The sequence below is a fragment of the Mesocricetus auratus genome, unplaced genomic scaffold, assembly GCF_017639785.1.
Source record: "Mesocricetus auratus isolate SY011 unplaced genomic scaffold, BCM_Maur_2.0 Super-Scaffold_100013, whole genome shotgun sequence".
Classification (NCBI taxonomy): Eukaryota; Metazoa; Chordata; class Mammalia; order Rodentia; family Cricetidae; genus Mesocricetus; species Mesocricetus auratus.
This window is the reverse complement of record NW_024429196.1, coordinates 50,341,324-50,413,412: the sequence shown is the minus strand read 5'-3', so window position 1 is coordinate 50,413,412 and position 72,089 is coordinate 50,341,324. Positions and strand designations below refer to the sequence as shown.

The window sequence follows — 72,089 nt, the reverse complement described above, 5'->3', positions numbered from 1 at the left end:
TTTGGTACTCGAAGTACTGCAGTTACTCTTTAGCTAGAGAGTCTTGTATTTGGGGAAAACATTTTAACGAAGTTTGCCAATTTTATTTTTTAATACTCTGTGTATATGACAGAGAAAGTGTGTGTGTTCAAAGGCCTATAGAACACATATGCCATAATTGCAATTCATTTTGATTATCTCATTCCAGTGGATCATTAATGCTAATTCATTAATACTGGAATAATGAGCACATGATTTCTTTAATAACTGCTGTGGGATGCAAACTAGGACCAACAACTCTGACTGCTTCAGAGTTTGTAGTGCATGGCCTGGTAGACAAATGAAACAGTGGGGACACTTGAAAAAGATATGGAAAAGGTTGGCTCTCATGACTTCTGTAACATTGTGTACTTTCTTTTTCAGTTGGCTATTGTCGTGGGGTTTGTCCTGATACTATGTCCTTAATATCTCTATGTATGCAATCAAACTTCTACCTAGACAATCCTAGTAACAGTTGAATCATGAAAAAGTGACTTGGGCACCTTAAACATCCAAGGTATTTAGAATTTTACACTGGGTTTGCCTAGATATAATTATATTTGTCTGCCTTACCACTGTACTGTGATTTAATTAAAATGGAGACATTTCTCCATTTGAGATCCAATTCCTGACACAGTATTTGTTGTAACAAAACATTGGAAGTATTCAATAAATGTTAGTTGAACAAAGGAAGCATTGAATGAGAGACTGTAATGCTGGGGATTTCTCTTGCTTCATCTGTGTGTGTGTGTGTGTGTGTGTGTGTGTGTGTGTGTCTGCACATAAGCTTAGGAAAGGACAGTAATTCACAGACTTTGCCAGGGAACTTGTGAGAAGAGTTCTGAGGCAACAATGCAAATTGTTGAGTTTTAATTTTGTTGTTACCTCCATGGTGTTGTACCTCACTATGAAAAAATAATTTATCAACCTAGAGCCTGTCCTTTTTTCATGTTCAAAATTAATCAATCTGTCACATATAATTGCTATTACCCAGAGCAGTGGCTCACAACCCATAGGTTGTAATCCCTTCGACAAACCCCTATCCCCAAAACATCTACATTATGGTTCATAACAGCAGCAACATTACAGTTATAAAGCAACGAAAATAATTTTATGGTTGGCAGTCATCACAACATGAGGACCTGTATGTACTCAAGGATCTCAGCATTAGAAAGGTTGAGGGCCAGTGCTCCAGGGTGATATTTCCTCTATTCTAGGAGCTCTTGAAACCTGTACTCCTGCAATGTTTATCCAATGCAACAAAGATTGATTTAAAATATTTCATAATGCTTTTAAACTTTTTTCCTACAAATTTTGCTGTTTACAGCTGCACTCTTGGGGCTGAATGCCCCAGCCTCTATTGCTTAAAGAGTAGGGTTAAGTACAGTCTAGATGCTAGAATGAATGTGCTCTTGAACTTGGCTGAGAAGTCCTTTTAAAGGATTTTAAGATGGCTCAGGTGTAATGATCTCTTGCTGCTCTTTCAAAAGACCTGGCAGGTTCCCAGCACCCACATCAAGTGGCTCACAATCACCTCCTCCAGGGTGTCTTCTGTCCTTCGTGGGCATTACACACTACAAGTACACTCCCCCACACACACTTAAAGGCTTTGTGGCACCATGCACTACAAGCACACACACGCACACACATACACACACACACACCTAAATAAGCACCTCTGAAAATGCGATCTTTGGAGCCTGGAGAGGTGCCTTAGCAGTTAAAAGTACTTGCTGCTCTTCCAATGGACCCAGATTCAATCCCCAGCACTCACATGGCAGCTTACAGCCATCTGTAGCTACAGTTCCATGGGATATAACACCGTACACATAAAGCAAACAGACAAACTAGAGAAGAAAACTTTTAACATGTGGACCTTTGGAACACTTTCCAGATCTAGATTAGGGCGAAGGTTGAGGCAGAAGACCTAAGCAGAGGAAGCTGTCCCTTCTTTCCGCTATGGACCTTTGCAGAAATACTTCTAATGTTTCTCAAATGCACATTGATACAGACCATAGAAGTCAAAAGGGGACTACTAAGAAAAGCCACTCTCTGAGTAGATGGTATGGCTGTAGGCATGGTGCTTTTGTGGAACTCCTTTTAAGTTTTGTGGAACAGCTGTATCTCTTACTCTTTTGCCCACACTCGGGGCTCTTTTCCTCCTGTTGGGTTGCCTTGTCCAGCACTGATATGAGGGCTTTTGTCTTGTTTATCATATCTTGTTTTGTCATTTTGCCTACTCCTTTCTGAAAGGAAACAGGCGGGGGGGGTGGATCTGGGAGATAGGGGTGATGGGGAAGCTGGGAGGAGTGGAGAGAGGGGAAACTGTACCTGGGAAGTATTCTAGGATAGAAGAATCTTTTTGTTTGATTGGTTCATCAGTTTTTGTTTTTGTTTTGTTTTTTTTTTTGAGACATGATTTCTTTGTGTAGCCTTGGTTGTCCTAGTTCTGTCAACCAGACTAGCCTCAAACTCACAGAGATCTGCCTTCCTCTATCTCTCAAGTGCTGGGATTAAAGGCATGTGCGACCACCTCCATGGGCAGAAAAATCTATTTTTAATAAGAAAAGAGTTGTTTCATGTCTCAGAATCAACCCAGATGTTTTGTTGGTGTGAGAGAGTGTCAGATGAGTGTGTAAGAAGATCTGTACATACTGAATGTAGGGCATCAGTAGCAAAAGCAAGGGGAATCTGAGGCAGAGACTACAGGGTGCCATTCTCAAACTGAGGTCTATGTGTTCAAAAGACCTGAGGGGAGGAGCGTAGTCTGCTGAGGGTACAGGCAGCTGCAGCTTTGCTGTACCTCTGCTGAGCTGGCCATTGCAGACACAGATACAGTGAAGGCACAGGCCACTGCCACAGGCATGGTGAGCTGTGACCTACTCCAAGTGTGCCTGCTCACCCAGGATGGGCAGTGATGGTAACAGATGCTTCTCTCTTCATCACAGTGCTGCTTGCACTTCCTCTTGAGATGGTGCCAGGAGAACATCAAAGCACAGGAGCAGAGAGATCATGGCCTCCAAACAAACATGTACCTACAATTGACTTCAGGTTTGCTATTATCTGTTGCACCTGAGTTGGAAGAAACAAGCATACAACTTTTTAGTTTCATTTTATATTTTTAGCACCATGTGAGAATGAAGAGTTTTGAGCAACATGAAGTCAATTATGTAATGGGAAAGAAACAATTAAAAAATACTTCTTGCACATCTGTGTTATAATGAGGACATTTCAAATCATCACACTAGTCTGGCTTCCTGTTTGTTTATAACTTACATATGTATAGTGTTCTCATTTATAATTTATGTATTTGTAATGTTTTATGGTGCACTCACACTGTTTACTGCTCTCTCCTCTCTCCTTACTGTAACACAGCAAAGTAATATCAACACTGTTATGTTTATGTTTCAGGTGACAAACTGGCATCCCTGTCCAAGAGCAGGTAGCTGAGGGGAAAAAGAAGAAAGAACAGCACAGAGTTGCAGTCTTCCTCCCATGCTCAGGAATTGCCACCAGCGCCATGACATCGGGCCTCCTCTTGTTTGCTTCTGGAAACCATATGTGTACTCTTTTTGTAACGGTTTGGCTATGGTTGTTAGCTCCTCTTGAACATTGTTTTTAGATCTTAAAAAAATGTTGCTTCAAGTGTTATCAAGATGCATTTAAAATAAAAATACCCTCCTCACATTTAGTATGAAGTTGATTCTTGCAATTTCTTTAGTCAAAACTCTTTTTATTGATCGATTTTACTCTGATGAATTCATATAGTGTGTTTTGGTTATTCTCACCTCCCCCCCCAACTCTCTTATCTCCTTTCCAGCCCTGTTACCCTTCCTCCTCATCCCTACGGGTCCATTTCACACATTCATGTCTCTCTGTTTTATGAACCATTGATTTTAACCAGGGCCATCAGTGTTACCGTGGGTTTGGAATTATCCACTGGAGCTTGGTTGGCTCAAAGTAAAGATAATGATTTTCCCTTCCCCCAAATCCACCATAGCCCCATAAGGCCCCTCCCCAATCCATGACTGACTGTTGGAAAGCCTAATCTTGTACAAGTCAGTGCAGGCCCCCTCAGCTGCTGTTAGATCATGTCCTGGAAGTAGCAGCATTTTGCAGACTTTGTCCCTGTCCATTTCCACTTCTACTATGTTCCCCGAGCCTCAGATGGGGTAGTGTAAATGTTCTGTCAACCTGTCCAGTCTGTAGTATATGAATTTACTTAGATGAAACAAAGATAGTAATCAATGGGAAACCTATTCTAAGCCCTGCACATGCTACAAAAAATACAGAGAATAACAAAAATTAACCAGTACTGTATAAACTCAAGGTCATTGTTCTGTGTCGGTGTTAGTAGTGTATCTGTTCCCAAGGTTTTGTATCACTGTTAAGTTAGACATGATCCACTCTTATTTGCTGTACAGTGAATCACATTGCCAACAAAATTGAAAAAATAAAACAGGATATAAAGAATATAAAGGGGGTGTACTCTGTAAGACAGTTGCAAACCACTTATGGGAATCAGTGCATGGCAAAACAATAGAGACCATCTAATCTCTGCTCATTCATATTTAATGTGGCAGAGGTTATGGCTTATAGTTTTGACCTAGAATCCTTGAGAGCTGGGGTGTGTGTCTTTGCTGTTTTGTCCTATCCAGTTAAAGAAAATTAGCAATCAATACACGTCTGTAACTGAGGTCTTTGGTAGATGGGTGTTGTTATAATTGGGAAATAGGTGGAATATTATGTGTAGAGGTTTCCCTTTTTGTATGTTTGCATAACTGTGTGTTGCTTTCCATGTGAGCTCTTTATCCACAATATAACATCTAACTGAGTTAACATACTAGGCAGGGTAGAGGGAAGAATTCTGCTAGATTGTCTTAAATAGTATTTTCTGTTGATGTTGTGTTCTGCAACTGACCAGTTGTGAATAACCCAATGTATGTGCTTCTTTGAGTGGTGCATATCAGATAAAGTTTCTCCATTTTGTTTCAGAATCTTGTTTTTTCAATAATGCTTCAGTGGACTATACAGAATCTCCACCAGCCACACAACTTTCTCAGAGTGTTGAAAGTGGTATTGGTATTTTATATGAAATTTATTTTCAAAATCAGACCAGTAGAATACTGCACCTTTGATTCTCAAATTGTTCTGCAGTTCTTTTTATGTTTGTGTGATTGGAGTCTTGGCACTCAGTTCTCCTAGCCTCTATCCACTAATTGTCAACAACAAAAGGGTATACAATGAATAAACCTGTATTTTTGTGTTTCTTCAATGGCCATCTTTTTTCCTGTGTACTTTATATTGGTTATCATTGGACACAGACAAATTTTTTGCCAAATATTAAAATAAATTATATACACTGACCTGTCCCATTAGAAAAATAACTACAGCAATGGTTAAAATGATTTCTTGCAGCACTTGGAAGATGGCTCTACTGGTGTGGTGCCCATGGACATCTACCTGAAAGTGAGGGTCCACAGTGAGTCTTTAACTCCAGTGCTGAATAGGTGGACACATGCAGGACCCTGGAACAATTGGTGGGTCAGACCTGAGGAATCAATAAACTCCAGGTTCAGTAAGAGACCCTGTCTAAAAAAAATAGGTAAAAAGCAATCAAAGAAGACACCTGACATTGAACTCTCTCCTCCATACACATGTGCACACATCTATACATACCTGTATATACAGCACACACACACACACACACACACACACACACACAGGGGTGGGGGGATTACTTCTTGGGGGTATCTGTTATGAGACTGGGATAACATTTTTCCTGATGAGAATTCCAATTGATTAAACAGTTTTTCAAATTGTTGTCCACTAACTCCATATCCTTAGGGTTCACAGCTCATTGTTTTTCTATAGATGATGATGGCATGATACAGACTATATTGAAAAATACCTTTACCAGCATTTAATGATTAAGAAAGTCCCTGTGGTTCACATAAATTAATGTTTCTAGTCAACTTAAGACTGAAGCTGTGTTACCTGACTCATTCCTGGGACAATGAGCTAAGAGACCTCTGAAGATCTTATGAAAGAGAACACAGGACAGACAGCAAGCCATGTATTTGGAGTCAGTGCTTCCTAGGTATTGTGAGGACAACTTTCTTACTCTTCTCATATACTATGCGTTTCACATTTGATTATTTTTGTCCTCTGACTCTTCCATTTCCACTTTGCATTGTTGACATTTTCCCCCTCTATTTTTGATGCCAAATGGATGGTATTAACTAGACCTTAATTAGACGTATCAATATGCTCTGAACTACTTGACTGGAGTAGCCTTTAAATAGTTCTTCATTTGGTTCTAAATGGTAATATTTCCTGATCAAATTTCCTATGCCATTTTTAAAAAGAATTGTAGACACATCAAATTTTGGCAAACTTGTCTTCTCTGATGAGGAAGTGACTGTCCTCTTTTATGTCATTTCCTAGCTCTGAAACCTTGTTTACACCAAGCTCCTTTGTAAAAGATTCTATATAAAGGCTTTTGATATTGGGGAGTCTGTCCCTGACTCATTATTAGTAGACATTGTATGTCTGACTGGCAGTTTTTCCATAAGTGGTAAGGTCAGCCTCATGTAGTATTTCACAACCTTCCACAATCCTTGTGCGTCAGTGAGAATCAAAGAACTCCTTAGAGTGAAAAACAAAAGCTTGGCTTCCAGTAGTCAGATGAGCAATCCCAGCAAGTCAGGGTGACACTGGACTTAGATTCTATGTGGTCAGTGCTCATCTGTGGTTCTTTGTGAGAAATTGTCTTTTGGCATAAATATCCTTCAAATTTTATCTTTACTGTAGGGAATCATTATCTATGATTTGATTTCTCTCCTTGATGGAACATTTGGAAACAAGTTGGGCTCAGTATGATTTAGTAGAGAAGGCAGCTGGTGGCTAGAGAGAAGGCCTATCCAGGCACCCACCAGAAGTCTTATTATTCCATCTCCAAGGTGGAAAGAACTCTCTGCTTCATGGGGTTGAGATAAAAGGTAATGTGTGGAAAACACCACGGTAGAGTATAAACTCCAACGCAGATGAAAAGTGCTCCTGTTCTTTTTTTTTCACATTTAAACTTTTAATAAGTAGAGGCATGGTATTAAAAAGGATAGCAACGCTTTGCAAACATAGTCAAATCTTTAGCATTAAAGTCTAACAAAAGATAATTGTCAAGGGCTATTTAGAGCAGAGTTGCCTGTATTTGAATTAACTATTCAAATAAAATAAACCCCTAGAAATTCCATTTTCCCTTTCCAGAACTTTTTTTTCATTTAAATTAGAAACAAGCTTGCTTCACATGTCAATCCTAGCTCCATCTCCCTCCCTTCCTCCGCTGCCCCCCACCAGCACCCACAACCTCCCACCCAGTTCCCACTCTGCTCCCTAGGGAGGGTGAGGCCCTCCATGGGAAATCTCCAAAGTCTGTCATATCATCCGGGGCAGGGCCTAGGCCCTCCCCCATGTGTCCAGGCTGAGAGAGCATCCCTCAATGTGGAATGGGCTCCCAAAGTCCATTTGTATGCCTGGGATAAATACTGATCTACTAGATTGCCAAGGGCTCTTCACTGACACCCAGATTTAGGGAGTCTGGATCTGTCCCCTTGCTGGCCTCTCAGCCATCAGTCTGGGGTCCATGAGCTCCCCCTTGTTCAGGTCAGCTGTCTCTGTGGGCTTCACCAGACTGGTCTTGACCCCTTTGCTCATCATTCCTTCCTCTCTGCAACTGGGTTCCAGGGAGGTTGAGGGGGAAGAATGGAGAGCAGGATGAGAGACACCATAATAGAGGGAGCCATTATAGGAGAGATCTGGCACTAGTGAGATTTCTAGAGATCTAAAAGGATGACACCAACTGGCAAACTAAGTAATAGTGGAGAGGCTATCTTAAATGCCCCCTCCCCCTATCCCCAATAATGAGATTGATGATTACCTTAAATGCTATCCTAGAGCCTTCATTCAGTGGCTGATGGAAGCAGAGGCAGACACCCACAGCTAAGCACTGTTCTTCAGTTTTTTTAATAAAAGATTTATTTTTATTTTATTTATGTGTATGCGTCTGCATATGCCACTCTGTGTAGGTACCTGTGCTGACCAGAAGAGGGCAGAATGTGATGTGAAATTCCCTGGAGCAGGAGTTACAGTCAGTAGCTAACTACTCAAAACGGATGCTGGGAACCAAATCCGGATTCTCTGGAACTGCTCTTCAGCACTGACCCATTTCTTCTCCCTATTGGCTTCCATTCTTAGAGGCCAGAAGAGTTTGCTTCTGTCATTTGTGAGAATCATCAAGTGGTGGTGGCACTTTTCAGAAGTTGCAGTATTATGACCATATAGGAACAATTGTGACATTTAGTCAATGCGATAGTTTTCACCTTTACTTTGCCTCTGTAAGGATGTCATGCTATATAGAAAATCCTTGGTCCTTGACCATGGACGTAGGAATGGGATAGTATTTGAGTTCTCTGCCACTCCTTCAGAGGATCCTTGCAATTGTGAGTTGCTTTTTCCAGTTGTCCCTGTCACTCATCTGTTTTCATTCTTCCCTTCACTGAGTGGGAACAGCAGTGGGGAATCTCCTTAGACTTCTCACTGGTTTTGATGGACACACACACACACACACACACACACTTTTCTTTATAAAGAGGCAAGTGTCTCAGAAAAAAGAAAGGCAATCTTTATTTTAAAACCTGGGGATGGATACACCAATGTAGAACACTATAAATAAAACCTACTGTTGGAAACAAAATGATTATGAGACTCACATTCACCTTCAGGACAAGAGTGTTTGCCACCAAAATCTCATTTGGTGAAAGTGAAGCAGCACCCTTGGGGATTCCTTGCCAGGTCTTCATCCATCATTCTGAGTCACTTCCAAACCAGTTTAGCTATTAGAACATGACTTTCCGGCCTTTCTTTATGTTACAGGGCCTTCGCCTCAAAAATTCAGCTAGTGAACATTGAACATCGGGAAACTATTATGAGAAAAGATTCCTTTTTGAAAATTGCTGTCATTAAGGTACAGGCCATATGTACTTCAAGGGTGGAAAATATCTGAACAGTGTCTTGTTCATTAAGACAGAGATATTTATATGAGCCGTGATGGTGACAGTGTATCAGAGTCTATATGACATGAAGTGGCAGTGCAGACGCAAATAGATAGCACTGACATCCCAATAGTAATTTTATAAATAACACCTAGTTTCACTCTCCCTTCATCTCTCATCTCCACGTGTATAAGAGGATCCTAGAAAATAAGTTAATGCTTGGCAGGAGTGTTTGGCTATTTATTTGTGGCTAGGACAGTCTTTTGAAGCTTACATTTCCCTGCGTTACGTTTTCATCCACCATCCCATGGGTCTCACAGAGGGAACATGCAAATATGTATTCACTGTCCAACCTGCAGCCCGTGGTGGGAATCCCAAGGTAGCTATGAATGCAGCCCGGTGCATTAGTAGATGACAAGGACATATCTCAATGTCTCCTGAGAGAACCTTGGGGATGCTGCATGTGCAGGAGGACTGCAGACCTCTGGTAGTCCCTGCTTGAGCTCTTCTTCAGACCCTCGTGTTTCAGTTGTTCTTTATTAATACTAATACTTTCTTCTTTCCTTCCAAACACATCATCGCAAATTGTTCCAGAAGGATGATTTCTATGTCTAGCTGCCTATCAAGCATCCCATCTCAATGCCAAAGCATTTGATTGGTGTGTTTAAAGTAATAAAGATGTCAACTGTAGTGTCACCTTGATTGATGCTAATTATGAGTCTCTAATGGTTCCTGTGCTTTGGTCACTGCCTTGGCAGATTGTGATTTTTATGGTTAAAATAGTACCTTGCTGCTCAACAGCTTATTCTTAAATTCTGGTCTATCTTTCTTTAGAGATTCTGTGTTCAGCTGTGTAATCCCAGTAACATACATTATCTTTGTTAAAAGCAAGCTGTGATGTTCATAGGGGTGATTAGTGCATATTTAAGGAGCTTGGAGAGTCCTTGTTGTGATCACCGTGCAGGCTATGATCACTGTGCTTTCTGGGTATCGAAGTTACCTGCGCTGTTACCAAGTTCTCTGGTATTAATTGAAGAATTCCACGCAGCCCCTACTTAGCACATCAATGTTATAAAATGAGCCTGAAGCTGCTATCTTAGAAACACAGGATTTGTGGCCTGACGATGCTGTTAGTGTGTGGCAGTCACACCAGCAAAAAGGAAAAGCAAGTTAAATTATTCGAGGGCCTTCCTTCTTGGGAGAATCTTGTTGAATAGATTTGAGGTCACTAGCTTTGAAATATCTGCTGATTAGACTGGAGTTTCCTGGCTGCCTTTTCACAGGCTAATATATGTGGAGTCTTTAAGCTTTTTACTCAAGCTTGGAGACAAAAGTTATAAATAACAGGAAATACATCCAGCAACATACATATTTATGTGACCGTCAAGGTATGGATAATTTGCTTATGTAAATACAATCCTATGTATGTGACACACAATACTTCTTGGAAATGGCCCATTTTACTTCAGTGTACCGCGATATAAATGAAAAGGCTGCTCTGCTATCTCAGGAGTTTGCGTCCACGCCTTCCAGGGCACAGCATCTCATACATGAGGGTTTGAAAATGGAGCTCTGAAGCTTTATAAAAACAGTACTGACCACTTAAAAACTTGTTTTTGAACTAACATGAATGTGCACCTATGTATCTCCTGTTTACTTTATATGAAACAAACTAGATAGACCCTCAGACTTCCACAATACAGCACTGAAGAGTATTCATACCTTCTTGTTGGTTTGCTGTTCAGCAAACTATATTAGCTCTAACTCCTACGCAGAATTGCTCTCTAATTTTATTTTTGAACCATGCTCATTTTCAAATAAGAAATGCCAGATTGCATTATAGAAAGGCGATTACTCTCCAATTGGTCCTGGCTTATAAGAAGAGACCACAGGCTTCCTCCAAGGCCACGTCCGGGAGTCTGGTTCTCTAGAAATAGCATCTACTTAACATTTCTGGGAGTAGAGTTACACCATTTTAGATTAGAAAATGCCTATGCAGTAATTTTCTTTTTTGTACACTTGGAGAGAAATGCTAAGCTGGGTAATATATTTTAGAGGACTTCTCAGTCTGAAACATTATATTAGAAAATCCTTAATGTGTCTTTAGGGTATTTGCAATAATCATTTAGTGCAGAGTCTTTTGTTACTGTCATAACACAGATTCAAGGGAATGTTGTTGGAAATGTTAGCTTTCCTATATCCTGATGTGCTAGACAGTGGTCATCACAGGTGAACCACTGTATATCATATGATCTGAATGATAAAAGTGGAAACTGTATATAGGGCCTACCCTGTCTCACAGGGGTCATCTTTCCTTTGGGGTTTTGTTCAAGCATCTAAATATAAATGGGCCAGACAAAGGTGTTACAAAGCTCGAAATGAATGAGGGGGGCATGTTGCATGATAAATAAAACACCCAGACACTAGCTCTTACTTCTACCTCAGCTCAAACCAAAGGGGCCGTCCTCAGACTGCTCCCAACTTCACTGCTCCTCAGACTCATTCATATTGCAATGCTGGCCTCAGTATGGCTAGAGACTAACTCTGAGACAGAATGCCAGCTGTGAGACCCTCCTCCTGTCTTATATGCCTCCCTAGTGCTGGGATTAAAGGTGTGTGACCCCAAGTGCTGAGATCACCTTTGTGGGAGCTTTTTCTTTTAAGAATGGATCAAGTTCATGTAGTCAGTGTGGCCTTGAACTGACAGAGATGCATCTACATCTTAATCCTGAGTCCTGGGATTAAAGTTTTGTGCCACCACTGCGTAGCTCTGTGACTGTTGGCATTAAAGGTATGTATCACCACTGCCTGACCTCAATAGCTTGTGACTGACTTTACTTTCTGAGTCCTTGGGTAAGCTTTAATAAATCATAAATAATATTTCACCACAGGGACAGGATCAACTGAGCTATTTTTGGCCTAGGAAGAACATTAGTTTGAGAACCTGTTGGAGTGTTAGTTGTTAGGGTGACTGATATAGTAGTTAATATTCCCACTAAGACCATATGTACCCTCCAACCTCTGTCCATGCATTCCCACCATGGCAGTTTGTGGTTAGTGAACATCATCAGACATAGGGCTGGAGAGATGACTCAGTTCATGAAGTGATTGCTTCCCAGGCATGAGGATCTAAATTCCATCCCCCAAATCATAGAAAAATTTCTAGGGGTGATAGTTCTGGCTTGTAATTTCAGTTCTGGATGGAGATAAACATATCACCAGGGGCTCACTAGGTATCTAGTCTAGCCTGCTTGGTGAACTTCAGGCTAATCTAATGAAAGACCCTGTCTCAAAGAAGGTGGATGGTGCCTGAAGAATGATAGCTGAGGTTGTACTCTGACTTACACACACACACACACACACACACACACACACACACACACCATAAATGTGTATGAGCAAAAGAAATGTCACAGAGGAATTCTTCTGTGGGTACCACAGAGGTCTGGCACTAGAATGTCATTGTGTGTGATCCCATGAATAGAACTGCAAACTGCTTGATCAGAGGGGTGTGTTAGGTATGTTGTTTAGTCTCTCTTGCTATGTGATTATTTCCTTTTGTAGTTTTGATATATTAACATTGCCTCATGTATTCAACAGGAATTCTCTACCCCCGCCCCTGAGGACTCTGTTTAGAAATGCAGGTTAATTCTCCAAGGCTTTCCAGGAGCATTTCTGCCTCATACTACTAATTAAGATAAGCTTATCACTTTAAGTTATACCAGGAATGCAATTAGAGCTTCTAGTGAGAACTGTAGCAATCAATTTTATACAAATTATTCAGACCTGGTAAGGTAGAATACAGTTTTAATAGGACAAGTGAGCATACTGTGATTCATCAGATATGATGTGAATTCAAAAGGCACCTGAACACAGCATCTGTAACCCATCATGTGGCCGAGCTACTGGGAAGCCAGTTCTCCGCCTTTCATTGGGGGCGAGTTAATAAAACACATTCCATTTCCCATTGTTCAGTGACTGTTATTTGTGATTTGAGAGGGATTTTTGTTTTTAGATTTGAGTGGTGTCAGACACGAGAAAGTCATCCCTAGAATACAAAGGACAGATTAGCAAACCCCTGCATTCTCCGTTCGGGTGCAAGCTGTGGTGCAGCCCACCGGTCTTCACTGTCTTTCTTTCTTTTATGTGACCCTCGGAGTCCAGGTGACCAGCTGACAGCATAATTAACTAATTTTCTGCGTCATCCATCACTGCTGAGAGTACGGAGTGTTATGCCTTATCTGCCAACTGTCAGTAATTACTTATTCATTGAATGGAATCCTGCTTCCTAAGGACGCATGAGGACTGTGAGGCTGAATGGCTCCCGAGGAGGTTGTATGTCTTCCTCCTGAGATCACCTGCAGGTCATCCTTAACTCCCTGTTAGGGCATATAAATAAACTACAACACTCCTGGGCTTTCTTCTCTTAGACATCTTAAGAACAGTTTATATTGTCTTAGCTAGCTTTCTCTTTTCTGTGACATAGCGAGGCCTTATTTTTATTTTGTGTGTGTGTGTGTGTGTGTGTGTGTGTGTGTGTGTGTGTGTGTGTGTGTGTGTGTGGCCAGAAATACTATCACCTTCTTTGTGGCAGGGACTTTCATTGGCCTGGACCTCATCAAGTTCAAGTGGGTGGGTGCCACCAGACATGGCATTTTTTTCTGGGTTCTGAGGATTTAATGTGGGTCCTCTAGCATTTGAGCCAAGCATGTTTCTGATGAAACATCTCCCACGCCCTGATCCTCATTGTTCCTGTATTCCTCAGATTACAGCTGCTTACTTTGTATATTTATTAAGTTTTCATTGTGTGCCAATCATTGTGGTAGGCATTGGGCATGTGGTGGAGATGGGAAAAACAACATCTGCCCATGTCTACTTCCCACTATTAGGTGGATACCATCATCTCTTGTCCTATGGTTTAGCCCACATCTTTCTCTATTTCCACTTGTAATTGATGGGTTTCTTCTTTTCTGTTTCATAGAAAGGATCACCACTTCTCCATAAAGTTGCTCTGATTATTATTATTATTTTGCTGGATTAGTTCTCTTTCTTCTCCCCTTTCTTTTAATCTTACTTATTAGTCTGTGTCTTTTCTTCATTGAGCACTCCATGCTTCACTTCCAGCCCATCCATTACTAATAAGCACTATGTCTTGGTTGTCTTCTGCTGCCCATTCAGACATCCCAGATTGTTGATTCTTGAGAATGTCTTTTAGTACTCTTGCTTGTCTTGTTACAATGGTCTGCTGTTTTGTTTTGTTTTGTTTTTTCATCATGACACCTATGAGCATCAATTATCAATGTTTAGTTACACATTTAGTTTAAATGAACATAAATAACCAATGTTTAGTTCTCATTCTCCTTAGCCTTCTCTATTTTTAGTGAGAGGTGGGGGCTTGAGACAGGGTTGCATGTAGCCCAGGCTGGCCTCAAACTTGCTATGCAGTTTAGGCTGCTCTTGAACTTCTGATCTCCAGTCTCTACTTCATCAGGGTACCACCACACTGATCTTTGAACCTCCTAATAGCATGCCATATTGCTGTCTTTTTCATACTTCTAGAAACGTTCAAGTTGATTGGATATTTGATGTCATTTGATCTTGTTATTTATCCTCAATTTCCTTTATAATAATAGCCTAATCACAGTTCCTCAGGGTTTCCCCTCTAACAGTTCTCTTTTTTATGTTAGGAGCCCCTCCTCCTCCTTCTCTTCTTCCTCCTCCTTCTCCTTCTTTTTGAAGTTTTAAAAGAAAGATTGGCTTTATTTTTTAAAGTATTTTCCCTATGTGTTTGCACATATACCACATGTAACCCTTGTGTTTATGGATGTCAGAAGAAGACATCAGATCTCCTGGAATTAGAGTTCCTTATGTCTGTGGACCACCATGTGGGTACTGGGAAAAGAACCTGGGTCCTCTGCAATAGCAACAAGAATTCTCAACCACTGGAACATCTTGTTAGGCACATCATATGAGAACAGACTTTAAAGGAGAATTGAGGATGCCAGATACTCTATACCATAGATATGTTATGGGTGCTTTTGTAGCATGTGTGAAATCCTCAAAGTTTGTCAAAGAACAAAGCATGATCAAAACTTCATTTTCAGCATGGTGACAGTCTCGGGTGTCCCATTCCATACACACTCTCCTTTCTGAGCTGTATTCTCTTGTACCAACACATTAATCCTGACTTCAATTTTTACTGCCACCTTCTTCTATAGCTAGTTATAGCCTATGTTTTTCAGTTATGATTCATATAATTAGCCATTCTGCCTTCATTACATTTCTTTCTCACAATCTGTTTCCAACAATGCACAATACTCCAGATGCATCTTTTGATACATGCTACAGTGTTATAATCTGCTCCTACCCTGTCCTACATTTAATATTCTTCAGCATATTCTTTCTCTTTTTCCTTGCAGATTCAAATTAACAAGCAGTTGATTTCTTTTTTATTATAAAGGTAAACATTTAATGGGGTGGTTTACAGTCCATTACTGTCATGGTGCGACATTGCAGTGTGTAGGCAGACACGGTGCTGGAGAAGGAACTGAGGGTCGTACATCTTGATCTGAAGGCAACAGGAATTAATTTTATCAGTTGATTGTTTTTAAAGACAATAACATAATTCTCTTTGGATCATTCCTCTGCAAACTATAGACAGTTTGAACCCTTTACCAACTTTCAGTTCTATGACTTTGCTGCTTTCTCTCCACAAAATTAACCCTCCTTGTTCTCGAATAGTGATCCCTCCTCACTTTCCAGAGCCATCTTACTATCCCTACCCCACCAGTGCAGTCCTTCTTGACCCCAGGAAGAGTTCCTCTCAGATCTTCTTTTGTTCTTAAACTTGATTGACAATTCTGTCTCTTAATTTCATCCTTTTGACTCTCTTCCTACCATAGATGAGGCAGGGGATGGAAACATTTCTCTCCATCCTTGCCTCCTTGGAGGTCATCACAGTGCTTCAAGAGCTTTTATTGAAATACTGTATGCTCCAAACTTCAACCATAGAGAATTCTGGAAGGGTCAAATAATGAAGTCAACTATTTAGATCTCCCTTTAAGACGCTAAATGTTATTGGTCACAACCACACTATTAGTTTGAATTTCCCAGCATAAACTATTATTTCTGCACAAATCACCAGTGTCTACCATGTGCTGGAATGTGTGTTACATATCAGATAAAAGCTCTGTCTCTAACATATATGAGCACATAGTGTGTTTTCTGTGGTATACTTCTTGAAAAGACAGTGAATGTTGTACATGCTGACAAGATCTTTGAAACAGGAAACGTGTGACTTCAAGTTTTCCCAGAGATTTGGTGCTGTTTTCTGAAATTTGTTGCAGTTTTTCCTATTGTATAAGGACTGTTCTTCTCTCTCCCTTTCACTTGCATGGTTGTTATTCTCTTTCTTGCCCTGGCTAAGATAACATTGAGCCGAAGTAGTTGTTTCACTGCCCTAAATTACACATTGCCACACTCCCATAAAAATAGTCCATCTCTTACATCTTTTCTGAGGCCTTATTAGATTTATTATGGAGCTTCTCAGCAATACTCACCACACTAAAATGTATTTTTGTTATTCTATTGAGAAAACTGGGTTACAGTGAAATTAAATACACTTCACGGAGGCTTTATTGGAGAAATCATAAAAAGTTATAGAAAATTTCTAGAATAAAACCCACAACTATGGTGATCAATAATGCATATGAATGCCTCATGTTAAGTCACTGTGGAAACAGTACTTAGTAAATCCACCACAGTGTACTTGCATTTCTCCTGTCCTTCGCTGCTCTGTCCTTTTTTTATAGAAGAGAAAGAAACCATGGATATTCTTATTCAGGTGCTCATGGCTCATTTAGAAGGGAAGAAGAAACTCTTAAGGAATTGATAGGAATTGTGCTTTGTGTAGGGCCTTTGGCATGCTAACAAGTGCTCTGCCATTGTAATTTTCTCTCTGATACTTGTTTCTTTATTGATAAATGTTCTTAAAACACAAAGAGGGGGGGTTGTGAGATGGCTCAGTAGGGAAGGAGGGTGCTTGTCACCAAGGCTGATCCCTCTAACCAACATGGTAGAAGGAGAAAACTGACTCACACAAGGTTTTCTATGACCTTCTCATACACATTGTGACACACAGACACCCTCCACTGAACAGATAAATAAATAATACGGAAATGTAATTTTTAAAAATGAACTGATAATTTCATTGTTTTTAGGTAGTTAATGGGGTGAGAAACATTCTTGGAAGTATTAATACCTTTCCTCAATACCTAAGAATTTATTTTCCTTTTCATATGTGTTATTATCTGGGTTTTCCTATGGAACATTTAACTCCAAGCCACTCTGCTTGTTTTTAAGACTAGGCCTTTCATTGTAATGTAAGTCTGTTTCCATCTTAAGGAGACTCCTACTGAAAGTATCCAAATTAAAATTTTTCTTGGGAGTCATGCTTCATAATACCTACCTATAATCCCAGCCCTTGATAAGCTGAGACAGGATAATCACAAGTTTGAGGGCAGCTTTAGCTTTAACTGTAGAGACCCTAACTCGAGAAGCTAAAGAACAAAAAAAAAGTTATTTCTATATCTTGCCATCACAACTCATGACTCTTGTCAAAGAGTCTATGCCTTTCTCTCAGGCCCATTTGATGTATCTTAGTTTTAGCCACAGCTAATGTATTTTTCTTGTAAAAGCATAAAGCCTGACTTTCTAAAGGCTGTTAGCCTATAAGTAGCATATTTCAGCTTCCTGGAAGGAATTTTAAGTTTGGATCATTATTTCTCGGAACAATCTCTGAATCTAGAGGAGGGGGTGCCAACATCTAAGATCATGTCTATGAAATACTTGTGTATCCTTAATTACTGGGTATCGTACGCCATAGTAGGTACATCATATTCATTAATTCTCTCATTGCAAGAGTTGATTTGCACCTTTAAGAGCTGAGGAGCATAAACTATTTGGAATGTTCCTTTTAACATTTAATTTCAAGGCAGGTGGATCAAGGCATCTGCTCCTCTACTAAAAATTGGGTTTCTTCAGAATTCAGAGTGTGATACTCTCGGTTCCCTGTGATTCTTTGTGCTGTGGTGTCTCCTGGGTATCTGCTCACAGTTGCTCTGTAGATACCCAGTATCTTATCTATGATGCTACTGAATGAGACTATAGGCAGAGTCCCACACCTGCTTGCTGAATTTCAGAAGTAGTCCTATATGTATCAGTTATCTATTTTCTTGCATATATTCAGTTATCATCCTTAAAGGACAGTGCTGGCAGTTGGACACCTGCTTCTCTGACCTTTGTCTTTGCAAGAGTAATTTCTTTTGTATCTCATTGATAAAAATTTTATGTTTTCAATCTTTTGTACATGTATGTATTTATGTTAAATATATTCATTCCATGCCACACTGCTCTATCTTTTCTCATCCATTCTCCTATTAATATCCATTATTTTTCTATTTTTATCACACACACACACACACACACCTCTATATATTCTAGGAACCATTTACTCTGAGAAAAAATAATGTATTTATTAGAGATTAATTCCCATTTGTCATTTAATTGGAGTCTCATTTTGTCATAGATCAGTTCAATGTTCTAAATAGCTTGGTCCTATACTAAATCTTTTAAAATTTATTCTGTTATTTGATAATTTCATACATATATAGTGCATTCTGATTACTCACACTCCCACCCTTTCCTACTTACCTCCCATCCTTACCTACTCTCCTGTTTTCCTCCCAAAAGACACTTTCTGACATTCACACTTTTTGGTTTTGTGTTATAACTTATCAACTTTAAGCAAGCCATTTTCGTAGTCAGGGATTTGAAGTCATCATTGGAGCTTAGTAGATTCACCATTGGTCATTCAACTGTAAAAAAAAGACTACCTCTCACCAGAATACATCAGTAATTAGTATTTAAGCAATGTCAGTTTTAAAGATATCTACGTGATGTTCTTTTCTTAGTTTGTGCACCTGGTGAGAATGCCTACCTTAATAATTTTGGGTGAAATAGAGTCTCTAAAGCTCAATACATTCCCCTACAAAATGAAGATGTTTTGCTCTGAGTACCACCGAAACACAATTTTTCTATAAATATCTGGTTGTAAGGATAGCAGAGCTCCTAAATGGTAATCAAGATGGTCACAGGGAAAAGTGTGAGAGACAGAACTGGAAAATAGCTATAATTTGCTAATCAGAAACATAATCAGAGTTTATCCCATGTTGAAAAAGACTATAAATATAAGCAGTGACTAAGAAAGTGTAGAAATGAAAATCACAGGCAAATGTTGTTGATGGCCATGTGATGACTGTCTGCTGGAGAGGTGCTAGGCTCCTTGCATAAAAACTTAACTTTACCAGCAAAAACATTAAAATCATTACCTATAGCAATCTTGGAAATCTTTAGAATGACTTTTGAGTGTTTTTGCATGCTACTGCATTAAAATATTTATAATTTATTTAATGTTTATGAATGGTTTGTCTACATGTATGTCTGTGTACCGTAGGGATATCCATGCCTGAGGAGGCCAAAAGAGGACACTGATTTTTTTGGTTTGCTTTTTCTTCTATTTCTTGCATCTTTGGTTAGTTTTTTCTTCCATTTCTTTAATGAACTTTGGGGGCCCATTCCAAATAGAGGGATGCTTTCTCTCAGCCTGGATACATGGGGAAGGGCCTAGGTCCTGCCCTGGATGAAATGACAGACTCTGGAGATCCCTCCAAGGAGGGCCTCACCCTCCCTGAGGAAAGATGTGGGGATTGGGCTGGAGTGGGGGTGGGGCTGGGAGGGAGAAGTGGGGGGAGCTGGGATTGACATTTGAAGCATGCATGTTTCTAAATTAAAGAAAAAAAAAAGAGGGCATTGAATCTCCTGGGACTGAAGTTACAGATAGTTGTAAACCATCAGGTGGGTTCTAGGAATCAAATCTAGGTCTTCTGCAAGAGCAGCAAGTGATCTTAACCACTGAGCCATCTCCCGAACTCCTATTATTGCATTTTAAAGTATCTACATTTTACAAACTGGGGAAATAAATCAGTAGATTGTTTACTATCACTATAGAACTGGACTTTGAAACTATGTTTTAGGGTTTTCAAAGGCTCAGTCTCAGGGTTGGAGAGATGACTCAGCAGTTAAGGGCACTGACTCCTCTTTCAGAAGACACATGTTCAATTCCCAGGACCCACATTAAGACTCAAAACCATCTGCAACTCCAGTTCTGGGGATCTGATGTCCCCTTCTGCCCTCCATGGGAACTGCATATATGTGGTTCACAGACAGTCAGGAAAACACTCATACACACAAAACAAACCAAAACAAAGCAAACAAGTAAAAGACCACATTTTCCTTAGCTATGTAGTCTGATTTTCCTATACCTAGATCTTTTGAGTACTTACACAATAAGTAGGATTCAATTTCTTCCTTCTACTTTGCAAGGAATCCCTGTATACCTACTCACAGACCCTGGAAGACCCTGGCTTATTTTTGTTCCCATCTGCATGTTAAAATGTGGCCCACCAATCTGAGTTATAGCATGTATGAGGTGACACTATTCAAATAGAAAGAGTGTCTGCTTGAATTCACTACTACTTATCTTGTCTTAAGTGAATAGATTGTTATTTGGCTTTCTGTGCTTGCTGAGTAGGAGAGATTTAATTGGTTTGCTAAGTACAGATGTCTGTCTGCTTGTAGATGTTCTTTTCTACATAAAATACAATGGCATCTGCCTGCATTTCTGCATTTGTGAGAATGATTAATGTATACGTGGCTGTGAGAATAATAAGCATAACACTAAAATCTCTTTAAATATGATTCAAATGTATATTGATAAAAGTAATACATAAGTGATCAAAAGCATAGGTACATTGAAACAAACGGTCAAAGCCAGAATGACTTTTAGAGGGCAGTTTAGTTTTGTAAGTGTTTCGAACATAATTTGTTTAACCAACCTCTGCTGAAATCTTTACTAGCTAGAGAGTGGAGGATGTGTGTGAGGAATTTAACGTGTAGCAGTTCCATTATATTTTACATTAGATTAATTAAATGCCTGTTTCTTCTAGTTCTTGTAGGGGTAAAACTATTCCTTACATATAAGGTACTTAAGGCTATGAAGAGCATATGTCATGCCCCTTAAATGTACAACTGTGGTTATTTACTTGTGAATGAAGCCTGGGTTTGTAACTAGCATGTATTCTACTATTACGCACATCTCCGTTGTCAGCTCTAGAGAACTATCACTCACCGTTTAAACACCTAATACACTATGCTCTGGTGCTTTGTATCCAGAAAAGAAAAAGAATCTGGCCTCTCTGTGGGAAGCAGATGAAGTTCTAAATGAATGTGTGTTGTTGACATGAACACAGACATATCAAGGACTCCCAACCCCCTCCCCAGGTTAAGCTCAGGGAAATGGTAAAGCTTTCTCTTGATTAGTGAGCAGATGTATCCAGTATGTGTAGTAATATCAACTGCAGCTTCCACCTTCTCCATGTGGAAGGGAGCTTGAGACTGCCCTCTAGAGATTACCTACTGAGATTAGCTAAAATCGCCTCCTCCTCTTTCAGCCGGATACCTACCTCCTCAATTCACATGTTTAAAACAAATCCCCGCAAGTTTCCAGACAGCTACTGGTGCACCTACATCAGAGAACATGGCCCACCTAATCCCAGCTTTTCTCTACATCTGTATGTCCTTTCTTCATTTCCTCACCACCCCGTCAGACCAACCACAAAGCCATGCAAATATAGCGCCCCTACTAGTGTCTCATTTATGAGTCGACCACCATTCTTTCATCTTCACAAGCCAGCAAGGTAGATGCCACACACATAACCTCCAAACCTCAACCAGGTTCCCTCTTTTCTCTCATGCTCAATTTGCCACCAAGATCTTTTGACTATGTCCACTAAATTTCTATTTAAAAATTTCCATTCCTCCATTCCTTGGCATTTCCATTGTCACTGCACATCATGCAAGCCATGCTATCTTGTATCTTGGGTTCCATAAAAAATGTCTCTATTTTTGTTGTATGTCCTCATCACCCACATCACCCTGTTGTCATCATGATACTCAACTCATTGGGCAGCATGATCTCCTTTTGCATCATGCCCTTCCATCGTTTCCAATTATTTTCATATCATACCCTAAGTCCTTCAGATCTACTATACCTGGCCTGTGGGAGCTCACAAGAACTTCCTCTCCTCAGTTGTAACTGTCATCTTTCATCCGTGTATGGGTATCCTGTCTCCTCAAATTCGAAATGCTAGAAATTTCTCTCTAGCTCCTACTGTCCTATTTACTAAGGAATTTATCTGCATTCCTTAGATCTTAGCTCAAACCTCTCTTCATTCCAAATGCTCTATTTAGCTCCCACAGTCAACTTGACACAGTCTTGAGTTACCTACAGCAGACTCTATTGGACTATTGCCCAGATCAGATGGGCTTGTAGTTATGTCTGTGAGAACTTGTTTTGATTGGCGATTGACCTGGAAGGGCCTAATCCATTATGGGCACCACCATCTTTAGACAGGAGACCCTGATACTATAAGAAAGTTAGATGAACATGGGTTAGTGAGTGAATCAAAAAACAAGCCAGCAAGCAATTTTCATTCATGTTTTCTGCCTTGACTTCCCTCAGTGATGGGCTGTGATCTGGAAATGTGAGTCAAATGAACCCTTTCCTTCCCACATTGCATTTGGTCATGTTTATCACAGTGACGGAAATCAAACTAAGATATCTATGTTCTCTCCCATTGCTCTATTCTCCTTCAGCAAATGTTATCCAAGTTTTAATTAGCATCATGCTGAAATCTTTAAGACCACCTTTAGTCCTGATCATTCTGTGGGAGGATCAGAGCTCAAGAAAACTGTTATGTTCATGACTGCAGTTTATTGCACAGAAAGGGCACAAATGCAAATCAGCAAAAGGAAAGGATAAAAAGGGTGGAGCTCAACAGAGGTAAAGTGGCAGCTAAGTTACATGTCCCAGTGCAGCCTTGAGGACATACTTATGTTCATTCCTTATGGAAGAGTACCTTTGGGGTATTATTCACTGAGGAATCTCAAGCAAGCTTGTGTCTTGCAACTTTATCAGAGGCCAGACACAGAGACAGGCAGCAACAGACAGCATACTGACTTCTCAGTCAGTAGTCCCCAGAGATGAAACTGACCCACAGTGGTCCAAAGTCTCAGGCATAAGAAAACTGGTATTTCCTGCTGAATTGCCTTTTGGGTGTAAACTATCTAAAGTGGTCCATGGCTTCAGGCACACAGACACTTTTTTCTTGGTCTATTGCTAAAATGTCACCTAAGAGTCAGTCAACAAGATCCTGTGACCCTGGGAATAAGCAATGTTTTAGGAGCTCAGGCATGTAGAGTTAATGCTTTCTTGCCCAAATTACTATGTCACCATTTTCTTGATTCATGTCTTTTTTCCTAAAGTACAGAAGAGTGATGTTGTAAGCTGCCTTGCTTATCATAATGTGACTATGCTTTGGTATGGTTTCCAGCTGTCTGTCTTAGTTAGAGTTACTATTGCTATGATGAAACAGCATGACCAAAAGCAAGTTGGGGAGGAAAGGATTTATTTGGCTTATATTTCCACATCATAGTCCATCATTGAAGTCAGGACAGGAACTCAAACAGGGCAGGAGCCTGGAAACAGGAGCTAATGCAGAGGTCATGGAGTGGTGCTGCTTACTGGCTTACTCAGCCTATTTTCTTATAGAACTAAGGGCCACTAGTCCAGGGATGGCACCACCCACAATGGGCTAGGACCATCTGCATCAATCACTAATTTAAAAAATGTTCAATAACTGGATGTTATGGTGGGATTTTATCAACTGAGATTCCCTCTTTTCAGATGACTGTAGCTTGTGTCAAGATGACACAAAACTAAGCTAGCACAGTGACAGATAGAAAGTACTCTACAAATGCTTGTCAAATTGATGAATAAAATGTACTCTTTGTTGTCTTACTTCCTTTACATCTATACTAAATTCTTTTTAAAACAACATTTTAGTTTAATTTTGGAAAACTCCACATATGTATACGATATACCTTGAGTCTATTAACCTCCCGTCTTGCCCCTCCAGATTTTCTCAGGGCCCCTCAACATTATCTACTTCATGTCTGTCTCATGTATGTCTGCCAAGATGCTTTCATAAACTTCATTTCGGAATTTTTGAAAACTTTGTAGCTTTTTGTGAGGTCTTGAGTTTTATCTTTTTTTTTTTTATTTAAACTAGAAACAAGCTTGCTTCGTATATCAATCCCAGCTCCATCTCCCTCCTCTCCTCCCCTTTCCCCCACCAACCTCTCAAACCTCCAACCCAGTCCCCACTCCACATCCCAGGGAGGGTGAGGCCTTCCATGGGGGATCACCAAAGTCTGTCATATCATCTGGGGCAGGGACTAGGCCCTCCCCCATGTGTCCAGGCTGAGAGAGCATCCCTCAATGTGGAATGGGCTCCCAAAGTCCATTTGTATGCCAGGGATAAAGGCCCCACATATTGCCAAGGCCTCCTCACTGACACCCAAATTTAGAGGTCTGGATCAGTCCCATGCTGGCCTCTCAAGCCTGAGTCTGGGGTTCAACTTTGTAGTTTTCTAAACTTTTCTATTATTCATTTTACATCATGACTACAGCCTCCCCTTCTTCCTCTCCTCCCATTCCCTCCCCACTCCTCCTCTCTACCTCCTGACCCACCCCTCCTCTATAATTGCTCAGAAAGGGGGCAGACCTTCCATATTTCAGAAATTCAGCATGTATTTATTTATCCCATTACTGGTTTTTATATCATGCTAAGAGACATCTAACATGAAATTTGCCACTTGATTTTTTACTTCATTTTAAACTTCATTTTTAAAATTAACAAATAAATGATAGTTCTTATTGTGGTGTTTTTGTTCATATTAAGTTTTGGTTAATCCCACTCTTTTCCCCTCCCTCCATGACCCCCAGTCCCCACTGTACATTTCCTCTCCCAGTAGTCTTTCTTTCATTTTCAAATCATCCACCATATCCATCTCTATTACCCTCCACACCCGCTCCCATAAAGCTTCTTTCTTCCTGTCTTATGGGGTTCATAAAGAAAACATGAGATTATAAAATTTCCTAAAAAGTGTATGGAACTGGAAATATTATGATAACTGAAGTATCTCAGCCTCAGAAAGACAACTATGACATGTTCCTTCTTGCCTGTGGACCCCAGCTTCTAATTGTTGTATACATGTATTTATGTGGGAATGAGTGAGGGTAGAGTTCTCCACACATCTTTTTTTTTTAGTACTTTTTCTTTCCCCTCTTCCAGCTCTTCTGAGATCTTCCCCAACCACCCACCCGCCCACCCAACTCCATGCCTTCTCTCTCTTTAGAAAGCAAACAAAACAGAATTTTAAAAATGAAGAAAAAATAATACAAGAAATACCCATATATACAGACAAAACTCAGAAACACACAAAACTGGAAGCCATACTATACAAGCAAAAGAACAATAAGACAGAAAAAAACCCAAACAAAGCAATATATGACCAAAAAGTCTACAAAAATACCATGGAGTTTATTGTGTATTGGCATCTACTGCTGGGCATGGGGCCTCTCTTATGTGTGGTTAATTGCCCAGTGAGATTTCATTAGAGAAAAACTAAGTGTTTCTTTGAAAGCAGATGTTGACTGCAGATAGCTTCTTAGGGATGAAGCTCTTGTCCACTTCTCAACACTGGTCTCCCTTAAACCTGTGAATGCCTGGGGCATACTGCTACCATCTCTGTGAGTTCTCATACATGTATCAGTCCTGCTATACATGGAGGGCACTGTTTCCTTGCAGTCACCCATTCCTTCTGGATCTCACAATCTTTCCACCTCTTCTTCTGCATAGACCCCTGAGCCTTGAGAAGAGGGGTTTAATGAAGACATCCTGTTTAGGACCAAGAGTTCTAGATTCTCTCAGTCTCTCCACGTTGTCCAGTGGTGGATTTTTGTGTTAGCTCCCATCTCCTGCACAAGGAAGCTTCTCTGATGATGGCTGAGCGAGATACTGATCTATGGCTTCAAACATAATGTAGTTATGAATCATTTTATTCCTATATTCCTTTAGTATAATAATAGTATTTGACTTTCCCCTAGACCCATGGCCTATCCAGTCTCAGGTTTATAGCTACAGTTAACCTTGTGCTCCTGAATAACATGCAGTGGATTCCTAAAGCACTTGTTATCTCTCTACCACCTGCACACCTACATTTTCAAGTGTGACTCTTTCTCTATCTCCTTGTATTATCACATTTATTTTTTCTTGGTACTTGCACATAGGATCTCATGCAGTCCATCAGGCTGCTCTCATGTTTGCTATGTATCACAGGCTGGCCTTGAACAGTTGATCTGCTTGCTTCTATTTCCCATGTGCTAGTTTTTCAGGTCGGTGTCAGTGCTCCTGGCTTCTATTTTAAGTAATTTAAAAATGGAAAATAATTTAGAATGACCTAAAATACATGTACTCAGAGTTTTTTCTGTTTAGATGTGATATTGAGCCCAAAGGAAATAAGATGGTGATATTCTTCAAAACAAATAAACAAACAAACAAAACCCAACCAACCAAACAAGAAATACAGTTTAGAAAGTATTGAATGGCAGAGCACCTTTCCCACGAGTGTGGGGGACACTACCTCAGCAGAAACTATTTGAAATCTTCAATTAGAGATTTTCCTTGCATAGTAAAAAGTTTGAGTTTAGTCCCTGACTAGTTAGAGAAATTTGATTGTCAATTTTACTAATTTATGTTTGATTAAGTAGGACCCCAGCTGATGGGAACAACTCAAGTTTGCTAGAGCATCTGCCATGGGCTGGTTTTTCTGTGACCACAGAAGCCATTACATCATACTCTAAAGAATGATAATAATCGCAAGTGTGTGGAGTCTTGTGCTGTTCTGTCCTCTGTGATCACAAGTTTCTTAAGATCCTTTGGAAAGTCAGATGCTGTGAGCCACAGTATATCTAGTTTTGAAGTAACAGGAAAAAAATCATTAAATTAGCTAAACAAATTGTCATAGACTAGAAACAGGGGTTTTTTGAAAGCAGTTCAGACTGTGTGTCTGTACGATACACTTTACAAACTTAGTTTGATTAAGTTTTGTTTTTCTGAGGATATGATTCTTTTCTGTAATTACCATTCTGTTTTCCCTGACAGGCTATCAACCATTGGCTGCCTTAAGCTCCCTGCGAATTGAGTTATTCCCAATAATGCTCTACATTATGAAGACATTATTCGAGTGGCTGTCCGCTGTGATCTGGTTATTTGGAGCTTTACAGAAAGCAGGTGGTTTTTCCATCTCATCGACGTTCTTATCACCCAGGGTTCACCATCTTGTGTCTTGCAGCTCAGCTCTCTCCATCCATTACCGATGGGGCTCTTTCCCATCATTTTCCCTGGATTATTTGGTTTCCCATTTCCTTCCTGGTCTTTCCTTAAATCACCCACATTCTCTGGTTTTCTGTTTTACCAAGGCTCCTGTTTGTGGTATGCATGCATTCACAGCCAAAGGCTTTGCACCGGTTGTTGGCCATTCAGGCTACTTAGAGGTTGTGTTGCTTCCACGAGGCATAGGCCTGATGCTCAGACCTACAAAGCAAGCAGAGCATCTCTGACCTGTGACCCCGGCTCCCCGTGGTACTCACTGGTGATGTTTCTTGTGACCCCGATACCTAGCATTTGACCTATTTGTCTGCTCAGACCTCACTCTTGGCTGAGATGATGCTTTGGACTTGACCTTTGTGCTTTGACTGGAATCTCAAGAGCACAAGCTTTAGATTGAGATGCAGAGAAGCACCAATCTTGCCTCCTCAGTTGTTAACCTTTGGATTTTCTTGGTCTCACCTTCCTTATCTGTAAAATATAAAGGCACTGGCAAAGCTCCCCTAGAAAGCACAATTCTTTGTCATGGACACTCAGTGTATAGCCAATGATATCTTGCCAATGAAGCTCACAATCTGACTTGTTTTTCTGGTGACTGTCACAGTGATATACGTGAACAACAACAACTTTTGTGTTGTTCTGTTGCTTTGTTGCTTTTCCTTAAAACTCTAGAAGATGTCTTTTAAACAGTGATTTCTAGTATAAAATGTCATTAGAAATGGCATATTTTCTTCTTTGCATTCTGTAGCTTGTTTCTCTCTGTCTCTGTCTCTCTGTCTCTCTCTCCCTCCCTCCCTCCCTCTCCCTCTCCCCCCTCTCTTTCTGTGTGTGTGTGTGTGTGTGTGTGTGTGTGTGTGTGTGTGTGTGTGTTCAGGTGAATATATCCAGGTAGAGGACAGAGGTCAACCTCTGATGTTGTTTCTCAAGTGCAATCTAGCTTGTTTAATGAGACAGGGCCTCTACTGGTGGCTAGCTAATTAGGCTAGGCTGGCTCACCTGCAAGCCCCAGAAGTCTTGTTGTCTCTACCTCCCTAGTGCTGAGATTACAAGAATGCATCATTACATCTTGCTTTCCTTTCTTTTATGGATTTTATTTTAGGCTGGGCGTGGGGAGCATGCCTTTAGTCACAGTCCTTGGGAGACAGAGGCAGGCAGATCTCTTAGTTCAAGACTAGCCTGGTCTATGAAATAAGTTCTATATTCTAGGACATCCAAGGCTACATAAAGAAACTCTGTCTCAAAAAACAAACCAATTGTTTTATTTTATGTTTGCATGCCAGTGTTCACAAGGGCCAGAAGTCAGAGTTAGATTTCCTGGAACTGTTGTGAGCCATCTGATGTGGGTGCTACGAACAAAACTTGGATCCTCTGCAAGAGCAATCCTTAACCACTGGGCCATGCCTTCAGCCCCTGGATGTCTGATGTGGGTTCTGTGGCTCATGCTTGCACAGTAAGCATTTTACTGACTGAGCTATCTCCCCAGCCCCACTTATTGTTTCTACAATACCCTGGAGAGTGGGCAGATCCAAGAGGGTGATCCGCTTGGGGTTTGGCTAAGAACTGTTATGATGGGGGTAAAGGAAAGAAAGAAGACATGATAGAAAACAGACTGATGTACTGAATAGAGGGCAAGAATTCCCCAGCCTAGCTGATGGAATTCAGAGCCTGACTCTATCACCTATTGGCTGGGTGGCTTTGGGCAGTTACTTAACATCTCTGTTGTTTCCTCATCTGTGAAGTGGGAGTTTTAGTTTACTCAGAGAAATAAACATTTCTCCTCTCAAAGTCATGCTAAGGGGAGCTGTGGACATGTGGAGAAATCAAGATGTGTGGATACTTTCAAGAGTTCCTTGAGTGCTGTGACAAGATATTCTTTCAGGAATCTTCAGCAACAATAAACCTTTGCTTCTGAATAAGGAGTATCTGAAATTGGAGCAAGCTGGCCCTGGAGGCATAGGACTGTCACATGGTTATCTGGTAGATTAAAGCAAGAGGATCTCATGATCGATGCCTGCTTGGGCTACAGAGTGAGTGAGTTCAAAGCCAGTCTCCATAGTGAGACCCTGTCTCAAACTAAAAAGTAAAAGGAGTGTTGGCTTTATCTCAGTGGTAGAATGTTTTACTAGTCTGTGGGAGGGGCTAGTTCCAATTCCTAGTGTTACAAAGATAAAAATAGAGAAATTCATGTTACAGAAAGTTATGTTGATAATCACTTCTGTATATAAGTGTATGTTTATACAACTTTAAAGTATTAGTTAAAATGTACTTGTCAAATTGTTACAGGTACATAAAGATTTTGTTTGAGTGAGTTGTATGGGAGAGGGTGCATCAAGAGCCACTGCTTGGGGCTGGAGAGGTGACTCAGTGATTAAGAGTGTATACAAAGAACAAAACAATCCCCCCAAACAAAAAATAAACACAGAAAACAAAACAAAAACAAACAAAATAGCTGGGAAGTGGTGGTGCATGCCTTTGATCCCAGTACTTGGGAGGCAGAGGCAGGTGCATCTCTGAGTTTAAGGCCAGTCTGGTCTACAAGAACTAGCTAGGGCTACTCAGAGAAACCTTCTCCTGAAACCCCCTCCCAAAAAAGAGTGCATACATAGTAAGTTTGCAGAGGACCAGAGTCTGAGTCCAGGAACCCAGGTTGGCAACTCACAAACTCCAGCTCCAGGGGGTTCTGACTCTCTTGACCCCACCTACCTGTGACCCAAGAAAACTTTGCTGCTTTAGCAGCCAATTGTATAGCATGTGCACGTGACAGTCACTGCAATGATTTTATGGTTTCCTCTAAAGGTCTGTATCACTGCTTAAAAACTGCATTGATATCAATAAACAATTGTATATAACTTTTGTTCAAATCAATTACCGGTAGACTAATTGTCTGTAACAACTTGTTCCCTAAGTATCTTCTGAAAATATTAAAAGGCATCAGTCCATCTGTACATCTCTAAACACATCTAAATCACATATGCATTGTGTAGTTGTGGCTACTTGCTTAGGTTCACTCATTGGCGCTCTTTCTGTGTGGCTGTTGTTGCCCAGTTCCAGGGGTCTCAAAGCAAGAACCATTTTTGCCTGACTCAAAAGGGACTTGAGGCTGAGAGAGCATTGTTAGCCTGTCTGTACTGCAGGGAATATTCTAAAAATGAGAAATTTTAGGGATAATGTTACTGTGAATCTATTGGGGTCATAAATATCTTGGGTCATCATGAGTTGGGTAGGACTTCATTGTTGGAAGCTTGGTCCTGTGGGGCAATGTTGAAAGATGGTAGAACCAATAAAAGTTACAGCCTAGCCCAAAGTGATTAGGACAAAGAGGATATTGGCTTTAGTGGGAATAATGCTGACCTCAAGGAGTGAGTTAGTTCTCATGAGAGTGGATGGAGTGTTGTGAATGATGGACCGTCCCCTCTATGTAACATTCCATTTCTACTTTGCTACCAGTATGTGATACAGGCAGTGGGCCCTTACTGAGAGACTGGCACAAGGCTGTTCTGAACCCCTATCCAAAACAATTTGGCACCCAAATAAACATCTTTATGCAGCCACCAGCATCAATTATTAAATAGCAGAACATTGGTTAATCCAGGTAGTTTAATTGTTGCATGATCCTGAAAAGACAGTGAATTATGTCTCTTCTTGGTACATAAACTGAGGCTACTAGAGCCTACACACTCTGAGGCCTTGTTTTACAGAGGAGAATTAGTGCAGAGGTCAGAACAATGGCAAGATGTACACAAAGAAAGCTTGGACCAGAACAGAGCCAGATTTTGAGCACGAAACCTACCTTTCCAATTTTTATTTTTAGTTCTTTTGATCTAAGAAAAATGACATCATCTAATAACACACTTAGTGAAAAGATCAACTATTATACTGTCATGTTAATGTTATGGGGGGGCTGGATGCTGGATGTGTTTTGGAAACTCATCATACAATTCGTTTTCCTGTAATGCGAACTCTTCTAATGAACTGGCGTTCTGTTGTTGTGACCATACGCAATCACAATCCCCTCACCCTCAGCTCAGAAAATAAAGACTATTGCTGTCCTGGGTTACTGATGGGCATGAGGCATCTCTGTTGTCATGGCTGTAGTTTTAAAAAAAAGGAAGGACGGAAAAAGGAAAGAAAGAAAGAAAGAAAAAGAAAGAGTGAAGAAAAAGGAACTAGGTCTTTTCAACCTAAAGGTTCTCTCTGTAGAATTAATTAGAGACATTTTTAGAAGACATTTGGATTACAGGAATGTGGAGATGATATCACATTATGACATTTATTCCTTACCAAGAAGTTTCATAATTGGTTCACCTATTCAAAACTGTTATTTTACTAGGCAATAAGGGTTCTAGGAGTCCTAGTCAGACTTACTTAATTTACCTAATTGACATATAAGAAAGAGAAACAATTCACTTTTGATTTGTCAGTGCAACACTTAGTTACTTGTTTGGAGACATGAGTTAATGTAGAATTTATCCAATGCTGATGAAATTCTGTGGGAAAGTGAGCCAACGGGTTACTATTTTATTATGTTAGAGTCAAGAATGTTTAAAATTTCATTAACACTCTCCAGAAACTGTTCAAAATCTGTGAGTCATGGCATGCGTATTGTTAAATCTCTCCCTTTGAAGCTGAGAAAGAAAGGACTTTGGGAGAGATAATTGACCTTCCTATGGTTTCTTAGCAGAGCAAGAGTTTGTGGCAAGCAGATGCTGGAACCCAGAGCTTCAGCTTCATGTCTAGCAATTTTCCCACCAGGTGGGGCTGTTTTATCTATCTTATGCCATGAGGCTGTGACACGGGAGTCAACAGAAGGTGTAGTCACTGCCTTGCAGAACACCATGCCCTCAAGGACTTTGTATCTTCCTGTGGAAGACGCATGCATTTACAAGTTCATTTTTCTCTCCAAGAAAGCTCCCTATCCTTTTCCCTTTTGAACATTTTTTAATACGATAGAGTATAATATTACTACATTGTTGGTAGTAATTTTTAAAAAGTAAATGCACAAAGATATTTTCCAAAGATGGTAGCTGTGTGACTTAGGTGGAAGGACGGGTACAATAAGGGCCACCAATTTGCTGTGTCTACTAAGAAGACGTGGGGGATCAGGCTTCAATAGTTATAACATGTTCTGTTGGAATGAGAGAAGCAATGGGACCATTGCACTGTGTGTGGCTGTGCCAATGGCCCACATGTACACATCACTTAAAACGTGATGGTGTTAATTAGACTTAGATGACTGAAGCAAGACATCTGAGAAAGACATTTAAAGAAAGGATAATTCAGTTGCAAAATTAAAGGATAATTATGGTGGCAGAAGCCTTAGTCCATCATAGGGAGGGCATGGCAAAAAGTTTCATGCCATAGTCATGGTAGCCATGGGGTGGAGAGAGAACACCTACCTCCTTGCCCCCTTCCATCTGGTCCCCAGCCTAAGGGATGGCGCTTCCTACACTAAGGGCTGATCTTTCCCTCTTAGTTAATCTCTCTATAGACAGAAGGTGCAGAGCTCCCTTTACTGTGGAACTGGGCCTTCTGGCTTAGTGCTTTTAAATACTCTATTACTGTGTTCAAAAGACAAAAGAGCTCATCTCTCTGCCAGGGCATTGTGGTTTTCAGTCACTGGAGGGGTTCCCTCCAAGCTTGGGTGATTACAGGGAGGAGATATTTAAAGGGCACTATTCACAATTTAGATTTGCGGGTGCACCAGATGACCTTTAAGGCACTTTCCAGCACCTGGGGTTTTATGATTCCCTTTCTATTATGCATCTATGCTGGATACTTGTGACATTGTTTGAGGCAAACACTGAGAATGAACAGGAGCACAGTTTGGAATGTTGATGGTGCTTACATCTATTTTGTGTTTCAATTTCTGGAAGCAGTCTTTGTCTGGGAGGCAGTTTGGTCGGTGACCTTCTGTAACATTTGGAGCCCGGCCACACTGTCTTTGTTTACTGTAAAGAGCATGGAAAAACCGATTTCCTGACAGTGCTCTGTGAAGTCTAAGGTCAAACTACTCGCAGGTGAACAAACACAGTCCACCTACCTTAAACTTTGACATTTGGCCTCTGTAAAATGGAACTAGGTAGCAGTGTTGGGGACCTTAGAGAGGGGAAGTCTGTCCTCTGCCAGCAGCCGGCAATTAGTCACTTTGTCAGGCAGCGTTGTGAAGCACTAATCTTAATTCAGCACCCTTGTTGGGGAGGCTCAAAGACAAGCCATAAGCTTTTCAGTTCTTTAGCCATCTAGTAGATAAATGCCTGCCTTGATCTACATTCGAATTTCCCGGGATTGAATGACACAGCACGATGGTCCACTGAATATTCATATCAGCCAGACTCTGTTTTTTCTTTATGGTAGGACTTCATGGTGACTGAGACGGGTTGGCCTCTTTCAGGAGCATATATCCTTTTGTCTAATTTTGATTACCATTAAATGCAAGCACTCCTCATTGTCAAAGAGAAAGAAGCACTTCTCAAGCTTAAAAGAGCTTTTAGGGCCTAGACGGGCCCTCTTCATTTCTCTCCCTCTTGTAAGTAAAATACACTGTCCTACATGAGCAGTGTGTGTGTGTGTGTGTGTGTGTGTGTGTGTGTGTGTGTGTGTGTGTGCGCGTGCACGTGCATGTGTGTGTCTCAATTAAAAGTTACCTTGAGCTAGTTACTCAGTCAGTTTTTGTTTTTCCAGATCAGGTATTCTTGTTTGTTTATTTAGATATTAGAATTTCCCTGGACTGGTGGAAACAAAAAAAATGGATGAGCATAAATTTGACTTTCACTGTATTTTCAAACAACATTTTGCCCTGCAATGTATTCTGATTTTCCAGTGCCCTACTTATCCCACATTGCTCTTCAAGTTTGTTTCAAGGTGACCTACTATGCTTTTGCTAAAATATATCTGGGTATTAAAAGCTCAACTCTTTACTGCTGAGGAGAAAGATTATTAACATTTTCCCCTCCAGCAATAATTTGAGGCAATAACATCCCTTTCCACTTCCAGGGCCAGAGGCAGTATATCATATTAACCTTCAAGAAACAAGATACCTTTGTCAATTTAGTATTCCAGTTAGCTAAAATTCTTCAAGGAGGCTGATAAACTCTCTTCACTTTTCCTTCACTCTCTACATCCGCTCTTTACGTTCGTGTGTGAATGGTGAATCTGTTAGAACAACTATCACCTTGATAAATGTAGCATTCCAATTAGGAAGGAGCCACAGCGGGACACAACAAGATCAGCCCAGACAGAAAGAAGTGGCTGAGGTGTACAGTTGTGGGTCAAGCATGTAGCACTGAGCCAAAGGTAGACTGAGAGAGAGAGAGGGCATGGAGTCTGTCCCTATGGCTTTAATGTCATGATGGAAACCAACCCACCAAAGCCACTCAGATAGCAATGAAATATGAAATTCATACTCTTCTGTGTAGAGCCACTACTTCTTTTTATCACTTTCATATTACTTAGGGTTTCTATTGCTGTGATAAAAATACCATGACTGTAATTTTGGGAGGAAAGGGTTTACTTCAGTTTATGTTCTACACCACTGTCCGTTACCGATGGAAGTCAGGTCAGGAACTCAAGGCAGGAACCTGGATGCAGGGACTGAAGCAGAAGCCCTGAAGGGACATTGCTTATTAGCTTGCTCCGTGTGGATTACTCAGCCTACTTTCTTGTATAACTCAGGACTGTCTGCCCAGATGACTCCTTCCACAATAGGCTGGGCCCTTTCACATCAATTAGTAGTTAGGGAAATGCAACACAGGCTTGTCTACAGAGCATTCTGATGGGGGCATTTTCTCAGTGAAGGTTCTCTCTTTCCACAGTACTGTAGCTTGTGTCAAGTTGACAGAAAACCATCTAATCCATTCAAGGTATTGAAAGGTGTATCTAGAGCCGGACTTGTGGTACACATCTGTAATTTCAGCTTGGGAGACTGAAGCAGGAGAACTGTGAGCTTGAGTCCAGCCTGGATTACATAGTGACTGCTAAGTTAGCCAGGGCAATGGAGCAAAATCTTCTCTCAAGATATAAAAGGATGACTGTACCTAGCATTCTTCTAGCGGGAAGTCATCTTTGCTGTCTTAGTGATTGCAGCCCTTTTTTCATAAAGCCTCCAGACTCCATCTCATCTCCTTTCCTAGCCCCAGCAGGGTTCAGGGCCATTTCCTTGCCTCGTAGACAGAGACAGCTTCGAGAAATTGAAACATAAAGTGAATATAAACACATCAACCTTTCGAACCCTGCTTTTGTATGTTCCCAGTGCTTGCTTTGTGCAGTGGCATGCATAGGCACATCTCAGAAAAGGAGCTGCCAAGCTCTCCATATATGTGATCCTCACCCTTTGCATCAGCCTTGGCCTTGAATCCCAGATTCTTTATCTTACAGGTGGGCTGTATTCTTTCAGGTTAAAGTGGGGAGGGGCCCCAAAGCTTTAGAATATGACTCTCTTTGGTCTAGTACCACATCTGTAAATTAGTTTGCTAACACAAAGCCTGTCTTACTGGTCACCTTTGGACGTATTTATGCTTTAAACCTGCTTCTCTTTTGATTTCATTAAAATAAGTTATTTGAAAAATGTTTTGCTTGTAGGATTCCTAAGATCAAGTACGGTAAGGGATCCACAGTGGTTCCTATAGACTGTGGTGTGTAACAAGCATTCATATTCACTTATTAGAGCCGCTGTTGATACTTAGCCACTCACCCCAGTCTCTGGCCTGGCTTTTCAGATTTCACTGCAAATTGGGACCCTGAGGCACCATTCCAGTGTTTACATGAAGGCACTTCTCCCTTTAAGCTGTTCTATAGTACTTCTTCTCTGACCCAAAGCTGTATCAGGCGAATTTAGAGCCATTTATTATTTTCTTTCTTTCTTTCTTTCTTTCTTTCTTTCTTTCTTTCTTTCTTTCTTTCTTTCTTTCTTTCTTTCTTTCTTTTTTTTTGGTTTTTCGAGACAGGGTTTCTGTCTCTTTGGAGGCTGTCCTGGAACTCACTTTGTAGACAAGGCTGGCCTCGAACTCACAGAGATCCGCCTGCCTCTGCCTCCCAAGTGCTGGGATTAAAGGCGTGCGCCACCAATGCCCGGCGGCCATTTATTATTTTCATGAGGACTAAAACTCAGGAATAGTTGCCATTGAAGGCAATACAAGTTTAGGGCCAACGGAAAATGTGGTGCAGAACCTGCTCTTATATTTCCTGAGGGTGAGGAGAATGCTCATATGCCATTGTTGTACTGTGGTTAACAAAGCAAGAGAATTATTTTGTTACTCAATGAAGACTAACTTGTTTGAATAGTTATACAAGCAAATAATGCCATTTATTGATAGCATACGCATATGAAGAATCATATTCATATGAAGACAAGGGCCATCCTTGGTGAAGGGCAAAGAGGTGTCCTGAGCATGTAGACAGTGGTTTTGAACGACACAAACACGGAAGTTTAGTGCGCATGGTTTGTGAGTAGGCTGAGAGTAGAAGTGGTGTATGTGACTGACAGCTGAGCGGAGTCTGAAATGCAGGGGCCACTTGTAAAGAAGGATGCTCAGACTTGCTGGGGGGATGGAGGGTGGTGGAGAGGAAAGCATGGCTGCCGGGTCTTCAAGGATTGACTTTGCAGTAACAAGGTTGGTAGAAGGTTGTCTTTGGAGAGAAAGAAGGCATGCGCACTTGCTACAGCTTGAGGACGTGCCTGTTTTGCTCCACATAATTCTCAGGTCTGGGATAGCCCTTTACACAGGAATACAGAGGAAGGCTGATGTGCGTGTCACCAAGGAACGGACAGCCTCTTATCTGGATAACTCCAGTCAAATGACATAGGAGGTAGACACTTATTCACAGTTCTCCCACACTGATCAGTCAGCATGATCATATTTTTTCCTAAAATAGCATATGAGAGTGTCCAAATAGGCAACCTGCTTAGTTTTGGGATGAGTGACAAACTCTGCAGGCCCCTGGGTCACCTTTCTCCTATGTGTCCTCTCTGGTGAAACAGTGGTAGCCACTCAGCACTTCTGCAGAGAGGTTTTCTGGGAGGCAGTTGTTGCTTGCCATTTTGCTGCAAAGTAAAAATATCTAAGTGACCGGCTTTGTCCGGTGTTAGAAAAACATCAACCCCATTTGCCAGCGTGAGATGCCAGTGTGAGATGCCAATGTGCAAACTAGAGACTTGTCAATTCAAAGAAACAGAAATGCCTTTCTTGTTTTGAATGGCCACTTTTGAGGGAACCTTACTGTTGTATGTATGCCTTTAAATAAGAAATCACAATTGTTTTATTATTTTTTAAACAACAAACACTGTCTCCTCTCTTCTCCCTACAAAGGGACAAGGTTTTCCCACTTGGGTGAATACTGCATGCGCCGCTTGCCATAGAAAGGGTGCAGTCTTGGCAAGCCTCTTATTAGTCTAAAAATAAATTATTCACAATGCAGGTTCAGATACAGATTGCAAGGAGAGATAATAGAATTGGTTTTCCAAGCCTGATCATGCTCGGAAGACATGGTCTGTGCTTTTCAGGAATCCACTTCAACGGAATCAGCCTTGACGAGCACACACAAGAAATAATATTGCTGCCATCCAGCTTGTGTCTGCGGTACAGCATCCTCGGCTTGCCTTCAAGTGCCCACGGTCCCTCTCCATCAGTGTGCATATGGAAAAGTCCACATTGCTCAAGCATTTCTTCTGAGATGCCGCCCTCCCATTGTTCTTTTAAGGAAATTTCTTCCTGGCAGCGTGAGAGGGGCACTGCCTCCTACCCCCCTTCTGCCTCGGCGGAACAGTTGACCACAGCAGCAGCCGACTCCGGCTCGTCATGTGCTTCCTCATGTGATGTAGGTCTGCGGCACTGTGGAGCAACCGCATTTGAGACTCGGCACTCGTGGACAGACGGGCGTTCAGGGACTGGGGAGTTTTTGGAGGGGGTGGGGAGGCCAATAAACCAAGAAAACGTCAGAAATAAAAGTCGCATCAAGTATGCTGATCTCTGTTTTCCTATTTTTGTTTTGAAATTTGATTTTAACTATTGCTTCTTCTGGTTGTGTCTATTTTTTTTTTCATCCCCACAGGCGCCGAGCTGCGCTGTTTTCTTTCTTTCTTTTTTCTTTTTTTCATTTTCTTTTTTTGAAATTCTGAAGCCAGACCATCTTCTTCACAGCTCCAGGGCTGCATCACTGTGGGCACACCAGGCTTCGCCTGCCTCACCTGCGTGGTTCCTGCTGACTCCCGCCTGAGACGGCCCACCATACACCCAGAACCACGGAATCGCCTGTACGTGCCCTGCAGAAGAAGGACCTGATACAAGCTCTGGCCAGGGTCTCCTCACAGCTGGATGGGGGCCTTGGAAGACAGTTGCAGAAGACTGGGATGGGATGCTAAGGGCACGCAAAAGACCGGGAAGGGGAATTTAGGAATACTATACATCAATGCCCACCGATGCTATGCATACAGGGCGAGGGCAGCCGGAGCCCCCTGCCTCGTGTACCCAGCTCTGGCTGCTCCTGGGATTAGTCTGAGGGTACAACCCAGGCCTGGACGTGGTGGCATTTTCCCAGAAAGCCGAACTGAAGAAGGATGAAGCAGGTACCCGCTGTGTCTGCCTGGCAGGGCAGAGCTGGAGAGAGGCAGAGGGAAAAGAAGAGGAGATGCTGTGTCGGGAGAGTGTCGGCTGCCGGCTCTGCAGTCTTAGTCTAAGGGAGGTTGGCATCATGTATATGCCAGCACATGCATGGAGCAACTATAAATTGCAGCATGGATGTCCCTGGTACTGTCAAGGAAGAAACTGATGGGCTGGGCGACTGACTACACAGTGTCCCCAGAGAAAATTGCAGCCTTTCAGCATGGATTTAAGTGCATGTGCATGCGTGTAGAGACATGGAAGAGTGTATGTAACACACACACACACACACACACACACACACACACACACACACATACACACCGAGAGAGAGAGAGAGAGAGAGAGAGAGAGAGAGAGAGAGAGAGAGAGAGAGAGAGAGAGAGAGAGTTACTTTGCTGGGTTGGGTTTGATTACAGCCAGTATTTTCAGCTCCTGCTCAACACCCATTTCCTGGCTAGCCAGAAAGCTTGGCCAGAGCAGCTGTGTGTAGACTTTTCTTTTTAATGGCAGAGCAAGCCCCTTCAGTTTTAACTCCTTGAAGTTCCGAGAGCTCAGCGTTGGGCTAAGACTCACTGTGTGGTTTTGTTTTCTTCTTGTCTTACAGAGCCCTGTAAACACAGCTGTATTCAGTATGGCGGAAAAAATGCTGTCCCTTAAATAGAAATGTGATCGATTTAATCAAAATAAATGTATCCCAGATGACTTTGAGGCCAGCTGGATACCACAGGCTGCAGGGGCTAAGCGTTCAGTGGAGATGCTAGATTTACATACTTTCGATGCTAGGATCCATGCTGCTTAATAAAGGAAATTTTTAAAGGAAGAGGGTCCTCCCAGCTCACAGCGAGATGGTTAAGTACAGGTGCTGCTGCTGATCAGGGGAGTGGGGTTTGCAGTTGTCGAGTCTCCAGAGGCGTGTGACATGAGGCAGAGCATGGCTGATGTCAGTGTGAAGAAAGCTTACAGCCTGCTTGCTGCTGAAGGAGGCGGGTGGCCTCTCCAAAGCCTCTGACAGGGCTGGGCGGGTAGAAGGAGCATGTAGCTTGATAAGAGTAAGCTGGGTGGACTGAGCTCTGAGCTGGGAGCAAGCTGCTTTCCCAGTTGTCATGGGGGCTCCTCTGGGACGTCTGTCTGGCCTGTCCACCCACTGTTTGTTAGGAATTCTACAAAGCGGCTCTGTGTACTGGGTTATGTTTGGCCAGCTGTTGGTGCATTCCTGAGGGTGGGGAGGAGCCAGGATCTTATTACTGTACTTCCAAACTGTAGATCTATGAGGAGAGAGAGAGAGAGAGAGAGAGAGAGAGAGAGAGAGAGAGAGAGAGAGAGAGAGAGAGAGAGAGAGAGGAGTCAGTGTGTGGAGGGGAGAGAATGAGAACCAAGCAAGTCTGATAATTCCTTCTCCTTTCTCCAGGTTGTGCTAGAGGGAATTCAGAAAGGCTGTGGAGAGAGAGAGAAAAGAAAGACAGGGTAAGGTATAGATGGGAGCAGGCTGAGAGAGCCCTAAGACAAAGCAGAACTTCAAAGCTGCAGAGACGAGCAGAATGTCAGCAGCTTGTAATTAGCGGTTCATGGTTGCGTCAGAGACTATCTCTCCAAGAATAACTGTGTGATGTGTGCCCCAGCGTGCGGAAGACAGTCATAACTGAGTTATCAAGCATAGTTCACGCAAGGGCAGATGCATGAAGGCATTTTCGGTTTGAAAATCAAGTATGGCTCTCCCTGGCTGGATGCTGCCTAACTTCTGGCAGAGTGATCAGCGCGTCAGAGGGAATGTGTTTATTACACAAAACAGTGAACCTGGAAGCATACAGATTGAGTGTGCAAGCCCTGTCACTGTAAGACACCGTCCCAAACAGCCCCACACTGCCCTGCTGGGCTCCGGTCTCTGTATATACCCATCACTTTTGTTTGCGTTTGCGCATGTCAGTGGAGGCAAGCCAAAAGTGCACGCAAGTACCTGTGCTCCATTAGATTCTAAAATCTCTACCAGAGAATTAAAAACTGACTGTGGGCTCTGAGTTTTTTGGTGTCCTTAATTTATATCTTGAAGAAGCGTTTGTTGTCTTGAAGGCAAACAGCGTTTTGTTAGTGATCCCGTGGGGAGGTGTCATACCACAGTCACTGAGAGTTGGAAGGGCACCTTCACTCCTCCACCTTGTCTCTGCTGTCTGGAGGTGCTGCCGCTGGCTCCAGCCTCCACAGAGAGCCGCTGGGAGGAGCTGATTGGTTGACAGGCTCGGGGTGTTTACTCTTATTTGTTTTCAGTGCTCCTCTGCAGCATGCATTTAGTATTTGTATTTGTGTTCATGCTGCACAATTACTCCTGACCGGCTTTGTTTCTCTGCCCGAAGTGAAGTCAATTTTAGTTCAGCCTCTGCAATTGGGTCTCTGGGCAATATGCACATATGTATTATGTTACCCTTGTATGCACTTTCCCGTTTAAAATGTGGGTTAGGGAAAATTGTAGGCAAGGAGAACCATGTATATTAAATCAATAGCTTTTTGAATCACATGTAATATAATTTAAATATACTCACTTTAAGGTTGCCAAAGCCTATGTTGTCTGAGCCCCGTTAATTTACATCTTTGATTTAGTCAAGGAGTGGAACCTGCCAGATCAGAATGCTGTATTCTGTGCACCCAACAGGGTGGAAGACATTATTTTGTTTGTGTTAGTTCAAACAGCTGGTCATTAATGCAGTCCCCATTTCTAGAGTGAAATGCTGGTGGACATGAATGGCTGTCTGATTAATGCTGCCCCTCGGAGGGTCCTTCACCCAGCCATGCTCGTGCAGAATAATGTAGCATGATGTGATTGCACTCTAACAGGATAGTATGTCATTGTGTCACCAAGCAATTGAGGTTATTATGGGGCAGGGCAGACAGACGGGACAGTGGGGTTACTAGACCGTAGCATTTTTAGAAATACAGGCCTGACCTACTTAGAGTTATTCTGGCAGGCAACTGCACGGTACATAAAGTCTCCTGATAGGCTGAGGCTGTTGCTAGGGGGAATTAGCATGAATTTTTCCACACACAGACTCAGCGACTGAATGATAAAAGCTGACTGGAATTAAAGAGATTTGGTTTAGCATTGTACAGATTGATCTGCCTCAGTTTTTTTTTTTCTTTTTCTTTTCTCAAGTGCAGAGAAAAAGTGCAGGAATAGAGATTTTTGTTTCTATTTGTTCTTTGACCTTCTCCGTCTCTCCCTCTTGTCCTTCACCCCCCAGAGCCAGGAGGGGAGGAGAGCAGATCAGTTATGAAATTTTGGTTAATTTCTTACTGCAGGGATCTTTGAAACCATGTTGCAAATAGCAAGATAGTCAAGCTTGAGGGCTGCTGGGTGTGCCTCACAGAAAGGCTGATGCTTCTTTTCTTGTCCCCTGTGTAACAAGCTGTCTTGCAGTTGGGCAAGCATCTTCCATACACTGTATATTTTATCCTCCCTTTCCCTTTTGGGCTTGAACAAAACATTTACATAAATTCTTTTCTATCCAAACAGATTGAAACTTGCAATTGCTGGCTTGTTTAAAATAAGATAGACAAGATTCCAGATTTAGACAAGAAAAAAATATATATATTACTTTTTGATTATAAAAATATCTCTTTCTGGTCTATTTTTGTATTTTGAAAAGCCTAGTCTGATGTTTATGCTCAGGCATAGAATTTAACTCCACCCACCCTTTTGTTTCCCAGTATACAAAATGCACTGGGTTTTTTTGTTTGTTTGTTTCATTTTTTTGCTTTCTTTTTTTTTCTGCCGGAGAAAGGGTAGCTGCAGAAAACAGTCTCGAGACTGTTTTTCCATGTTGCTGACATAGGCACTGCGTGTAGAGAGAGCTCACATAATCAGTTTTACAACTTGACCCATTTCCCCCTCCCCAGCATCCCCAAGTGTCTGCACTTTTAATAGATCTTTACAAGAGAGGGGTTTTAATAGACCATTTTAAGATAATCTGCAAGCCCATCAAGACAAAAATTAAACCAATGTGTATTCAAGAATACTTGGAGTTTTTCTCTTTTAATTATATGTTATCTGTGGTGTTTGTGCTGAAAATAGTCATTATCCTGACATTTTTATTTGAAATTAATTTTTGTAAGGAAGTACTATGAGTTCACAAGTAAACAAGGAGCTGAGCTACATAAGTGCTGGAGAGGAGAAAAGAGAACTGTGGTCAGAGTGTCCCACTGAATTTCTTGGCCATGTGTAAAGAGGCAAGAGAATATTTAGTTGTGGATTTTCTTTTTTCTTTTAGGTTTTTTTTTTGGTATTCACAACTATGTAGATACAGACACTATAGTGAAAACAAGCCAAAAATAATTCAGTGGTATCTAATCAAGAAAGCCACTGATTGTCCTCTTTAAAAAAAAATCCATTGAGTGTTGTTTCCATTTTAGCATCTAAATACAGCTTAACAAGCTGAAGGAGAGAATGTTGCCTGATGGAGGGATGAATTGTGCCCTCACTAGCTAGGAGATTCCCCACAATAGCATTAATCATAAGGAGCTCCAACCACACAACAATCCTTCATAGTTGAATAAAAGGTCAATTTACTTTTGCTGAATATAAAATATCCTTGTGTTCTATTACTTCCGAAATGATGCAATCTTTTCTTACAAAATTATTTTCATAAATGAACTTTTTGCCCTTTCTTCTGCCATATTCACTTTGCTTAAGTCAATATAAAAGTATTTAAATATTTAAGCGCAAGGATATAGAAATAAAACATCAATTTTAAAGCCACTAAAGTAAGGACATATTTTACATTAACATCTTCAATGCACAGATCTCTAATTTGTAAAGCTTATAGCCTGTGTCCAGGTATGTAGTCACAGTGAATGTTTGTTGTTTAATGAAGACAAATTGGCTACATTGAATTGTTCAATATAATCTTTCTTGGACGTTTAGGTTGTTAAAAAGTTTTCTTCTTACTTTGGTTTGCAACCGTTACTAGAGAGGCAACATTCAGTGCCAACAAAAATAAAGAGAGCATACTTTTAAATGTAATTTATGCTTACTTAACTTCAGTTAAACTTAACTCTAGACATTCACTTAGTGTGTGTCAATAGTATTCCCTTCATCCACTGCCATTGATTAGGCAGCCAAGGGAACAAGCACACTCACTCATTGCATTGATTATTTATTAGGTGAGCATTTCTTTTCTGCTCGCACATGAAGCTGGCTTTTCCAGTTCTATGGCCCAACATAGAACAGTGAACGTTGGGGGTAATCCGGTAGGTAGTTGTTGGGGTCACCAAGCCCAGTTAGATGCCAAGTAAAATATCTCCCTCAAATATTCTGTCCAAACTTTGATGTCACCTAATCCCTGAAGCTTGGTGAAAGGACTGGTGGCTTTACTACCTAGTGCTTGGAGGTGTTGGGCTCTTTTTATCTCACCAGTAAGCTACAGCTCTTTCAAACCATCCCAACACTTGATCTTATTGTAGCAGTGAGGCTGTGTCTTTGTGAAGTCATGTTAGCATACTCTAGTGCAGAGACTTTTCAGCACCATTGTTTGAACAGCTAGTAGTGTTTCAACAATCTTAAGTGCCCAAATTGTGTGCCAGCTGAGACCCTTAGCCCGATACTGTCCTGTCTTCCTTTTCTTGCCTTCTCTTCTGTCAGCCTCTTTCTCCCAAATTTCCCAACCTATTATGTGCATGTGCTAGGTGCAGAGAAATTGGTTGATTCATGGATGGATGAATGAATGAGAAAATTAATGGTTAGCCAGTTGCTTAAAAATGAGTAAATTAATGGTTATTTAGAAGGAAAATTTCATAGATTCCTAATGCAGTTGGCTATTTGTGGACATACTTAGCAATGAAAGTTCAAGTAGGCTTTGTGGGCTTCCCTGATCTCTATGTAATTGCTCAACTTGCTTGATATAGCTAAAAGGCAGCAATAGACAGTACATGAATGAATGAGCCAGACTGCCTTTCAATAAAACTTTATTTACAGAAACTGGCGATGGGGCAGATTTAGCCTATGCACTATAGACACAAGTATATTCTTACCTATAGTATCTTGAAGATATGACATAGGCGTGGTAGAAATACTCCTCAAAATATTTTAAAAGGGGGGGTGAAGATTTGAAAAGTTCACAAAAATTAAGAAAAGAAGAAAGATCAATATGATTTATAATGTGAACTCATTGCCGGCCAAGCAGGTGTTGATTCTCTGTGATGATGGGAATGAGGTGGAACAATTTATTTTGAAACTTGAGGATTAAAGTAAACCTGACTACTCTTCCTTAAGATGATATTGTTCAAGATGCAAAGAAACAGATTTTTTTTAACCTTGCAAAACTGCCATTCTGGTGTTGGTTGCCAGGGGTGAAGAGTGAGTTCATATTCTATTTGAAGAACTAACAGGAAATCCAAAACATGACGAAGAATGGCCCCACAGCCGTGTGGAGAGATGGATGACTCAGTGGTTTAGAGGGCGAGCTGCTTTTGTAGAGGACATGAACTCAGTTCCTAGCACCCCCGTAGGACAGACAGCTCTTAGCACCCCTTAGGACAGAGCATCGCTGCCTGTAGTTCCAGCTCAGCAGACCTGACAGCCTCCTTCTGGACACAATGGGCATCTGCTTTGAATGTGCACATATCCACACACAGACACGCATATACACACAGTGAGAAATAAAATAAGCAGCAGCAAATGACCACAGCATAGTCACAGCATCGTGCTGGCCTGTACTACTGTTTCATTAGTGTAAATGCTGTATTGAACTAGTTGCCCTTATCCCTGGCGGTATGATTTAAAGACCCCATTGATGCCCAAAATGGCAGGCTATGCAGTGGGTGATCTGCAATGCAATTTCCCCTACAATTTTGGTATATACATGTACTAAAGCTTCATTTAGAAATCTGTCATAGTAAGACTCCTGATAAGATATGGTAATTGAATTGTAATAGAAATTACACAAAATGTGATTTCTCTGTGTGTGCTGCTGTATGTGGGTGACGTATGCACATGTGTATGTGGAGGCCAGAGGTTGATGTTAGGTGTCCTGCTCTATTGTTCTCCACTTAATTTTGCTGACACAAGATCTCTCATTGAACTCACCAGCTGGGCAACACTAAAGGTAAATATAGAGGTGACCACTATACTGGGAAGGATTGTGTGCTTATTCCCTCTGAAGTTTTAAAAGTTGACTCTTGGATTTTAGTTAATTCTCTTTGAAGAATTCTCTAGACACACAGCTTTTTTTTTCTGTCTGTTTGTAAGGCCAAAGGCAGATGGAAACAAAAAAGAGGGCCACCCATTCTATTGCCCTAAGGCTATACCTGAATTATTTTCAAACTATGCTTAAGACTTATCACTTCCAAAAAACTTGTCCTGGTCCAGTGGCTCTGGGGGAACACAGGTCTTCCAGCATCTGTGATTTGATGTCTGGTGACTTCTTAAAGACTCTGCTTTCTCTGAATCCTTTTCAGCACACAAAGGTGACTTAGATTGTCCTAGAACACAGAACTCCTGCTAAAATGTCATTCACCTCTGTGTGACAATACATACCCCAGGCTGCAAAATTGTGTCTTTCTTCAATACCCAATGAAGCCATGTGTGTGTTCCTAGTGCCCAAATAGTTGTGAAATTAATGGCTGCCATAAATTTGCCCATTCTCAGTGTATATCCTAATAATTCATGTTACACATGTCACTTGGACTTTCGCTAAACTATTAATAGTGAATATAAATTAATGATGAGATTGAATCTATTCCAGCAGTCATGGGAAATGACTTAAAGAGACAGGGGCTTATCCTTAGTCACAGAATCAGTTAAGCTAAAAATACATATATTTCTTTGCCTTTTCCAGCGATCAAAAACCACTCCTTCTACATTTTTATTTAGATAAGAGAGCTGCATGGGAGATGAAAGAAGAAAACAGATTTTTAAAAAGTAACAAAAACAGGTATTGTTTTAAAAGCAAGAATAATCATTATTGTTTCAGGGGAATATAATCATGAAAGGTGTGGCATATTCCGAGTGAGATGTTCTTGATTGAGAAGCTTAATAAATGAAAAATGTTCTGGAAATATCAGTTGAATTTGATACATGATAGTTTAGTTTGTCTTTATATCTTTTCTTAATAAAAAGAAATCCTTTGGTTGTCTAATAGAAATGTTAGAAAAATGTTGCTTTGATGCTTTTTAGGGCCTTTTCTTCCCAGCAATGCTTAGTGCATTCAGAGCAGAGGTGTGGCAGCAGGAGGGGTGGGGTGCGGCTGAATGTCTCGGGTCTCCCTGGGGCTTTTTCCTTGCTATTGCCAGTGGCTACAAATGGCCACCAACCCCAGGGAAGTGAATGGAACAGCATGCCAGTCAAAGCCTCTTTGTACTCACTGCCAATTGCTAGGTGTGATTGAATATTTTTGAAAGAAGCCGATACGTAAAAATGGGCATTTAGCTAGAGCCTTTTAGAAATGATCCATTTCCTTCATTTTCTTTTCAAATCTATTTGATGCCATGGTATTGGACTCTGCCTACCCCTCTTATTATCTAAGCTATTCATCCATACTATAAAAGACACATAGTAAGTACCAGGTAGATGACATTGGGCTTAGCATGTTTTTCCTCCTCTAACTGCTATAGATTCCTGTGTTTTTGTCCTTGTTCTGTTACCAGGAGTCCTTGTTTCATCTGATTTTCCAGGCCATAGTCATTGAAGTTCATAGCACAGGCCTCTTATTTTCTGGGTCCAGTTACAAGCATGAAGAATGCCTGTATTGTTTTGTAAGAATGACTGCTGGCACCTTGAAAGTTACTGTGTACTCAGAGCAACAGATATGAAGGATTTGTAATGTTTTCATTTTAAGGACTCCTTTTACACTTGGTTATTGGAAGAACATTCCACAGAGCTCTGCATGTCAACTCATTTCAACAGAAAACACAGAAATATTGGGCATGGTGTTTAGCGATCATCAATCTTGATTAGTCAATGGACTCTTAAGGAGGTGTGGAAACTGTTTTCATTTATTTGTTTTTTTTATAACAGATGCAAATTTAAATCGGAGGAGGCACATAGCGAAATATTGGTAATTTGAAGCCAATTCAAATGAGAGAGAGTAAACAGTTTGGAGAGAGTATGTCTTCTCTTAGTCTGTGTTCCACCAGGTTAGGATTTAGGGCTGGAGGTTGGCGGTCCTGCCTAGTTTTGAGTACTCACTGAGGCAAGCAGGGCCCTCTGTGTTTCCAGGCATCCATCCCTTTGGAATTCTCTCAAGTACAGACAGGTAGGTGTGGCAGCACTGTGCCTTCATAGCATTGCTTATTTTAAAATCAGGGTTTAACACTGGGAGCTTGACTTGCTGTGAACCAACCCCATTTACTTATATCTGTCCACAGTGGTAAGACCCTTAAAATTAGTATTTTCATAGGCATCATAGCTGGGTATGACCGTTGGTGGTCCTTCTCCTTTGAAGCTCGCATAGTGGCTTCTGGCAGCATAAAAGCTAGTCCTTGTGGAGGGACATTTAGGTCAGTTTTAACTCATACATTCTGGGCCCTGTGTCTGAAGTGCATGGTGTCCTCATAGAAACTGACCTTCCACCTCTTGGAGCTAACCAAGGGCAACCACAATAGGCTATCTATTTTGTCAGTTTCTTCTACAGCCCTGGCCAACAATTGAAGGCTTCCCAGGTCTGAGATCGTGGTTTCGTTAGTTGTTCTGTGGCTCTTGGAGAGAGTCCCATCAGCAAGATGAGAAAAGTTCATTAAAACTGTATATGTGTATTTGTGGACATGCCAAACCGCACAGAGAAAAGCCCATGAGTTCTCAACACTGCATAAAGAACTATAGCCAACTCAGAAAGCTGGGAAGAGGAGAAGTGGGCTTCCTCAGGCAGAGTGCATCAATTGGGTGCCCAGTGCCCTGAGAACATACATACAAGTAAACTCATGTGGACCAAACAGGTTATATTTAGGAGTACATATAAGCATGGGACAACAGCATATAAAGAGGCCACAGATTTGAAGTAGTGTATGGAGGGATATTTGGGAGGTTTTGGAGGAAGAAAAGGGAAGGGATAAATGTAGTTATATTATAATTTCAAAAATAGAAAAAACTTTAAAGATGATTAGTATTTTCTCAATATAGGTCAGTTGTGAAAGCAAAGGTCCAGAATTGATGTTATCTGTGTCTACATTTGTCTTTCCCTCTTTCTTTTTTCTTCTTTCATTTCCTTCTTTCCTTTTCTTTTTCTCTTCCTTCCTTCTTTCTTTCCTCTCCTTCCTTCCTTCCTTTCTTTTTCTTCCTTTCTTCCTGTATTTTAAATTTCATCTGAGCACTAATGACTAATAGAGAGACTCTGTCTTTAAATGTCCACATTGCATTGCTTTCAAGCCATTCCACACATACGCAGAGCACATGGACAACCACCTGGTATGTTCTTCCCTGTGGAAGACTACCTTTCCCATTCTCTTCCTCTGTTGGCTACAGTTCTTTGGAGTTTCTTTGATTCCTCACATGAAACTCGAAAGGTTTCTCATACATGGTACTGGGGTTTGTTAGGATGGCTATTGATAGATTATATGTATTACATGTTAGGTAAATATAAAATACTATGATTCTTTATGGCCTATTCAAACATATTTAGTGTTATTTATGATTCCTCCCTCACTCTCCTTCTGTGTTGTCCCTCTTCTTTCCCCCATTAAAAACCCACCCTGCTCTTTCCCTTTCCCTCTTCACCTGTACCCTGAAAATCCCCCTCTCTAGAGCTCCTTTCATACTTCCACGGTCCCTTTTTACTTTCCTAGTCTCTGCAGCTACTCACATCTGAGAATTTGGAACTAGGGATGACAAATGAGAGACAATATGCAACATTTGTTTTTCTGGGGCTGAGTTACCTCACTCAGTACACTGTTTTCCAGGTCCATCCATTTACCTGCAAATGTAGTGATTTCATTTTTAACAGCTAAATAATATTCCATTTTGTATATGTATGATATTTTGGTTATTCATACATCAGCTAAAGAACATTTAGGTTGTTTCCTTTTCCTTGATATTGTGAATAGAGTGGCAATGAACATGATATCCTATATTTTTGGAGATTCTATATTTTTCAGCTGTAACCAAAGTCTCTCTTTACTCAGTCATGGCTTAAAGTGTGTCATGAACTTAGGAAGAGTTTCCAGGCAGACTAATGACATCACAGATGAAGTTATGTCATGAAGAACTGTTACTCTGGAGACATTTTCCATAGTAAAGGTAAGAGGAAGAAGAGTTCCAAGTCTTGAAATCTACCAGATTTCTCCATGCTTTTGTTTCTGGAATATCATATTAGATATACTTACTTTGAACCAGTATTTATACTGGGGGATTTGGATGAAAGTAAAAATTTAAATATGCAGCAAAAAAGAACAGAAATTTGGACTACATGTTGTCTAATATTTTAGCCATTTGTCCAATTGAGGCTACTGAATATCGTGGCTGGAAACGTATTGGCACTAGCTATTGGTCACTGTGTGCTGGGAACATGGCTGTACAAATGGAGATGTTCTGTAAGGATACAATTCACTACAGAGTCTACCAACTTACCATGATAAAGGAAACGTGAACTAGTATAGCTCATCAAGGTAAATATTGATGATGGCATTAAAAGTGATGAATGGTATAATACTAGTATTTTTGATGTATTAAAGTTTACAATTTTTACAACTGCTATTTATTTTGTTTCCTTTTAAGACAGTCTCATATAGCCCAGACTGGCCTTGCTCTCACTATGTAGCTAATGATAACTTTGAATTTCTGATCCTCTTCTTACCTTTGCCACCTGAGTGCTGAGATTAAGTGTGTCTGCATTTGTTGAGGCTTGAATCCAGGGCTTCATGAGTGCTGGATAAGTACTCTATCAACTGAGTCAACTCCTTTTTGCTTTTGCTTTAAAATGTGGCTTCTAGATACTTTAAAATAATACACATGCCTTATATTCCATTTCTATTGGACAATGCTCCCCTATAATAATCTGTTATCATTTTTCATGTGGAAGCTGTCACTGTGTCCCAGGAGCCTCATAGATACCATTACGATTGTGAATGAGGATACTGATGGAATGTGGTGAGCAGCAGAAGTCAGGATACTCTGAAGTCACTCTTAAGATTGATCCTGCATGAGTCTCTTCTGGAAGCTGTTAGCTTTGCACACACACACACACACACACACACAGAGAGAGAGAGAGAGAGAGAGAGAGAGAGAGAGAGAGAGAGAGAGAGAGAGAGAGAGAGAGAGAGAGAGAGAGATCTTTTCATTCCAAGGAACTGACCCAGAATTCTTGCAGGCAATCCAGAGGTGATACAGTAGGCTACCAATTTACAGTGAAGAAAAGAATTGAAATCAATTTTCAAGAACTCACTCATCTCATTTTTAGTGCTGTTAACATGTGGGTCAGAAAATTCTCTGTAGCAGATACCAATGTTTCATGGGCAATTCAGCATTGCCCCAACATCTACATGTTAGTGAGAAGCACCACTACATAGCCTACCAATGGCCAAGGATAAGAGACTATGGAAATTGTATGTCAATAGATTTGATGAGCAAGATGAAATGTAAAAGCTGATGAAAAGACCAGATGTCAAAATTATTCAAAGAGGAAATAGAAACTTTGGATCCACTGATGTCAATAAAAAAAGTTGTATAAAATTACTTTCAGGTCATGTATATATGAAATGTGAGTTGTGTACATAGACTTGATTCTTATTCCCAAGATACTTCATGCTAGACCTGCAAGCATTACTGTCTGAAAACAAATCCCAAAGATGAAAGCCTTCTAGTCTGTCCTCCCAAGCCTTTCACGCTGCCTGCATACAGATGCAACTGCTGTGATTCATGTACTGATAACTCATCCATGTCACATTTAAATTATATTATTACTAAAAATACATCCTACAAAGCACTTGTCTACATACTATGAAACGTATTTGTAATATATATTTGCAGTGGCGTAATATGTTATATCATATTAAAATGCTATGTTTATAATGTACTGTATAATAAGTGTGGATTGCCTGGATTTTAAAGCACCAAGGCATAGTAATAGATAACAAAATTTTCTGTCAAAATGTAAACCTTTGTTTGAGAATGCACAATATAATCTTACAACCAGCCATAAATCATAAATATCAATTTTGACCACATTAAGAAAGCTCAAAATTGCTAGGGGAAAAAAAAACCTTCTGGTTGATGGAAGACCACACATTCATGTTTTTATTATAATTTGTTCCACAGGCCGAAGTCAGGATTGTCAAAACCCTGCAGGCAACATTAAAGATTCTGAAACTTCGCTGTCATTCTCACTCCCATGATATTAAACAGAATGCAAACACAGAAAAGTACCTGACGCTCATTTTGTCTCTTCTTTTGGATGATAAAGGAACAGGTCTACTTGAGGAATGATTATACTGACTGCTGTAGCTTAAGCTTTCTTTTAGCACTATAAACTGGAGTTTTTTTAGTGAGTCCAGACAGAGAGCTGTTGTGTGCTCTGTGCCATAAATAGTTTTTGTGCCGCACAATAATAGAAAGTGGTGTTATGCTGGTGAGCTTCCTCCCTAGTGAGGTGTGTAGTCCACGTGTGTTAATAACTACTAACCCCAAATAACAGTTGCCAGAGAGACACAGGAAATCTCTCTCATTTATATAAGTATCAATAAAAATAAATAAATATGTGTGCACACACATTTTATATATCACATTTTTGCCTCACGAAGACTTGTGTTTTCTTTGTCCTGGTTGTGGCACAGTCTGCTAGCTTTCGAAGTGCATGCCAAGCATTCAAGGGCTGTCAAGACTGTAAGGCAGAGCTTGGTCTGGAGCTCAAGGCTGTGGCCTCAGGTTTCTGCCCTGTCTTTTATGTCTCAGCAGCACACATTGTTAAACAATCCGGGGAAGCTGAAAGCAGCAAATGTGTAATAAACTATCCTGGGCAGTTCAAGGCTATATAACTGAGGAGGCCAATAGCTCCGCTGTCCTCTGGATTCCAGGGTGGTTTACCTGAAGAAACTCCTGTCACCAGACATGTAAAGAAAAACACACAACATTTCACAAATAAACTTTAGGAAGTTCATTTAATGTTGTTTTCTCTGTATTTCAGCTAAAGCTCAATGCTTTCCTAAACTATTCTGTTGTAAGAACTAAATGAGACAAGAATGATCTTTGTGTTTCTTCTTCTCCCTTCCTCCCAGGGCTTTCGGCATGGCCTTTTAATAACCTCAACTTGTAGGGCACTTTAATTAAGGACTTCATGTGAGAGGTCATAACTAAACCTAAGATCTCCCTGTGATAAGCATGTTTTGTTTATGACTCTCTGACAGCCCTGTGCTGTATCCTGTTGGAATAGTTTCTTAGTCTCTTCTGAATGTGCCAGCAAACTCCCAGGAGTCCAAGATATCAACACTGTTGAAGCCTGTCTTTTTCAGTTTGGGGAGTGGCTCCCGGGGTCTCAGGCATTCTAGGCAACCACTGTATCCCTGAGCTTCAATCTAACGCTCCCTTTTTCCTGATAAAGTTCTTCTCCCTCAAGAACTCTCCTCTGGTCAGTACATGGAACCCAGTCAGCTCATTGTTTTAAAATGTCATATTTACTTAGATCAAATGAAAAGCCAAAAGCTACTATATTGAAAATAAGAAAGAAAACAGATTTTAAAGAGAATTTCTATCTTTTACTGCCAAGAACACTATATGTATTTTCCTCACATCAGGAAATAGGATGAATTTGACACCCTTGGTTTGTTTTTATCTAAGAAAGCATTGTGGTTTTGCCTTGTAAGAAAGGTAAAAATATAAAGCCACATTAACTCTTCATGGTCAGAATGAATTTACATTAATAGCATGTTGTGGAATTTGTCTTGTAACTCTCAAATATAGTCCTTAACCAGAGAAATGCAAGACAGGTATATGCATCAGGGTGAAGGGGTGGAGTTCTGCAGAGCTCAGAGTTAGAGATATTCTGAGAAGAAGCCAGGCTAGCAAAGGCTGAGCCTGGATGCTGGAAGACGTGCTCACACAATGAAGATGGTCCAGCCCGGGGCTTTCCAGTTCAAGCTGGGTGAAAGGGGAGTTCAGTTATGGACTCCTAAAGCACACCTTTAATCTCAGCACTCAGGAGGCAGAGGCATGCGGATCTCTGTGAGTTCAAGGCGAGCCTGGTCTACAGAGCAAGTACCAGGATAGTTTCCAAAGCTACACAGAGAAACTCTGTCTCAAAAAAACAACAAACATGGCTGATGGAGGCAGAGGCAGACACCCACAGGTGGGAACCGAATTGAACTCCTGGAACCCAGTTGCTAAGAGAAGTGATGACCAAAGGAATCAAGACCAGACTGGTGAAATCCACAGAGGCAGCTGACCAAACAAGGGGGAACACATGGACATCCCAGACTGATGACTGAGGGGCCAGCATGGGACTGATCCAGACACCCCACCACCACCACCATCGAACCTGGTTGTCAGAGAGGAGTTCTTGGCAATCTGTGGGACTTTGGAGAATAGAGCAATATTTATTTCTGGCATACAGATGGACTCTGGGAACTCATTCCACGTGGAGGGATGCTCTCTCAGCCTGGACACATGGGGAAGAACCAAGGCCCTGCCCAGGATGATGTGACAGACTCTGAAAATCCCTCATGGAAGCCCTTGCCCTCCCTGGGGAGCAGAGGAGGGGTGGAGTGGGGGTGAGGGCTTAGGGGTGGGGGAGGAGGGGAGGGAGAGGGAACAGAGAGTGATATGTATAAAAAGTTAAACAAAAAAATGAAAAAAAAATTAAGAAAAAAAATATACCTAAGATGGAGCACTGACACCAAACTGATTTCTTAGGTTTCTATACCACCTTCTACCAAATTAAGCCTCTTAACTGAACAGAATATATTTTTGACAGTTCTGGAAGCCAGAATCAACACATGGACAAGGTCGGTTGCTTTGGGAGCCAGTGACAGAGAAATGACTACATCTTTCCTCTGGTCCCTAGTATGTGTCAGCAGTTGATGTTCTTTGGCTTAGAGACATAGCACTCTGTCTCTGCCTATGTTTTTATACCGTGCTTGCTTTGTGTTGTTTCTTTTTCTGATTCTTACAAGGAAATGTGTCATTGTACTGAGGGACCTCCCTCATCCGGTATCATCAATACTTGCGTCAGCAAAGACCCTATTTAAAACAGTATCATACCCTACAGTTTTGAGTGAACACATGTTTCACTGGACTAATATTCATTCCACTGCAACATGACAGGAGGTAACTGATGCTATAGAGCTTTAAATACATTCATGAGACTGGGATTCTTGTTAGAGCAGTATTTCTCTGTGTAGGGGGGATGTGCATGTGTCCTGTTCCATGGAAGGTGAGGAGAAAATGCACACAAGCAGTGACCTAGCAAGGGTGCCAGACTCCAGCAGGGGACAGAAGGACTGATGGAAGACTAGTCACACAGGGTAGAATGCTCACATGGTTCAGTGTCTTGAGGGTGGAGAAGCTAAGCTCTTGCTGCCAGGGTAGGAAGTTAATATTTGGAATCTGGGTGAGAAAGAGGTGGCGGGTCCCAAGGTGAGAGGTGACTTTCTAGTATGAGAACAAAATGTCAATGTGAGTGTGTGTTGCCGAGCCCTGACCTGTAGTGGTCTGGACAGGCACAAGGCCACTGCAACAACCATGAGGGCACCCAGCTCCCATGTCTTTGAAACTCAGCTTCTTGAGAAACTAGATGATGGCAGCATTCAAAGTACAGTGGGGCCTTGATTTTATTTAGACCCCTAGCCTATGGGGTGGACTCACATTCAGGAAACCCCATGTGTAAACTAATCCTCCTTGGAAATGTTCTCACAGATAGAAATAGAAGTGTACTTTAATAATCTCTTAGGTGTTGCTAAAGTCAATCAAGCTGACAAGGTCAGTCATGCATTGGCAAATAATATCAGAGAAGCAACTCAGAGCTGAGAATCTAATGAATAGAAAGGAAAGAATAAAAAGACATGTATAATGTCAGAGAAACTGACTTCAGTGTGTGATTCTGAACTGGAAGAGAAGTGTCCAGAAAGATAGTTCCAAATCTGCCACAAAGCCATTGTTCTTAAACCATGCCATGTTGTTTAGTTAACAGTGGATTTGACGGTTTTGCTTTATTGTCTGATTTAACAGAGAAACAAGTCATTATTAATCTAACTGTGATGATGACAGAGTTAGGTTGCAGGGGTGTGTTAGTCAGTTGTTGTCACTTTAACAAATAATCTGAGGGTAGAAACTTAGAAAGATTTACTTTAGTTTATGGCTGCAGATGTTTTGGTCCATCACAGGGGGAGGGCATGGCGGAGTTGAGTTCCTCACATCATGATGGGGGAAGTCCTTCTGTGTATATATGTTTATCTGATTGGTTGATAAAGAAAGTACTGTTGGCCAGTAGGGAAGCAGATAGGTGGGACTAGGAGTAGAGGAGGATTCTGGAAAATGTAGTTAAGATTGGAGAGTCACCATGTGATCCCAGGAGGAGTGGATACATCAGGATGGCATCCTTGGAAAGATAAGTCCTTATAAAAATATATAGTAGTAATTATGGGTTAATAATTAAGTCAGAGGTAGCCATTAAGAAACCATAGAAAACGCCCAACAGCTTCATGATTAATATAGTGTCCTGCCTGTTCCTTTGGGACTGACGCAGCTCTGGGACCAGGCTGACTGGAAGAATGCACGTTACAACATCATGGTGGCCACGCAGCAGAGACAGTGCCTGAGCTTGCAGGGGTCTTTTTTCTTTTGCTTTGATTTTTTTCCAGACCTCCAATCTATGGAGTGGTTTCACTCACATTCAGGAAACCCACATGCCCAAATTAATCTCCCCAGGGAAACCCCTCATAGATTCGATAGATGTGTAGGTGTCTCTAAAGCTAATCAAGTCAACAAGGTTAGTCATGGAAGGGTAAATAGTATCAGAGAAACAATGCAGAGTTGAGAGTCTAAGAAAGAATAAAAAACTAATATCATCCCACATACAAATAAAAGAGCTATGGTCAAGATAACACTAAATTGAGGAATTTTACTAGATATGTGGGAGTTTACATACATACATGCTAGTATGATTGTAGTATATAGGGCTCACAACTGACATATATTCTGTGCTAGTTAGTTTCAGGTCAACACACCATAAGCTAGAGTCCCTTTAAAAAAAGAATCTCAATTGAGAAAATGCCCCCAGACTGGTCAAGCATGTGATATATTTTCTTGATTGAAAATTGATGTGAGAGGGACCAGTTCCCTGTGCCATTCCTGGCTTTTGGTCCTGGGTACTATAAGAAAGTAGGTGCAGCAGTCATGAGGAACAATGTATCAAGTGGAACTCCTCCATGGCGTCTGCATCAGTTTCAGCCTCCAGGTTCCTGCCTTAATTTCCCTTGATGATATACTTTAAGTTGTAAGATGAAATAAATCCTTTCTTCCCCAAGTTGGATTTGATCCTGGTGTTTTATCACAGAACTAGAAACTCTAAGTAACACATCCACTTAAAAAATTATCTTAGGACATCTGGAAAAAAATAAAATAAAAAACCACTTTGGGTATACCAGAAGAACTGTGCCTTCTCTCTGTAGTTTGTTATGAGTACGATGCTCCTTTGGGATGTAGAATAGTGCTCTATGGTTCAGGGATTCAAAGGTGTAGCTGGAGGGCTGCATCTGTTCTACAGTGTGGCTTTTGAATTTGATGGTTTATAGGAACCCAGCCACAACTGTTCATTAATAGTCTGTAGATAAAGTGGGAGAGTTGTGTGGCTGCAAAATAGATAATGGGACTACATCATCTGGGCTATCTATGATTTACAGAAAGAGTTTGCTGAACCCTCCCTAGAGGAATGTGTGTTTCTAGGCTCAGCAACAAACTCCTTGGAAAGGTTTTCTTATGCTCACAATAGTGGTCACAGGCTATGAATCCTTCGGTCTTGCATGCCACTGTTTATTGCAGGAGAATCTCTTTTTCCCCCCCAAAGCTACTGGATATCACATAGTACAGCACCATGGGATGTGAGCATTGGAACGAGACTCTGAGATGCTGTTGTGTCTTTGACTCTGAAAACAGTGTGTCCTGGTAGCTTTCACTTCCTTACAACATACTGAAAATACTTTGATGTCTGGAATTCAAAGTCTCAGACAACAGGTTTTTCAAAATTTCAGGCAATGAAGTTTACTTTTCAAGGGTCTTAAAATAAATTAAATCAAGACAAAATTCTAGAGCCAACTTCCTGTTGGTTCTTCTCTGTTCTGTTGATGTTGGTTCTGACATCTTCCTCTTGTTAAGTGGTCCTCTTTCTCTATTACTTGCTTCCTGGCAGTTTCTGTGTTCATAGCCAGAGTAAGGGAGCCATTTACATGTTTATGGCTATATTGCCTATCTAATTGTGTTGTAGAAGAACAATGGCGTCTCCTAAGTGTCTAATTATGAGTGTGTATAATTTACCTTGTAGGATTGGTAGGTGGTTTTAGGTTGCTTAGCATACAATCTTAATTGTCACTCTGGAAGAAGACTATGTATTTATGTTAAGACGTCAAAGTTTCATTCTGGGGATACCCCTGTACATCCAGCACTGGGGAAACTGAGGCAAGAGGATCATACATTTCAGACTAGCTTGAAATATATAACAAAACTCAACTAAATAAGTAAATACAAAATAAGGCTTGGAGAGATGGCTCAGTAGGTCAAGCACTGATCACACAAGCAAAGGAACCAGTGTTAGGACTTCAGAACCTATGTAAAAAGCTGGGCAGGCCCAGTGACCCACCTGTGAACACAGCTCACAGGAGCCAGACACAGTGGACCCAGGGACAAGCTATTTAGCTGGAGTAGCAAAATGGGTTATTTTAAGTTTCCACAAGAGACCCTTCTTCAATATATAAAGTGGAAAGCGATTGAGGAAGATACTGATTTTCACCCTCGGACCTCAACAAGAATGTGTACACACATATAAACATATGTACACACATGAATGCATCATACAAACAAATATGAAAAACATAAAGGAAAGAAGGAAAATAAAGGCAATGGTTCTGTTTCAGGGAAACACTGGTCAAACGTGGGCGTATTATTTTTCATTTTGCATGATATAGACAAAATTAGTGGTTAAAACTTAGGTCTTGAAAGTCGGCATGTTAGGTCAATTCAAGTATTCTTAGCCATTTAAAGCACACATCTAAGTATCCTCAATAACCCGAGAACAAAAAGAAACACGTTAACAAGCAAAAAGTGTTCTAGGAGAACCCATGACTTAATAAAGAAGGACAAGTAATGGCCTCCATAGACTAAGAGAAAATGGAGCCTTAGTTGTGTTTGAGCTGAAGGAATGTTAGAAATGTAAAAAGCAGCCTGACCAGAAATCCCCTCAAACTTCATGTTATTGCAAGACCAGTGTTTGTTAGTGAAAGGAAGCATAGATTGATTTTACTTATTTCCATTTCACATGTATTAACTTTGTTTTTATAATTCCAATTCCTGAAGGATTTAACTTCAGGAATGACATGGTGGCTGTGATAGATTTAAAGAGGGAGAAAATGAGAAAGCCAGAAGTAAATTTTGAAAAAGAGAGAGAGAAAAATGCCCAAAAGTCAAGAATCTAAGTATATTATCTGAGACGAGTGAGAAATGTGGATTTCATAAATTGCTAATGTAGCGAGAAATATGTTTCTTGTGTCTTTGGTGGCTGTAAGATAATTACAGTTAAAATTGTAATTGCCACGTACAATTGTATGTGCAGAAGGTATAAAGGGATTTAAACTGTCATAGTGAGAACAGCTATGAGAAAGGCACATTGTGCTTTATTAAAAATAATTTTTACTAGATTCCAATTCCATGAAAGGTGTTTCCATATGTAAATTATTTAAAGTTCCAATTATCTAAGTTCAAATTTTAGTACATGGATGTAAACCTAAACTTGATTCTCTGTCTCCAAGGCAACAGATTTTCTTTTAAAAATATTATTCCATTAGGAAGATTTACAAAACAGCTTATAGGACAAGACTGTTTTGTTTTATAAATAAAATTCCTTGGCTTTTGCTAGTTCTTTCCAGACTCTTTGTCTACTTGGGAAACTGAGTTTTGTCAAGTTTAAGGTTCACTCAAGAATATGTTTGTATGAAAATCATTTCAATAATTGGTTTACAAACAACCATTTTAAGGTAGCTAATACATTTAATTCCCAAGTGTCCTTGACTGGAAGCATTTAAAGCTGTGTGTCTGAACTTCATGCAAATACAATGCGAAAGTCTTCCGAGCTAAAGGCACGCGGCTGCAATGTGCAAAGGGGAGGGATGTGCTCTTGCTTATGCCCCAGGCTTTGCATCCAGACACATACGAAAAAAGCCAATTTCGGTTCTGTTCTTTTTGCTATTTGTTATCAGTGCCATTCAGATGAAAGAAAAAGCCCACCCTTTGGGAACTTGTGTGCTTAAAACTGGTCTATCTTTGCTTGCCTTAAGTAAATGAGCATATTGCAGTGGTGCATGGGAGATACACTTGAACGTCACAGTCACACAATGCATCAGCTTGTGATGTCACTTGGCACAGTCTCCCAAAGTTGTGAGAGGTCTGAAGTTTTCATTTTTGTTAGTTTTATAGCCCTATCACAATACCAAACCAAAGATTAACTTTTGCATCAAAAATCGAAGCTGAATTATACACAGCAGTTCCATGTGGTCATGATGCAATTTTTTGCGGGCCCCTTCCATGTTAAATGTTTTTGTGTTCTTTAAGTATATAAGCCTTCTAAAATTTAAAGCTTAGGATAACACTGTTCATAGTCTTTCCACACTAAAAGCGTTTGGTGGGCTAACCTTTTCTAGGCTTGTGTTCGTGTGTTTCTGACTGTATCAATTATCTTTAAACAAAGGTGATTACACAAGTCCAAACACTGAGTACTCCAGGTAGTATCTCCCTAATTATTAAAAATATTGGTCGTTGGTCACCTAAGAAGGCTACAAATAATTTTCCTTTATTTAGAAATGTTTTTGTTTGTTTATATAGAAAGATAGTGTGCCTTGTTTTGTTTTTGTTGTTTGTTTGTTTTTCAAGGCAAGGTTTCTCTGTGTAATCCTTACTGTCCTGGAACTCACTCTGTAGACCAGGCTGGTCTCTAACTCAGAGATTCTCCTACGTCTGCCTCTCAAGTGCTGGAACTAAAGGCATGCATCATCGCTGGGCTAGGACATAGCCTGTTTTGGCAGATTGCTTCATTTGTTAAATTGAAACAAAAATTGTAATGGACTTCTGGAAAGAAAATTAAGACAACTTGGTGAGTCTGGCATAATGCTGTCAATGATAATTATCGTCCTGAAATGCTATACATAAAAGAAATAATAAAACTGATTTTGCCTATTGCTAAATTTTCTTCAAAATGACTGTTCTGTGTCTTTCGTCAACCACAATTTTGACCTTTCTCTAAACTATTTATAGCCAAATCCAATGAAAATGATCTCATAAATGTTTAGTTTCAAACTAATTCTTCTTTAACTATTTGTTCTTGTTGGTTGCATCTTGTTTTTTCCCTGATGAAATTGTAACTGTGACTTCTTGATGTTCTGCAGACACACAGCTTGTAGCAAATAACCTAAACAGAACTTTGGAGATGCTGGAATATCACCCCCAGGACAGCCTGAAGTAAAGTAGACAATGTCCATACATACTTACACATCAAACTTAGTATCAAACATTCACATTTCCATATTATGGAGACTTTATTTCTTTATCAAGGCCCCATGTACTAAAAAAAATAAATGAATGTGCCTACTTTTCTTTTCACTCTGTTTTTGTTTATAGAACCCTTGTCTAGGAACTAAGCAAGTAACAAACAAAACACATTTTTAGGGATAGGGAGGAATCCCTGAACTGAATGTAATTGTGTGTCATAGAAGGCCATAGAAGCTGCTTAGAGAGTCCAGATATCTGCAATCTTCCCTCACCCCCACTCCAGCAAACCCAGCTACTCACACACAGAAAAGCTTTCTCTGGAGTTCCTGGGTAAGACTGAAAGAAGTCGTCGTGAAAGCAGAGCCAGTGCATTATACTCCTTCCTTAAAACTCATTACCCAGGGCAGGGGACCTCATAGAAAAGACAGAAGCATCTCCACCTGTTTGTGCCCAGCAAACCTTCGGTTCTTGTGGGACTTGCACGTCGGAGACTGTGTGAACAGTGAGAGAACCTTCCTTCACAGTGTGGTTCTTCCCCTCACCTTGCTCTAAGTGATTGTTACCTCTGTGTGCCACAGTCCAGAGGGACTTTTCCCTGGCCTGGTATCTGGACTATTTGTTTCTCCTAAAAGCCAATTACTCCCTGCAAAACAACATTGGGAGGAAGACTAATTTGGTTTAGAGTATGAGGGTACAGTTCAGTGTGGTGGTCAAACTGCAGTGATATCTTGTTTATAGTCTGACAAATAAAGCTTGCCTGAAGATCAGAGAGTAGAGCCAGCCACTAGCTAACCACAGAGGCCTGGAGGTCTGTATAGACAGACAGGAAGTGATATGGCTGGTCAGTGAGAGGAAGTGATAAGCCTGGGGGACGGGGCAGGAACTCAGTCTCTTTTCCGCTGGGAAGTTGAATAGGTAAGGTGTGGCTGTGGTTTGCTACTTCATCTCTCTGATCTCTTAGCATGTAACCCTATATCTGACTCTGGGCTTTTATTATTAGGACCTATTAGAATGTGTGTTATATCAAATCATGGCAGCAAAACCACAAGTCTACAGGTACTGCATCCAGTCAGGAACAGAGAGAGCTGAATGCTAGTGCTGAGCTAGACTTTCCTGGGTTGTTTTTGTTTTCCAGGCCAGGATCCCAGCTTATGGGTCGATACTTGGTGTGTAGCACAGATCATGACCTGGCAGAAGGGGGAATGGCCCAAGCTGACGACTGTCCCGCCAAAAGAGTGAGTGGCCCATAGCTAATGACCTGTGCCATTACAACATGGTGCTGAGAGGAAGTTAGGAGGTGAGACTTCAAGTGTTTACTAAGAAAAACAATTGGCTGCCCACACTAATACCGGATGAGGTCATCACACTCGCAGATGGTGCCCAAGTGGGGATAGGACACTAGATACATCACAGGAATACCTTTGAAATTACTGGGTAATACTTTTCCCACCCTGTGGTTTTTTTCACTTTAAGAGGACTCTATTGCTACACAACAAACGATATCTCGCCTGACTTAACTCCCTGTTGTGCCTGATTGTCTCAGTGTTTCAGCGAGGCTGCAGCACTGATGACCAGCAGTTTAGTACTCTACCTTCTCGACCCAGGGGCCACCCAGAGATCCCCAACAGATACTGCCCTTGTTCAGGGTGGGTCTCTCCTCCTCAGTTACTCTCCGGGCACAACCTCACAGACATGGCCAGAGGTGTGCCTCCTGGGTAATTCTGAATCCAGTTAAGTTCCATGACAACCATCACTGGCCATCACATTATCCTTTCAAAAACCATCTATAGCTAATTTGAATTTTATTACAAAATTGAGATCCAAAGATCAGGAGCTCAAAAGAAATATTAGGTTTTAATGAAAAAATGTGTACACCTCTTTTATCTTAAGTTACCAAATAGACAAATCTATCTAACTCACAGAATCTCAGCACTCCTGATTCTCCTCCAGTGTTCCTCCTGTGTGTGAGGAGACTTAGTTTACTTTGGAACAAGCTAGATGTCCTAGCTTTCATTATTAAGTGTACACTTGGGACTATTGTTTATTATTTTTTTGCTCATTCCTCCTGGAAAACCAGGCATTTTCAACAAGAATTGATTCCATTTATCTTTTTCATTTAGCCTGGTGCCAGGTTATATCTTTCCTAGAGCAATGAATAAAAATGTTTAAGATGAATAAATGGGGTGAGGACAAAGGCATACAAGGTAATATTTCAAAATATTATCCTGCCAGACCTAAAGTGTGGCTTGTATGTCAATGAAAAGTTATATGAATTGAAATCCCACCTTTATCTTTACTGCCAACTGTCTTACTTTCTAGATGTTAGAACATAAGTAACACAGTGATAGAATAATGAGTCAAGATTATGATCAGGCTGGAGAGAAGGCTCAGAGGTGAAAGCACTGATTGCTCTTACAGAGGACCTTGGTTCAATTCCCATCACCCATACGGCAGCTCACAAGTCTCTAACTCCAAGATCTGATACCCTCACACAGACATACATGCAGGCAAAGCATCAATTCACACAAAATAAAAATAAATACATTATTTTTTTAAAAAGATTATGATCAAAGTAGTCTAAACAGCCTGTGTGTTGTCTGACACAACTGTTGTAATCTCAAAACCTCAAATTAGGATCAATTATTTGACATTCAAACTGATTTATTTTAAAGATTGGTGTAAAATGAAGATGTTATTGTCTTAGTATATTGTCATCCCAGGTGGAGTGTTGGAGTACTGAGTACTGACTAGGAACCCAAAGTCCCATGTTTCTGTGTCACTCATTATGTCTATATATAGTAATTATCTTCTTCACTTCTCACTTAAAAACTGAAATAATGGTAGGGCATGGTAACCTATGCCTTCTGTCCCAGCAGCTGGGAAGGAAAAGCAGGTGGATCTCTGTGAGTTCAAGGCCAGTCTGGTCTACATAGTAAGTTCCAGGACAACCAGAGCTTCATAGTAACACCCTGCCTTAAAAAATTTTTTTAATAATAAAGTAGGTTGATATTTAAAGACACACATTCCAATGTACATACTGGACAATTTGGGAATATAAGAAAACAGTGGGAGCTGATCACCGTGAATTTAGGGATGAATATTGCAGTCATCAGTGGTACCCAGTTCAAGGAGTGGGTTATCAGATAAGATGTGCTTTGGGAAAGAAACAATTCTTCCTTAGCATTTTCTTTGAAGATTCATCCTAATGGCTAATGAGTACACTTAACTACATCCTAGACATCTCCCCACTTTTTAGTTTTGAGACAGTATCTCACAAAGTTGTCCAGACTTCCCTTGAACTTGGTGATCCTTTTGCTTCAGCCTTCCAAATAGCTGGGATGACAGGCACGTGCCACCAAGCCTGTCTTCCCTTGAGTTGCTTTTTGTCAGGTATTTGGGGTCACAATAAGGAGAAAAGTAACTAATACTCTCAGCTAGCATTTTTTTCAAGCAGATCATGATCACATAACCCCCATCCCTCACAAGCCAAATTATTTGTTCAATCATTATGTATTTAAGTGGTGCCTGTCACCCAAAGCCCTGTGTAATTGGAAACTATTCTAACCTGAGTGCATTCTTTTCTATTCTTTTTTTATTCATCTATTTATTTTACATCCAGGTCACAGCCCTACCCCCATCTTCCCCTCGAAGTCCCTCTTCCCCAGAAGAGTTCATTCTTAAACATTAGGAATCAATTTAAATGGAATCGACTAAATCTCTCTTCAAGTTTGGTTTTATCTGAACCCCTGAGAGAACCAGCCAGAATAGATGTCTTTAGATTACATTTCTGATACATTACTCTATGTAGTCTTGCTGCTTTAAGTCAGTTTTATAACACCCCTACATTGATTTATACAAGAATCTCATGTTTTTCCTCAGTTTCCCTTAGAACTTAGATGCACTAAGTATTGTGATTAAAAACCAATCACAAAGGGCTGGGCAGATGGCTCAGCGAGTAAGAACACTTGCTCTGCAAACCTGAGGATGTGAACCCGAAGACAGGAGTTCACTCCCTGAGACTTAACTAAAAAGCCAGTGATGACTATGTGTGTCTGTAACTCCAGCATTGGAGGGCAGAGACAGGCAGATATACCTAGGCCAGGCAGTGTAGACAAAATGACATGCTTCCAATTCAGGGAAAGACCCTGTCTTATGACAATCAGAAGGAGTTTGGCTCTGGCCTCCTGGTGAATGGTTTCACGCCGCCCCCCCCCCCAACTCCGCCCGGAAATCCCACTCTCAAGATTTCTCTGCACTTTCTGCCTACTCCATTCCCTGTCCCATGCTCCTCAAGGAAGTTACTGGATCAGTTTTCCCATCTTAGACTTTAGGTGGTGGAGGCTATGCTTGCACCTTCATTTTTTATCCTATTATCCTCTTTTTCCATCGACTTAGTTCTACACCTGAATCTACTGATATTTTAACCACCATTTGTGGCCCTGTTTCCTCATAGTCAGCGCTCTCTGCTGCTCAGGCCACAGCCTGGTGGGATTTCCGGTTCCACCAGGTACCAGCTCTACCTCCAAATGTAGTTTTTAACTAAGTCTCCATCACTCTCTTTACCAATAAACTCGGGGGTCAGATGTTAGGATGAAACTCTGCTAGCTCAGAGAGGCCGAGAAGCAACAAGCTGGTCTTCCTTTTTGGATGGAGACCCAGCAAGAGAGCATCTCTTCAGTTACTCCAAATCAAAAACACCACGAAACTCCAAGTCCTCCCCCACTTCTTCCTGTACACGGCTCTCTAGCCATTTTCTTGGCTCCTCCTTACTCTCTACAGCTGATTCCTGTCAACTAGTTACTGGCTCCAACCCCTGATCCAAGGTTGACTTTTTTTTTAATTTTAGAAGCACTCTTACTTATATATCAATGGCTCCATTCCCTCACCCTCCTATCCTTCCATGCTCCCCACCGACCCCCCACCTACTCCCCAGGGATAGTGAGGCCTTTCACAGGGGACCATCAAAGTCCTTCACATCATTTGGGGGAGGGCCCAGGCCCTCCTTCCTGTATCTGGGCTGTAATAGTTTCCCTCCATAGGGAATGGACTTCCAAAGTCCATTTGTGCTCTAGAGATAAACACTGGTTCCACTGTTAGAGGTCCCATAGACTTCCGAGGACTCCTAGCTGGTACCCACATTCAGAGGGCTTGGCTCGGCCCAATGCTGGTTCCCCAGCTTTACTACTAGGGTCTCGGTGCTCTCACTAGGTCAGATCAACTACTTCTGTGGTATCTCCAGCACCGTGTTGGCTCCTTTGCTCATCCCTCCTCTCTCTGCAACTGGATTCCAGCTCAGTGTTTAGCTGTGGGTGCCTGTTTCTGCTTCTATCAGCTACTGGATGAAGGCTTTAGGAATGGCAACCAAGGTAGTCATCAATCTCATTATAGGGGAAAGGTATCAAAGGCAGCCTCTACATCACTGCCTAAATTCTTAGTTGGGGTCATCCCTGTGGATCCCCTAACATTTCCCCTGTGCCAGATCTCTCTCAAAACCTATGCTGGCTCCCCATCTCCTTTCTTGCCCTCCTCTCTTCCTCCCCAGTCTCAGTCCTCCTGTCCCCTTCCTCCCCAGGCCCGCTCCCAACACTGTCTCAGGTTTCACAGTTTGATCAAATATTCCGCAGCAATATTACAAAGTAGAGTTAATGTTCAAAACATACTTATTTCTGGATAACAAATAACAAGAGAAGAAAGTAAATAAGGGTTAGAACAATGTATCACTTCTGCAAATGTCACAGCTCACCAGGCCCTGAAATATGGTCAGTCAAATGAGCCGGAATGCTAAGAGCTTATTCACAGGCCCACGTGAGTTGGCAGTTGTGAAATTAGAGCACATAGCTACATTTTACATTAGTAAAGGGATAAAGAAGGTTATGAATGTTCAGAGGAGGAGTTCCAAGGCAGCTTTCCCTCTTTTTCTTGTGTCATCTGACTTTTATCTTACTAAACTGAAGGAGTCTAACCAATTGAGGCTTCGTCAGTCTCTGTAAATAGAATTGCTGGGTTGGCTTTATAATTGGGCGTTCTACAGAGTGCTCACTTCCTTGTCATATCTGAGTCTTAGCAGAATGCAAACACAGAACATTGGTCCAACCAGCTTTCTGTTTATGTTCACATTAAAGATCTTTATACTGATTTTTTGAAAGCATTTTATGTTTCCAGTGTCATTTTGAAACAATTAGTTGTAGAAACAGTAACTTTGTTGTGGAGATGCCCAACCTTTATTTTCTTCTTGATTGGGTTAGGCACACAAAGGTCACTGGTGAGATACATCTTTATATGTATCCATGAGGCGTTTTCTGAAGAGGTTTAGCCTAGTAAAAACTAGTCCTGAATGTTGGTAGTACCATCTGACAGCCTGTAGAAAATGGAGTTGACTGTCAGGGTCCCCCTTTGCTGTTTTCTGATCCCCTCAGATGTGAGCAAGAAGCCTCATGCTCCTGCCATAGTGCCCTCCCCACAGTGATGGACTGTACTCTCAAACTGTGAATTCATGTAAACGCCTCCTCACTGAAGTTGCTCAGCTCCGATACTTGGTCTTAGAAATGAGAAAATTAGAATAATCAGTGAATGGTTGGACCTGAGAGGATCCTTGGAGAACAATTGTAATCAGCGTCTTTAAAAGGCTAATTACAAGCCGGGAGGTGGTGGCGCACGCCTTTAATCCCGGCACTCGGGAGGCAGAGGCAGGCAGATCTCTGTGAGTTCGAGGCCAGGCTGGACACGACAACCTCCAAAACAATACAGAGAAACCCTGTCACGTAAAAACCAAAAAAAAAAAAAAAAAAGGCTAATTACAATGTTTAAAAGTTAGGTAAATGATGGTAGTAACGTTCTGTAAACATTTCATGGACTTGTTCAGCAAAAATGTGTGAAATGTGTCCTATTTATAATACACCCCAGTAACACTGTTTAAGAAATGAGCATCTCTTTACATGGGACAGAGAGACTAGGTGAGAGTGTGGCATCTAGGATTCAGGGTCTCTTCTGCTCTGCAGGTCTGTGGTGAGGCTGATATGGGCCAAGGTTCATGCTGATTTGTCAGGGAAAGCTCACATAGTGCAATGGGAAAAAGGGGGGTTAGGATGCTTTATTAAATATAGAAATCACTTACAGGGGAAGCTAGGAAGTGCTCTGCTCTCCGAAGCACTGCCAGCATCCAAGAAAAATTTTATTTTCTCTTTCTCCTATATATCTCTTGCCTTTCCCACAACCCTCTGTCCACCTCACCAAACGGGCATGACCAGTATCTCGGGTAAGTGAGCTCTCCCCTACACTAGTTCTGATGTCCATATATCCCTAGCTGTCAAGTGCTTGGCTGGGGGCAGCATGCGGCAGATGATATGATTCTCTGATGCTACCAAGATTATATTGACTTGAGTTTTTAATTTTCTTTCTGGCTGTGTTCTCCCCCTCCCCTTTTTTAGTCACTAAAGCATGAACATCTGTGTTTTTCGGTTGCCTTTTCAGAAGGCAATAAAGAAGGCTTGTTCAATTTCTGGTTTCTGGATCTTTGGATTATCAGCGCTCCTTGGCATCTGGACTAAATTTAACCCTAGAACAACTGAAGGATCTAAGGCAGAGTGGTGACATGTGTCTGTTGTGGGCTGAGTTGTGTCCCTAACCACAGAGGGACATGTTGAAGTGTGTCACTGTGACTGCAGCTGGGTTGGATTGTTAGGAGGCCATAAGGTTGACATGACTTCATAAAGGTGGGACTTTGAAGATGAAGAACGGTGAGGAAGAGTGGGTTGAGGAGAGGGAAAAAGAAGAAGGGGAGAAGGGAGAGGGGAAACTTGCACTCCCAGCATGGGTGAACACACCAGAAGATAGAGGGTACATACTGGGAGTCTTGTTGGACAACTGTACCCTGCTCTTAGAGCTCCAGCATGCAAGAACAGGAGAAATAAATGTCCTGTGTTTAACCCATCCAGTCTCTGTTTTGTTAGAGATGTGGAAGGGGCTGTTTTCACAAAGAGAACTATGCCTGTGTTAAAAGTGTTCATGTCTCCCATAACAGATCTTCTGAATATACATGTCCACGTGCTAACGTTTAAAAACTAGGGACAAAATTGCTATCCTGCATTACTCCTCGCAAGCTACCTTAGTCTTTCCTTTTTCTTTTTTCTTTTTTTTTTTTTTTTTTTTTTTTTTTTTTGGTTTTCTTCAAGACAGTGTTTCCTTGTGCAGCCCTAGCTGTTGTCTTGGAACTCCCTCTATACAACAGGATGGCCTCAAACTCAGAGATTCACCTGCCTCTGCTCCTCAAGTGCTGGGATTAAAGAAATGCACCACCGCCACCTGGCATCTTTTCTTATTCATCTAATAATACCAGGACTGATTGTTCATAGCAGAAGGCATGTGTGTATAATACCTTTTTCTGTAGTCTGAGAAGATGGCTTACTTGGAAGGATGCTTGCTGTGCAAGCATGAGGATTCAAATACAGATCTCCAGAATCCACTACTAAACCTGAGCACAGCAGAGGACACCAGTGATGCCAGCTCTGGGAAGGCAGGGGCAGAATGATCCTTAGGGTCTGTGTTCAGCTAGTGGCCTAGTCAGTGAACTCCCAGAAGACACTTGACATTTACTCCAGCTTACACACACACCCCCACACACAATTTTTATTGTTGTTTTTCAAACCAGGGTTTCTCTGTATAGCCCTGACTGTACTGAAACTCACTGTGTAGACCAGGCTGCCTGAATTTTTTTCCAGGAAAATTACTTAGGAATATCATTCAAAATTTGAGCTAGACTGTGTGGTGTCATCCTTGCCTCTCTTGAAGTCACCAGTCACTAACATGGTTAGAATTTAATTCATACTTTACTTTCCTCCAACTATTTCTTCTCTGTTCCCAGAATCTTTAGCCATGCCACTGCTATCTTACCTTTCAATTATGTAACGGCTTCCTCAAACTTCTCTGACTCTGTAAAATGAGCAAAACCTGCCACAAGGCCTCTCCTTCCTCATTCTCTGTCTTCACACTACTTTCCCTGCATTGCCCTAAGAAGTCTCCCACTGCCACACTAGTTGTAATGTTGAGCACAGCAGGCTGCTTCATCCCTTCCTTCATCTTTATTTCTCAGTAGGTTTTTTTGTTTTTGTTGTTTGTTTTTGTCCTTGAAATGTCTCCACTCTGGTATTTTCCTGTCTAGCATTTATTATCAGGATGAACTTACAATTTATATTTTAAATTGAGAAGCTTTTGAGAGTGAACGTAGGTACTTGTTGATTGTCACTCCATACCCACAAGCATGAACTGAGATTATCTTGGGTACATAGTGATAAAAGGCTGTGATTTTCCCAACATGACTTTGTACTCTACCTCCTTTAGGAATCCATCAATAACAAGATTTAATTCTCCTTCAGCTTCCACCTCATACTGTTCATATAATATACAAAATGATTATCATATATTCTGGCTCCTTGGTCTTATTTGAAAGTGTAGAAAAATTAGATATTTTGTAGAATGGATTCTAATTGATCTTAATAATAAAAACCTGGAATTGGATATATGGTAAATGCTTAAAGATTAGAGAAATAAAGGAGCAAGCCATGGCCACTTCTTACCTCATCAGCTCTTCAGCCTGAAAAGGGCAAGCTTCTGTCTCCACCCACCTTATATTTTACTCTCCACCCAGCCATATCACTTCCTGTTTCCTCCTCCCTAGTGCTGGGATTAGAGGTGTGTGCTACCACTGCCTGACCTGTATGGTTAACTAGTGGCTAGCTCTGCATTCTGATCTCCAGGCAAGCTCTATTTGTTAGAGCACAAACAAAATATCACCATTACATTTCTTGTCTTTTTAACATTAGTCTGAAATCCAGAACAGCTGTATTTGGAGATGCTTACCCTATTGATTAAAATCTTTAAAGGTCATAGTCCTATGTATGTGAGAGTTTATGAAGGTATGCCAGACCTGTGGGCATGAAACCAAAATTAAGGTGTTGGGGTCTTCAATGTGCAGGATCATTTTACACAGGGAGGGAAAGCTGCAGGAAGTAGAAGAGACTCTGTAACAACCTAACCCTGCACTGAAATCATCAAAGTGCTTGACCAAGCAAAAGGGACCTGACCAGATGGACTACCGGGAGGAAAACCAAACACAGACACAGGAAAATAGAATCCAGAACCTCCAAGGATCTTCCAGGAGTTTTCTTTGTGTTTACAATGTGTGGCAAAAATTAAGTAGGCATGCATTTTAAAGGAACAGGTAATATGACAAAAATGAAGAGAAACAACATAAGAACCCCACAATTTATTCAAACATGGGTGCTTTGGCTCTTAAGCTGAGTGATGATTCTAAAAAGACAAGAAAGGTTCAATTTGCCCATTTTTTTCTAATTTTAAATCAGGCTAA

At 41.0% G+C, this 72,089-nt stretch overlaps 2 long non-coding RNA genes across 7 annotated transcripts in view; both read left to right on the top strand.

The window, feature by feature from the left end:
- LOC110340244 overlaps positions 1-5,288 on the top strand; it is a 395,612-nt gene extending 390,324 nt beyond the window's left edge. For 4 of the 6 annotated variants that reach the window (XR_005880819.1, XR_005880816.1, XR_005880820.1 and 1 more), the window contains 3 exons: positions 403-535; positions 2,967-3,069; positions 3,430-5,288. This is a non-coding gene — a long non-coding RNA (uncharacterized LOC110340244). The remainder of the gene's footprint in view (positions 1-402; positions 536-2,966; positions 3,070-3,429) is intronic. The other 2 variants (XR_005880818.1, XR_005880822.1) reach the window with 2 other exon arrangements.
- Positions 5,289-37,887: 32,599 nt separating this feature from the next.
- LOC121143582 lies at positions 37,888-52,410 on the top strand. Its single transcript, XR_005880814.1, has 2 exons — positions 37,888-39,038; positions 40,484-52,410. It is a non-coding gene; the product is annotated as an uncharacterized LOC121143582 (long non-coding RNA).
- Positions 52,411-72,089: the final 19,679 nt, after the last annotated feature.